General features: G+C 43.5%; 3 protein-coding genes across 3 annotated transcripts in view; all 3 read left to right on the top strand.

Annotated features, from left to right (window-relative positions):
• The window catches only part of CLRN1 (clarin 1), a 13,018-nt gene extending 258 nt beyond the window's left edge, over positions 1–12,760 (top strand). The window contains exons 2-3 of the mRNA XM_024203017.1: positions 10,972–11,151; positions 12,492–12,760. Coding sequence (XP_024058785.1) covers positions 10,972–11,151; positions 12,492–12,760 — 449 coding nt within the window. The remainder of the gene's footprint in view (positions 1–10,971; positions 11,152–12,491) is intronic.
• Positions 12,761–26,225: 13,465 nt separating this feature from the next.
• Positions 26,226–50,012, top strand: MINDY4B (MINDY family member 4B). The gene is made up of 11 exons (XM_026649862.2): positions 26,226–26,324; positions 26,845–27,021; positions 29,520–29,639; positions 32,456–32,550; positions 35,859–36,024; positions 36,472–36,537; positions 37,060–37,130; positions 37,994–38,066; positions 41,118–41,291; positions 47,794–47,974; positions 49,873–50,012. Exons 1-11 carry the CDS (start codon positions 26,226–26,228, stop codon positions 50,010–50,012), a joined length of 1,362 nt encoding a protein of 453 aa, XP_026505647.2.
• An 18,224-nt stretch (positions 50,013–68,236) lies between these two features.
• The window catches only part of SIAH2 (siah E3 ubiquitin protein ligase 2), a 15,766-nt gene continuing 11,913 nt past the window's right edge, over positions 68,237–72,089 (top strand). The window contains exon 1 of the mRNA XM_024203014.3: positions 68,237–68,963. Coding sequence (XP_024058782.1) covers positions 68,559–68,963 — 405 coding nt within the window. The 5' untranslated portion in view covers positions 68,237–68,558. The remainder of the gene's footprint in view (positions 68,964–72,089) is intronic.

Here is a 72,089-nt window from a genome sequence, read left to right as displayed (position 1 = left end):
TAACAATGATATTTGAATTATTTAATACCTTAGTGCATACTACCATGATAATGAGCAGACAAATGCTTCAGTGTGTTCTTATTTACTTAAGAGTTTTAACAAGTGCGAAATATTCTACGATCAAATGGTATTGTTTCTGAAGTGTGTCCATCTTAACATTTAAACTACCTTATTACTAATATTAGTTACAATATTAGTGACAATTTCAATGCACCTGTGTTACGGTTTATTACGACAAATAGCTATGTCCTCCTACTTTTTTGTTACTTTGAAAGAATGATTTTGTTGTCTATTTATCTATTTTATGTTCTATTGTGAAATCAACAGCAGTAAGGTAACAGCAGCCTTATTAGAAAGCCAGTGCAAAGCCTCATTTACTGTTTTTGAAGAACATAGCAGCAAAAACTAACAATCTGCTGCATTAATTGGGAAAACATACTGGGTTTATGCTAGTAGCTGTTCAATTAATTGACCTGCAAATTGAATTGGGTATCTGACAGATACAGAGTTTAATGGAAGGAGATTGTTAGAAATTGTTTTGATTTACATGCAATATTCATAACCTGTTCATCTTCAAGGATAAAAAGATGAATAAATTGATCAAGTGAACATATAGTTTATATATAGCAACATATTAAATGGATAATAACAAATGGAGCTTTGTTTTATGTATGTATCTCACAATATGCCACATGAAATTATTATTACAAAAGACAATTTGGAAGCAGTCTTCTGAAAGAGTACTGGTAAATTACTTGCATGAATCATCTGTGGTGAAGTAAGGTTACCAGATTATGCATCAGAAAAGATTTACGATATACTATTTTTGCAGAGGTAGTAGACCAAATTCATTTAGTTTACTGTTAAACTTTGATATGTCTAAATTCCACAACGGGTCTATTTATGACAGTTCTCTTTATTACTTTCCCGGCTGTCACAATATGCTGATGTTCTACCCTGCAGGTTACAGTTTGGGATGAATTTTCAGACCATTCTACTAAATCCTAAAGAAATAGATTTCATCTGTAGATATCATGAACAGCAAAGGATAATGCAGATAGCACAACAGACCACTGACTGGATTTAGTTCATGTTCATTAAGATAATGGAGTTGTTAAGGCCAAAGCTGGGAATCACATGATTGGGGGGGGGAGGAGGGGTTGTCTCCCCAGCAGCTTGGGAATGTGTGAAGCACTAATGAGTTTTGGCAAAAGTTCCAGCAGAGAGCCTGATTCTGCAATGCTTACACTGAGGAGAATTTACTTAGACAAGTAGTTCTACTGACTTTCACTCAAATAGGGACTACTAAGCATGAGTAAGGGTTGCAGAACTAGGCCCTGAGTTATTAGAACACTTGCATTGTCCTCAGATTGTAAAGCAAAATAGTTATAATACATTTTCCTAGCCTAGGCTGGCTGGGTTCATGGAACTAGTCATTACCAAAATGATTCACTAGTCTGTTCTGAATTGGTCACTTCTAATCTGATATCACTTCTGCTTCTATACAAAGAGAAATTATGAATGTGCTCTTAATTGATTTATTATTATTATAAATCATTACAAACCTAAGGATCTGAAAGTGCTTTCTTAAAGTGGAGTTTAGAGCTGGGAAAATACTGCAACAAATTTTCCATAAATAGCTACTCCCATTTTAAATGAATTTGCTCCCTTATCATACTTGCACTCTTTGAGTTGTTGTTTTTTTTATTTTATTTTGCAGGGAAGACAAAGGTGTTTTTCTTAATTCACATTAGCTAATTTGGGTTAGCTAACATGCGTTAAAATAGCAGCGAAGATGCAGAAACTTGTTTTTTAGCTTAAATTAGCAACTTGTGTTCAACCCCTGACCCCCCTACAGGCTTTAACTCAAGCTGCTAGCCCGAGTTAAAAATCGAGTTGCTGTGCCTTTACTGCTATTTTAACCTGAATTAGCTCTCTTGGGTTAGCTAATGTGAGTTAAGAACTCACCTTTTTATTTTGCACTGGAGATATACCCTTTGGACGAGCTTTCTGGGACCATTCATTCAAACGAACTTTACTGCCATAAATATTCACCAAACATTAATTTCAAAGTTGCATTCACCAGAATGTTATTCTTCACACCTACAAGTAACTGCACCCAGAAGTGCATGCATGCACATCCAATCGATGAACAGAAACAATACTTGGTGAGGTATCTAACTAATCACAGCTAAACACAGCGTGGAATGTTAAAAATTGAGCACTGGATAATCTGTCCACAGTGAACTACGTGATCATTCCACATGGGAAAATATTCTTTAAAAATTCATCAAATACATTTGAGTAATGAATAAATATGAGGAAATTGCAATGTTTGCACATTTCATAAGCAAAAAAGAGGTTGCGCTGAGAATATACAAGAAACTCTAGCAAATATTATCATCCCAATTTTACAGATGGAGAAAATGAGATACAAAGATTCAGGATTCTGATTCAGGGACGCACCCATTTTCCTGAGGAAGGGCCCTTAACCATGTACTTAAAGTTTAAGCATATACTTCACTGCTTTCCAGAACTGGGGTCTAAGTGATTTATTCAAGAACATAAAACATAAAACAAATCAGTAGAGAGTCAGGCCTCCTAGCTCTCATTTCCCTAAGTGAACCACTAGTATATGTTGCCTTCCTTTTATCTAAATTAAATATGTGGCATTGCATTGTTATTTGAATAGATTTTCCCCTTGTATTACAAGCCCATTTAAATCCTATTTACATGCCCAGGAATATTTCATTGTAGCGTCCTCAGAAGAGAATATCAGGAAGTGATTACTGGCACTAGTGTACATCTGAAACTGTAGAATCCTGCTAGGATGACCTGCTGCAACCAGGTTACAGCATAAATCTTATAAAGACATCCCTTTGGAAAATCAGTCACTAAAGCATTTTTGTCTGTGTGAACTTTCACAGAGAGTGGATGACGGAGGAGTTAATGTTCCCTTTACAAATAACTCAGACTATTTTTTAATTAGCTGAAAGAGCAAATGCATGTGACTTTTGTGTTTAAATATAAGGTATCTTAATATGTGCATCTAAGGAAGGATTTCACCTGCACAGAGCCCAATTACTGAGCGACATTAGTTGACATTCTCCATATCTGTGGGAATACACACAGAGTCTACACAAATTCTCTCTGGAAGTCATTATAAATGGCCCAGGAAGTAGTATGATATATGTGTCCACAGTTTAATGAACTGAAGTACACTGTAACACATCTGAGAAGAAACAGTCTGGAAAATAGGTTAAATGATTTAGTTCTATGTTTGTTCCCATTAAATGTTCCCTACTGACCACTATATCTCTTTTAATTGTAAAATGAATTTGGTCTGCCAGCAAACCCTGTTAGGCTGGGAAAAGCCTTCTGCTTCATTTACTCTGGCTGATTCTCATCAGTTTCTGGGTCGGCAGTTCATTTTCTAAAGGTCATTGGCATTCATACCTAGCACACAAATTCATTCATTATAATGAAGAAATATTTTTTTCCCCAATACAACATCACAGCTGAATTTAATTTTCCTGATATGTCACCTATACAATTTTAAAATTCTAGATGTAGCTGTCAAGGGAAACAGCCAATATAATGCAGTTGTATGTTTACTTAAAATAAAGATTCATCTTATTAAGTATGCAGTATTGTACTTTATCCCAAAACATTCACTAGTGCTGAAAAACAATTCTGGAGAACCTTATTTGTGACAGAATGTGTGTCCACATGGACTAAAGACTTTGTTTTCCCTAGTTTATAGCTAACTTAATTGGCATAGTGCTAAAATGTATACCATTTACACTGATACTACTGTGATTAGTAAGTACTATTTTGGCTAGTAAGAAAGTAAATGTGTAATATAAAGAATAAATGAAGGGCCTCATTTTCAGAACTATGCATGTGCAGTGACTGGGACTGTGCATGAAACCTGGGTATTCGGATGTGTAAATGTCTAGTTAGTGGCTCACAGCAGAAACAGTATTTGCAAATACCTGATTTATACATTCAATTGTGGTAAATATTCTTGCAAATTAGGCATGCAATCCTATACAGACGCTCCCCGGGTTACGCAAACCCAACTTATGCAAATCCGGACTTACGGAAAAAGTTCCATAAGTTCCATAAGCCTTTTTTTTTTTTTTGCGTAATTGTCGGGTATACGTTCCCGACTTATGCAAAATTCGACTTACGCAAGGCATTTTGGAATGGAACACTTGCACAAGTCGAGGAGCGTCTGTACATAGTTTTGGGCATGCACACACATTTTGAAAATCACACTCTAAATAGTAAGGAATTAATTGTAACTGCAGTCTGATGTCTTGAAGGTAGAAAAGGCTTGGCTCCTGCCTGGTGATGGTGGAAGCATTATCAGAGAGGTTGTTTGTTGCTGATGAACAGCAGTTTTGTAACTATTCTACTAATGGTCATAAGTGTTTGAACTGAACTTTATGTACATGGGCTAGTTTTAAATGCAAAGTTCTTGATAAGTGCTGGAAATATATAAACTGGTATTTGAGGAATTCCTGTGTTAATAACTCTGACTTTATGAGATTTGATTCTGCAGTTGGACATGTTTCATCACAGGATTAGAGAAACATTGATGAGATAGTCCCTGAGGGGTACAATCAAGGGAAATTGATAGAAAACCATAACTACATAATGCCTTTGTCCATCAACACCGGTCAAGACAAGTAGAGTTTTTATCTGATCTTTTTAATAGTGCTTTAAAGTGTTCTTCTCACAGTGGGCTGAGAGGGGGTAATGGGCAAGGAATAGGGAATCTGAGTGCCTGGACTCGCTGTAGTGCACCATTACAATTTTAGACAATATTAAAGGTTACATTTAACAATGCTCTGAGCAAATTTTACAAATGTTTGCTTAAATATAATTAATTTGCTTTTAATATAATCATGGATATAAATGTTGCATTACCTGCTTTTTTATGCTTACTGCATTGCTGGCTGCAAAACTGTTTGCTGGTAAACATTTTACAAGGTAGAGTAATTTATGTGAGGCTCCTACTTAGCTCTTTCTCAGCATGTTATAACCACAGCTAGGCAATTTGAGGAGTTATTACCCCCAGTTTAATCATGCCCCTGTGGATCGGAAGCAGTTAAGTTTGTTTTATGATTAGTTCTCAAATATTTGTTGTCACCAAACACATAAGTGATTAAAAATTACTTATAGAAAATTTGATTCACTATCCACCCTGACCTGGGTAGGTATGGTCATAATTTGAACTAATAGCTAAGACCTAATACAAAAGATGCTAAAACTATATATAATTCCTAACGTTTTATTTTATACTGTGTCTGATAAAATATGCCTTGTTTTTATCTAAGCCTCAACATCGTTTCCAGTTTTGCAGGCACAGTTTTTATCCTTCAGTAATAATTAAGTATGGGTGCAAAACTGCAAGCATAATTGTGCCCATGTTTATACGCATTTAGATGGGTAACTGCTTGCTTTGTAGATGCCTTTAGATAGTCAGGACAAAGAGCACAATTGCACATGCAACAAATTGTAGCCAAAATATTGAGGCCATTTTTAAAAAACAAATATACACTTCCAAGTTAGTGCTGCTTAATGAGTTATTACATACAGACTACTGTGCCTTGTAACAAGTAGCAAAGCAACAACCTACCTTCAGACTCCATGGGCCAAAATTCACCCATAAGAGGATGCAATCTGACCAAACTGATTGAGTTAGAGGCAGAGGTGAAAGTAAGACAATATGGTCTGGGACGGTGTACCGGCAAGAGCTGGTACACCGCTGACCGTATCGGCAGGGGGCAGCTTCCCCAGGCTGGCGATTTAAAGGGCCTGGGGCTCCTGCCACCGCTACTATAGCGGAGCCCTGGGCCCTTTAAATCACAGTCAGAGCCCCGCTGCCAGAACCCTGGGGTCATGGTGGCAGCCAGGAGCCCCGAGGCTCGGGCGGCGATTTAAAGGACCTGGGGCTCTGCTGCAGCAGCCAGAGCCCTGGGCCCTTTAAATCACCGCCAGAGCCATGCTGTCACAGCCCTGGGGTAGCGGCGGTGGCCGGGGGCTCCAGCAGTGATTTAAAGGGCCCGGGGTTCCCGCTACCGCAGCGGAGCCCCTGGCCCTTTAAATCGTCACCAGAACCCCGCTGCCAGAGCCCCAGGGTAGCAGCGGCAGCCGATTTAAAGGCCCCGAGGATTTAAAGGCCACGCCTTTTCTGGTTGAGGGCCCGCCCCCATGCTCAGGACTCTGGTGTACCAGTAAGTCCTTTAAGTTACTTTCACCCCTGGTTAGAGGTGTAAAACCAGCATGAGTCAGAGCAGAGAAAGGCCCACAATATCTATACATCTTATTTTGCCACCAGTTCCTTCTTCCTTTATTTTGGCATCCTATTTTTTTTTTAATTATGGCTTCACTGTTTCCTTTTACTTCTTTAATTCTCTCCCTCTTTTACATGCAGAACTATGTTTTCAGACACAAAATGTTCCATTAAATGTTTTACTTAAAAAAAACTCAGGGGAAGTGTTCTGATCTTATAAAATACCCTTAACCTTTGTCAGTTCCTCGCTTCAGGAGGCCATTCGGAGAATTCATGAAGGGAGATTCTCTAATGTAAACCTAGTGCATTTGTTCCAGTACATTGTTATAGTCCATAAACAAAAAACTTTATTTAAAAGGGATTAAAGTTGGTTAACTGTGATATTCCTCCAATGCAAAGCAAGGAAATACCAATTTTGCACTGAACCTCTTTGAGGAAGATTCAGGAACCTTGATAACAGCAAAGGCAACGTTATAACCTTCACACTTTCATAGAGCTCAGTCTTCCTTTTTCCTCTTTCTTCTCTTCGTCCCCAGTGCATCCTAGGAATTGTAATTCCTGGTTTCAAGGCCACGGGAACAAATTAGGAACAACTTACAAACACAAACTAGGGTAGCTATCTGCATCCAGGTAGATACGACTCAGCCTTCCCCTTAATAATAACCATTGTAAAACTTTAAACAGTCGTTTCCAAACCATGACTTGAGTCTGCTAGCAAAGTCTTCCAATCTTTGTCTCACACTTCTCCTAATACCTGGAAAGGCAGGAACAAGACCAAGCAGTGGAGCAATTCTTACCAACAATAATAATGGACAAATCTATAGTATTGTCATTGATGTTCTCTGGTCCAAGGTGGAAAATTAGCACTCTATTCTTCAGCTGCTGGCTGATGAGCTGCGGACAATCTTGAAATGTTCCATTTCTTTCTATCTATTAACACAGCAGAATCTCCTTGGAATTCTGCTATCTGCAAAGGACATGAATATCTTGAATGTCCTTTTTAACTCTGTGTGGTAGCTTCACACAATCTACAATTTGAAACTTGTGAGGTTTAGCACCTTTTTTATCATCTACATACTGTCTGTATTTCTGCTGTTTATTCTTAACACATTCACAAATAGTTTCATCGGAAGGTTTAACTGAAAAGGAAGAACATGTGAGCCCTTGACAGGTAGTAAGTTGTGTATTGGCCTGGTGTCCTCTGAACAATTCAAAGGTTGATACTCCTGTTGTTGAGTGCGGAGTGGTCCTGTAAGCAAACAGTGTTTCAAGTAAAGCTTTCAAACTGATAAGTTGCAAACATTCTTTCACCAGTATGTTCTTTCTCTCAACTAGACCATTAGCTCTAGGATGATATAAACAAACAGTTTTGTGCTTGATACTATTGCTAGTGAGGGAGTGTTGCATTTCAACAGAGGTCAATTGCATTCCATTGTCAGATACCAATTCCTTGGGAAATCCTTCTTGGGAGAAGACTGATGACATGAACTTAATCACTCGTTAAGTGGTAACCATTCCACTGAATGTATCTTCCAGACACTTTGAATGAGTCTACCATTACTATGGCAAACCTTTGCATAACATGCTGATCTTCAAATGGTCCTATTATGTTGAGATCCATTTTCTCCCATGGACAGCTTGGATAGTCAACTACTGTGAGAAGGATGCTGAAGGTTTTCTGTGACTTATCTCTACTAGCATAACCCATGCAATTCTTGATTATTTTTTGTCCATCCCTGGCCACCAGAAGGCTCGTCACAGTTGTCTTTTGGTTAGACTCATCCCCAGATGTCCTTCATGTGCCATGTGAATCAATCATACTCAGAAGTGTAGGCACAGTAAGACAGTCAATTCTCAAAATCCATTCATTTAAAACACGGTACAGTTCACGTGAGATGTGTCTATATGGTTGCAAGTGTTCTGGTGTCATTGTCTTGTAAGGCCATCTATTGAGAATGTAAGCCTTTAGGTCCTGAAATACATTGTTTTCTTTCATGACTGTTGCCCACTCTCAGACTTGCGATCACTCCTAGGGTTGTAGCAGATATTTGCGCAATGACAATCTCTTCATTATCTTTCTCTATTTACACTCATGATAAGATATGGGCAAGTGAGACAGACAATCTACAGTCATAGGCATGGGCACGGGGTGTGCCAGGTGTGCCCAGGCACACCCTAATGCAGGGGTAGGCAAATGGCTCCACTCTCCTGGCGCAGCAAGCCGCCGGCCCCTCCCCCGCCCCCCCCCCTCCCCCCCCCCCCCCCCCGGGGGTCCCCCCCCCCCCCCCGCCCCACCTGCCTGGAGGAAAGCAGCACGCGCCTCTCCCGTGCCTGCTTGTGTTGCTGGTGGAGCAGCACATTCCTACGCTGAGCGGCTCCTGGCAGCAACTGCTGTCTGCTGCCCCAGGGTCCTAGTGCCCCCCATCCCCTAATGGCAGGGCAGGCTGCCCTTACCCTGCCCTTCTGCCCTAGCCCTGAGCCTCTCCAACGCCCCAAACCCCTCAACCCCAGCCCTCATCCCCCTGCACCCTAATCCTCTGCCCCAGCCCTGAGCCCCCTCCTGCATCATGAACCCCTCATCCTCAACCCTCATCCCCCCGCACCCTAATCCTCTGCCCCAGCCCTGAGCCCCCTCCTGCATCATGAACCCCTCATCCTCAGCCCCACAGCCCTCACCCCTGCACCCCTCCTATCCCCATACTCCCTCCCACAGCGTGCACCCCCTCCCCTTCCCACCCCCCTCCTGCCCCCAAACTCCCTCCCAGAGCCTGCACCCCCTCCCCCCCCAAACTCCCTCCCAGAGCCTGCACCCCTCACCCCCTCCTATGCCCCCACCCCCAGCCCAGAGCCTGCACCCAAACTCTGTCCCAGAGCCTGCACCCCTCACCCCCTCCTGCACACCCACCCCCTGCCCCAGCCCGGAGCCTGCACCCAGCACCCAAACTCCATCCCAGAGCCTGCACCCCAGACCCCCTCCCCCACCCAAACTCCATCCCAGAGCCTTAGGCAGGTGGGGGGGTGGGTTCTGGGCACCACCAAAATTTCTACAAACCTGCCACCCATGTGCGGGGCAGCGTGTCTGGCTCTGTGCGGAGCAGAACATGCTGCTAGAAGCCTCATGGTAAAGGGTCCGGGGCTGGGGGGGGGTTGGATAAGGGGTGGGGGCAGTCAGGGGACAGAGAGCAGGATGGGTTGGATAGGGGGTGGGATCCCAGGGGGGTGGTTAAGAGTGGGGGTCTCTGGAGGGGGCAGTCAGGGAGCGGGGGGATTGGATGGGGCAGGGAGTCCCAGGGTCTGTCAGGGGGCAGGGGGTGGATAGGGGTCAGGGCAGTCAGGGGACAGGGAGCAAGGAGGGTCCTGGGGGGCCAGTTAGTGGGGGGGTCTCTGGAGGGGATGGTCGGGGACAAGGAGCTGGGAGGGTTGGATGAGTCGGGAGTTCTGGGGGTCCTGTCAGGGGGCGGGGAGCAGTTGGATAGGCGTGGGAGTCCCGGGGGTCTGTCTGGGGGCAGGGGGGGGGATAAGGGTCAGGGCAGTCAGGGGACAAGTAGGGGGTAAGGTCCTAGGGGGGCAGTCAGGGGACAAGGAGCAGGGAGGCTTAATTAGGGGCAGGGGTCCCAGGAGGGGGTAGTCAGGGGACAAGGAGCGGGGGGGGTTGGGAGTTCTGAGGGGGGCAGTCAGGGGGCGGGTGGTGGGGGGGGGGGGGGGGGGGGGGGGTGGGGGGGGGGCGGGGGCGGGGCTCCCTGGGTGCACACCCTAATGAAATGTGCTGCGCAGGCCTATGTCTACAGTAGTATTCTTGGCACCTTCTCCCCACCAGCTTCATGTGCAAGTTACACTCTACCACCACCATTGGACCTGGTTTTCCACTCTCTTGCACCTTGTGTCATTATTTAGACCTGTGCAAACTGGATCTGATTTACCACTGCATTCTTCCAGTTTTAGGACAGGCTAACTTAACAGATATTAAAAACTTAATGCCAAAAGGGTGCCAGTTACATTACTTTGCAGCAGGATCTGTTTCTTGACCAGCTTATGCCCAATATCTAATTTGCACCACTGTTTACATCAGTACAGACTTCCAGGGAGTTGCAATGTTGTACTCTAATCTGCATGTTATTTCTTCCTTAGGCACTGTGTAACAGAAGGAATACTTACAGATGTTGAAGCACTTTAGTTTGTTCTAATACCATTTGGGAGTAGGGAGTGAACATTTAGTACGCTGATTCAGGGCATATTTTTAGCATTTACAAATTCAAATATGTGAAATTTACCTTCTTTAAAAGCTCAACATAAATAAGGCTGGCTCAGACAGAATGCTCTTAAAAGCTTGGACATCAAAAGGTAAAGTTTTGAGTTACTCTCCGGGCACAGAAAGGGTAGTAATTATTAATACATGTAGTTAGATGTGATCAAGAAGGTGATATGATGTTTCCCGCAAAGCTAGTCTCTCTCCTTTGGCCAATTTGCACTTCTGAATTCCACAATATGCTTCTCTTTAAACATCCTTTATAATTAAATTTGAGGACTTCCTTTTCCTCTTTCATTGAGTTCTGAGGAGCACAATTTAAAACAATAAGCACAGAGCAGCACAAAATCCCTGCCCAGATTTTTAAAATAATAATTTTGTCTAATGTTTGTCATAATTTTTTGTTCTATTTTGTTTTTAGTTTTTCCAGATTTGCTCAAAATTATCCCTGCAAGTATCCATGTAAGTGTCATTCTCTTCTGTACAGTACTGATAGTCTTTGCTCTGGTGGGAACAGGTTTCTTCATGTACAATGCATTTGGCAATCCCTATGAAACTCTGCATGGTCCAGTAGGGTTATATCTTTGGAGCTTCATTTCATGTAAGTACTTTAGTATAGTTCTGCATTTAAATTAGTCACTTATTCATATTTAATGACTTAAGATGAGTTATCTATTTAATAAAACATGATGCTGTACTGAGAACTGTAGCTGCATTGAATCTGAACTTGCAAACTATAGCTGGGTGGAGAAAGGTATTCCATTTTGGAGGAATGTGCTATTTTAAATTTTGGTTCTGTTCCGATTCTGAACAAACCCCAAAACTTCAAAATTCTCCATAACAGGGGAGGAAGCATGGCCACTAGTCAGTCTGCAGCCACAGACCTTGGAAGCCTGGGTTCCCCAGCACCCTACCAGACAGGTCCCAAAGAGCCAGGCAGGCAAACTGGCTGGATTCTAGGTAGGGTTTCAAAACTTACCTAGCAGGCAAGGTTCTATTTGTCAAACTCGAACCATCTCAACGGAATGTTTTGTTTTTGATGAATCGGCAAATTGGGACACCAAAAAACTTGTTTTGTTTTTTATTTGTTGGGGAAACCACCTGGGAATCCTTGGGCTTGACTCTCCCATTCCTTCCATTGATATAAGTCACAACTTCAGTGAAGTTAGTGGAATTTCACTGGTGTAACTGTGGGGAGAAAAGGGCTCTGTCTTATTAGCGAGAACCATAGGCCTGATTCTTATCTCAACACCATTGACTTCACCGGGATTACTCCTGACTGACATCAGCAGGAGATCAAAATCAGGCCCACGGCCTTTCTTTGCAAGGGGCAGATTCATTACCAACATTTCACACTTTGTAAGGGTTGCAATTGGAAAGCATCCTATTTGAAGCAGCCCATTAGGGACATGAAATCTACTGCCACTTGCAGTAAAGAGAATGAGGCATATTAGACTCTAAACTAGAGTAAATTTTTACTATTAGTTTAGCTGGAGAGAAAAAGGTGCAATTGTGCTAAGGGATGTTTCTCATTAAGACCATGATCAGCAAAGTATTTAACTCCATACTTACCTTTAAGCACCTGGGCAGTCCTATTAACGTCAGTTGGACTATTAATATGCTTAATAGTCAAGTTAAGCACTTGCATATGTGCTTTGCTGGACTGAGGCCTTATACTAGACATAACACTTGGTATGGTTGGCTATTTAGGTCCTAATCCAAAATTCACTGGAGTCGATGGAAAGAATCCCATTGACTTCGATGGCCATTGGATCAGGTCCTGAAAAAGAAGCCCCTGGGAAGGAGTCAGTTAAGTGACCATAAAATATATATTGAAATGTAATGAAAATGGCATTTTACTTTTTGGTTATTTTTATGTCGTTCATAAAGATTTGTCGTTGGGAAATTCTTGGAGCAGTGATGTTTCTTGTTCTATTTCAGGTTCTTGCAGTTGTCTCATCATGATACTATTTTCTTCAGAAGTGAAAATTCACCACCTCTCTGAGAAAATTGCAAATTACAAAGAGGGAAGTTTCATCTTTAAAACTCACAATGAACAATTTCAGGATTCATTCTGGATCATCCTGGTTTGCTCCTTGGTGCACTTTCTGAATGTTTTGCTAATACGGCTTGCTGGGTTTGAATTTCCTTTTTCAAAATCTAAAGAGTCAGAGACAACAACTACTGGAGCAGCTGATCTCATGTACTAGCCTGATGTTGATTTTTAATAACATTTCAAGCAAAAGGGTTAATCTCAGTCACTTTCAACAATGACCAAATTTTTCTGGTTTTACATGATTAATTTGAAAGACATTAAAATCAAGAAGAGATCTAAAATAAATGTCAACACAGTAAATACAACAAAGGCATAGTATGCATGGTCCTCATTAGGACTAGATCAAGATATCTTTACTCCCATCACATAGTACCTTATGACAGTAGTCCCATTTGTTTTAGTGGGATGATGAGAGAAATAAGGTATAACAGTGATCTGGGCCCTATGTACTTTAATAATGGAGGAAGACAAACATATAGGCAAACATTTCCACCAGCAGTACAGCATTTGCCTATATCCAGTGGTGTACTGGAATGACTACTACTAATGTAGTATGTATCAAGACTGGACTAAGAATTCCACTCCGGCCAACAAATAAAGAGTGGTGATTGCACCATAAAGCTGCAAACACCAAATGAAAGCAAACAGAATGTATTGTTGTAGCTTAAGTAACAAATTTAGGGCCCCTACCTGCAAAATAAGGAGATGAATTCTCTCTCTCTCTCTCAAGTACAATGACCATGAGTAATGCTCAAAAACATGCTCAGGGGCAGGGGCGGTTATTCCAAACAGAAGGGGGGGGAAAGAGAAATCTACAGAATATGTAACCAAACTAGAAGGCTGCATACCCAATTGATTGCTGTGCCTTAATAGTTACAAATGCTCCATATTTTAGGGTCCAGTGGGAGTTGAGTATTCAGCACCTCCCAGGCTTGCTGAGTACCTTGCACTATTGAGTCCATAAAAGAGAGACTGTCCTATAACCTTATTATATGCCTCCATCCCTCCTAAATTGCTCAGAAAGAAGTCTCCTTTCTGCCTCCTGTTTCCTCATGTGTTGTCTGCTGCCCCCACTTAAAAAAAAAATAAAAGAGAGAGGTTAACCAGACAAAGGATTTTTGCAATACAAGAGTTTAAAAAAAAAAAAACCACCTGCTGTTTAATTAGTTAGTGCAGAAGGTCCATTTTTTTTTTTTTTTTTTTTTAAACTCACTTGTTCTCAGTGGTGCTGGTAAATAACATTAGAGGAAGATAGCAGACAACTTAAACCCACACATATTTCACAGGTACCACATCTAGCATATTACTGACAATCCCAGAAGACCATAGAGGGCAGAAATAGAAAAGAAAACCTGTTGCTTGGTTGGAGAAGGGGACAAATTAATTATTATTTGAACACATACAGGATGAAATCCTGGCCCTACTGAAGTCAATGGCAAAACTCCCACTGACTTCAACATCTCAAGGGTTTCACCCATAGTAAGAGATTCTCTGTCCTGAAGACTTTACTTTCTAAACTGAAGGAGAGTCAAAGGGTAGGAGAGGAAATAGAGGCATAGAGGGGGAGGAGGGCAGTGACTTGCCCAAGGTAACAGAGGTAGTCAGTGGCAGAGCGTGGAATACAATGCAGGTCTCCTGCCTCCTACCCCAGTGCCCCATCTACTATGCCCCATTGCCTCCTAAAGCATATCATATAAATTGGAATTTAAATTAGATGTAATGCACACTGTAGTATGCCACAACCAAGAAATATTTTTGATATGAGCAATTAGTAAGTGTACAGATAAACTGTAAATCATTTTAATAGGATTGTTGATGAGGAAATACAGTAAGTGAAAAAAGAATGTTCTGTTTTGTTTGTGTGTGTTATAAAGATTATCTACTTTACAATATCTTTGAAATTTTAATGTAATGGATCAAAAATACAAATAAGTTTGTTTTGTATATTTTTAAGAGAGCTTTGCATGAAGTGGGCTCCATAGCAGATCCTGCTGCAGAAGCAGGACCCATATTTGTAAAATAAAGAACAAAACAAAAAGTGGTCAGTAAAAAAAGTCAATATTTTCAATACATTTTAGCTACTTGGAACCAGAGATACTCCATCACTGAGGTTCCCTATAATGGGGTACACTCACCTCATGAGAGAGCTCCCTGGTCAACTGCTGCGTGAGCCTGCTTTTTTCTCAGTTCAGGTGGGTGTTCGGTGATTCAACCTTCTTGCCAAGTCACACACAGTCTGTGTGAAACACAAGCAAACCCCTTTGAGGTAAAGAATCCAATAGGGCCCATCATGGTACCCTTGGTTGGTACATCTCTTCCTATAGCCCTCCCTGGGTTCAGTCCTTATCAGTCCCATAGCCTTCAAATGTCCCTCGACCCTGGTATGGGGTCATGCCCGCAGGGCTTCCTCTCTGGAAGCTCTTTGCCCACTCTGGGCCTTTCTGATCCTAGCTCTTCAGCTAGGCCACTTACCAGTTCAGTTCCACTTCTGGGATTTTAGCACAGTTCAGTATTCCGGCCACTTCTACAGTGGCTAATGAGGGGACTGGTTTGCCCACTACTACAGGTCCTAGCCCAAGGCCCCTACAAATAGTAGCCAGCCACAGCATCCCTTTAACTAAACTGCATTGCCTGGACCACTTTCCCACAGCACCTTCACGATCGCTTCACCCTTACCGGTGAAATCTTATATTCAGTCCCAGCAGCCAGCCAGGAGCACCTTCTTGCTTCCCCAGTCCCTGCCTGCAACTGCTCTGTCCATGCTCCTATACCGCCTGCAGCAAGTAAGCCAGCCAGAACACCATTTATGCTCCTCCAGCTCCAGGCAGCAACTGACTTGCTCAAGTGAGCCCTGCAACTGCTTTTATATGGCCCTGCTGGGCCTGGATTGGCTGCTCCCTGCAGCCTCCCTCTGATTGGCTACTTCCCCCACAGCCACGGTAGGCAGCCTGGAGGACTTCTCTACTGCTCCTTTCTGGGACGGCATGTGTAGGACTGTAAGGGCTCCAGCAGGGGGCCTCTGGGCTTAATATATCCTGTCACATTCCCAAGCAAACATTCTCAGAAGGTGAACCACTTAAAGAGAGTGCTCCAGGGACCACCACCTCTCCTATTCACAGTTGTGAAGACCAACACCATTCTCATTCATGATCATACATCATCCTCATCCCCTCTGCAATCACAGCAATTGTTTACTTAGAAACTATTCATGTGTTTTAGCAGTTGAAGCAAAGGTGAGATCCAGCCTCATGTGACCAGCTCTTTCTTGCTATGGACCACCAGCAAGTGCTCTGCAAACCACTAGCAGTAAACAGGAGTCAGATTGGGAACCTCTGCCCTATGTCATTTTGATATTCACATATTTTGTGATCAGAAAGCATGAAGCAATTGTATGGTGGGGGTGGGGGAAATAAAGAAAATATTTTAAAAGGTTTCAACATCATCATCGTATTTGCCTGCATGTGTGTGTGTTGGGAATGAGGTTGTAATGTTATGTATCAACATCCAGCTCTCTGGCAGACCAAACTCTGTAGTATTAACTCCAAGACATACTCAAGATCCTAGCTCCTCATCAGTGCCCACTGTGGAGGATGGCATTTTCATATGCTGTAGCCCTGATTTTCCTCTCACAACAGTCAGGAGTAACACACCCAGCCTTCTGCCCTGACCCCTGCACCCCCTCACACACACCCAGCCCTCTGCCCTGACCCCTGCACCCCCTCACACACCTCCAGCCCCCATTCTGACTCCTGCACCCCCCACAGATACCCAGCCCCCCCACACCCCATGCCCTGACTCTTGAACCCCCCCCACATCCCCACCCACACCCTGAGCACCAAACAGGAGCTCCTGCACCACCACCCCACATTCCCACCTGCACCCCCAGTCTGGGGTCCCAGTCATCAGCCCCACTCAGCCGGCTGCCGGTCTGGGGTCCCAGCTGCCAGCCCCTTGCCAGCCGGGCTCCTGCAGGCCCCGCTCAGCCCGCTGCCGAACTAGGTGAATGGAACTCCAGGCCGGCAGTGGGCTGAGTGGGCCGGCGGCGTAAGATCAGCATTTTAATTTAATTTTAAATTAAGCTTCTTAAACATTTTGAAAACTTTGTTTACTTTACATACAAAAATAGTTTAGTTATATAATATAGACTTATAGAGAGAGACCTTCTAAAAAACGTTAAAATGTATTACCGGCACGTGAAACCTTAAGTTAAAGTGAATAAGTGAAGACTCGGCACACCACTTCTGAAAGGTTGCCGACCCCTGCTATAATCTCTCTTCTTTAGCTAGCCAACTCCATAGGCCAGCGTAAAGAGAGGAGCAGAGCCATAGCCCCCATCTCCTCCCCACCTTCTTTGGAGTGACTAGAATGCCTCAGGATGCCAACAGGAAGCAGTCCCTGAACTCAGAAGAGAGCAATTGGGCCTAGCTCTTGCATGAGGATGCAAAAGGGGGGGAAAGGCCACTTCCCCCTTCTGCACCTCTGAAAGGGTCAAGCAGAAGAGGGTCTTTTGTGTGACTAAGGGTATGTCAACACAGCAAAAGCTGTGCATGGGCTAGCCCACATGAGCTAGTTCAGGCTTCAGAGCTAGTAGTACAAGCCCAGCATGGACCCTAGGTATGTTCTTGGCTTGTTAGCTTGCTCTGAAGCTCTCACTCTGCTGACTTGACTGCTATTACCCACACTAGCTGGATTTAAGCTTGCTCAGGTAGACTAGCCTATACACGCAACTTTTGCTGGGTAGACATATCCTAACTATAACAGAAACAATGCAAAACCTATTTTCTGTCCCTACCATCTACATTAAAACTGACCAGTATTAGGCTTCCCAGTTAGGGTCTCAGACAACCAGCCCCTTCACGTGGATTGAAACAATATCCCACCTACTGAACATAAGAACATAAGAATGGCCATACTGGGTCAGACCAAAGGTCCATCCAGCCCAGTATCCTGTCTGCCGACAGTGACCAATGCCAGGTGTCCCAGAGGGAGTGAACCTAACAGGTAATGATCAAGTGATCCCTCTCCTGCCATCCATCTCCACCCTCTGACAAACAGCGGCTAGGGACACCATTCTTTACCCATCCTGGCTAATAGCCATTAATGGACTTAACCTCCGTGAATTTATCTAGTTCTCTTTTGTACACTGACTCAGCCCCTTTCCCTGGGCCACTAGATCTATGCCTAAATTCTATGTCTCTCACCCCTGCAGACAAGGAGAAAGCCCAGAAGTTGAAGGACAGCAATGAAGAGCCACTTATGAAAAAGATGAGATCTAAAACATACCAATCACTGTTGCATATAGCATGTTGGAATTACACACACTGGACTGGCTTGTGCTGTCAATTTTTAATCCAAACTCCCCACAGAAATCAATGAGGTGTTCTGCATAGAGAGTATAGTCCAGTAAATACACTGGGCAAAGAAGTGCTAACCAGGGATTATAAAACCATATGGATTAATCATAATAGCAGGCATGCTTCCTAAATGACATGTTTTCTAGTAATTGAAGCACACTTTTAATGAAAGGTTACCCACTGAGTGATTTATAACTTGTTTCCCTATATAACGAAAGGTGATTTATTCCAAGTATGATGATACAGGGAAAAGTCTTAACTTTCCATTTATCTTCCAAGTGATTACAGTTCTTATTCTCATATAAAATACCTACCACGTGAGGGGAGAAACAATTAAAAATAAAACTAATTTGCTCCTGTAACTAACAGGAACAACTTAGCTATTACTGATTGTTATAAATAACAGATGGTACAAGGTGGGGAAAACAGATTCCTCTTTACATTTTACTGCTGCAGACATTATGAAAAACCCTTAAAACACTAATTCATTGCTCCTGGCATCTGTTAATGTTAAAGTAGTTCTGACTTCACTAGCCAGGGTTTATTTATTACCCCTAATAATCTACCTGCCTAGGAATTAACTCTGCAGCTTCTTAGCTGCAAAATTTCTATGATGTAAGCTTCATATTGAAACATATGTATTCAAAATTAATACATACCATGGCTATATACATGGACAAGATGACCTAATAGATCTCTACTATCTCAGTTTCAATGATTTTGTGAACTGAGCTGAACTTTTTTTAGGCACCCAATTTAAGGATGTGACTGGCACACAAAAATGTAATGACTTTCATTAGCCTGCTACATCTAAATATTTTTTCCCTTCTACCCATTGGACAATGCTGCCTTTAGAACACTAGACCTGGAGTCAGAAGACCTGCCATTGGCTCAATAAGTGACCTTGGCTAGGTCATCTAACCTCTCCATCTTGAAGATGGCGACAATGACGCAGCCTTCTTTGTAAAGCACTTTAAGATCTATCTACAGATGGAATGTATTATTTTAGTGCTAATATTAGTATTCAAACAATTCAGGGCAGGCAAACTGAAAAATGTATAGCAGGATGGGGATTTTTTTAGAATAAAGAAACATGTTGCGCCTGAAATTCTCTAAACAACATATACTGAGGGAGGCGGGGGCAGCAATTATGCAAAATCCCCACATACCTTGGCTGTGTGGTGATGTACAATATATATCATTGCTCCTATAAAATGTTTTTGGTACATTTTCTTTTAATGTGACATTTTTTAAAAATTATACAAATACTGGGCTAAATCTTCCTCAACTACACTCGTATATCTAGAATAACTCCACTGACTTCAATGGAATTACTCTGGATTTACACCAGTGTAAATGAGGACAAAATCTGGCCCAAAGTGTAAAAACACTTTAAATACATTCTTTCTCACACCCAACCAGACACGCACACACTGAAATATAATTCCTGTTTATATTTATGTTTAGGTAAATGATTTTTTCAGAATCTTTTGACTCCTAGAGTTTGCAGGTTCTGCTTGAAGAACAACATGTGCAGTTCAGTTGACACAGAGCTGTGTGAGCAGGTGCCTTTCATAATATGTTCAAAACAAAGCCCAAACACTGTTGCCTTACTAACATAAGAAAGTTCAGCTCATGCCATCCCCCAGGAGGGCTCCTACCTCAGGACTGCTCAGCCCACACCCTAGATTCTTCCTTTCTAAACAACCACATCTCCTATATCTAGGTGAGTGATGAGACACCTGTCTCAGTGAATCAGCAGAACCCACTTAACCATTTGGAAACCAAAGTTTGAAATGTAGGACTAATACAGTTCCACTGAACATGAGGGTGGTTGGTGTCACAATTGGGATGAGGGCAGTGGTCAAAGCAGCACTTGGGTATCGGGAGGTCAGAGTCTGAGACAAGCCAGAGGGCAAACTGAGAGTCAGACATCAGGAGGCAGGCATGATCAGGTTACTGGTGGGTCAGAGTGCAAGAGTACATCTACACAGCAGCTAGACACCCAGGCCTGGCCCATGCCAGCCAACTGAGGTTCATGGGGCTCAGGCTGCAGGGCTGTTTCATTGCTGTGTAGATATCTGGGCTCGAGCTGGAGCCGAGGGTCTTGGACCCTGCGAGGTGGGAAGGTCCCAGAACTTGGGTTCCAGCCTGACCCCAGAAGTCTACACAGTAATGAAACAGCTCCGCAGCCTGAGCCCCATGAACTCGAGTCAGCTGGCATGGGCCAGCCTCAGGTTTTTCTCTCCTGCATAGACATACCCCGAGACAGGCTAGAGAGTGAAGTGAGAGTCAGGTAACAGGAGGCAGATAGGATAAGGTTACCAGGAAATCGGGGTTGGGCACCAGGTTACAGACAGCAATTGAACAGCAAAGTTGAGGACAAACCAGGGACAGAAGCCAGAGTCTATCACAAGCACGGTCTAGAGCAGAGATAGGCAGGCAGTCTGTGTGGTTGCTCCGACAGCTCCCCTCTATGGCTTCCCGGTTTAAGTACTGGTATCGGACACAAAGGAGGCTGTCAGGGTCCGCCACTCAGGTCCTGCTGGGCGGTACTTCCTGCCAAGCCCAGCCTCCAGTGTCCTCCCTTAGGAGCCTGCCCTAAGTCTCCTGAGGTAATGTGGAGGTGTCAGTGGCCCAGAATCCCTATAATCCCAGGTTTCAGACCTGCAGGTTCTAACAGTGGAGGGTGAAGAGGGAGCCCTGGATAAGCAGAGCAGGACATTTCATGAGCCCCATGTGTCACAAAGCACTACTTCAAACCTGAACTTTCTCTAGGGTAGGGTGGCAACCCCACAAACTACATGGATCCACTAGCCTAAAATCCTTGAGTGGAGGTGCACTCCAGTACTGAGAAAGGAGTGGCTGGATACTGGGTTGAGGTAAAGGAGTCCATGTCTCTCCATAGGTTTTTTCCATACTTGGGCTTTGCCCAGAGGATCAGAATCTGGCCTAAAGGGTGGTGATACTACACATAGGTGAGCTCTCCCATTCCTTTCTATGTGTCTGAATATATCATAACTACCAGTATCAAGTAAATCAGGGGTAGGCAACCTATGGCACGTGTGCCGAAGGCGGCACGTGAGCTGATTTTCAGTGGCACTCACGCAGCCCGGGTCCTGGCCACCGATCCGGGGGGCTCTGCATTTTAATTTAATTTTAAATGAAGCTTCTTAAACATTTTAAAAACCTTATTTACTTTACATACAACAATAGTTTAGTTATATATTATAGACTTAGAGGAAGAGACCTTCTAAAAACATTAAAATGTATTACTGGCACGCGAAACCTTAAATTAGAGTGAATAAATGAAGACTCGGCACACCACTTCTGAAAGGTTGCCGACCCCTGAAGTAAACATTACTAACCATCCATTTCAGTGGAGCAAAACATGTTCTGAACTTTGCTGGGGACATCTATACTGGCCTTTTATAAGGAAGAGATAACTAGTAAGCACATTTAGTGAAGCGATAACGTTATTCTTCATTAAAAACTCCAGGCTAATGGACGATGCTCAACTTCACAACAAAACCTCTAATATTTCACCTAATGTTTCTAAGTGGGTATGATGTACTCAATACCACTTTGAATGGTGTAATGGAGAGAGTTCAGTAACAATGGCTAATTCCTCAGAACCTAACCTTTTTCAAAAGGAATCAGCTTTCAGATGCTGGAAAAGCTTCTTCTTAGATGTCTCTACTTTAACTTTTGTTAAAAATAGTCTTCTACAATGTCTCATGATGGGCAGTGTGTGCATTATGTCGTCTAAAAAATGCCTGCATCCACTGAGCATGGCCTCTCAGACAAGTTTTGATGTGTCACAAAGAGGGGTGTGTACAATATGGTGGAATGCTGTAGGGTATCAAAGTACAATAGTCATTACAGTGCACATAAGAAGCCATTACACATGACTGTTATGGTTCCTTGATGAAGGCTATCTTACAAACCAAGAGCAACTGTAAGAGGGGGGCATACATAAAAACAAAATAACAAGAAATTTTTGTTGTAGAAACTGTTGATTAAGTGTCAGCCTCTTCATACCAACATCTCTTTTACATTATTTTGATACATTTCATTGGTCATTTAAACACTGAATAAAACAATAACACAAATAAACTGGCCTATAATACATCCTAGAAATGATAAAGTCAGTCTCTAGGGCAGATCCACTTTTTATTTATTTATTAAGACCAGGGTCGATAGTGCAGGTTATAGAGAAAGACGAATATTAAAATGTTCAGAACCTTTAGGAGGGAGGGGTTAGGATAAAAGGTCGTTCTGTTCCTTTACCTGATATGAGCTTAGATTGTCCCTTCCTGACCAAACCCCACAGGAAAGGGTTAAGGGAGAGAAAAACTTTGCAAGGATTTCCTCACAATGTTGCTCCCAGATCGTTCTGGGGGGGCTGGCAGGGATTACTATAAATTATTATTTGTATTGCAGTAGCAATTAGAAGCCCCAGTCAGGATCAGGACCTGCTTGTGTTAGCACTGTACAAAGACAGAGGAAGACACAAAGCAGGGGAATCCTCTTCCCTTTGCTGAATGGCCATGGGTCTGCTTCACAGACCCCTTGGAATCAACAGCAAACGAGAGCTATCCATGTATGGCTCTTGTGCCTTTCACTAGCTCTAAGGGCTGGGCATTCCCACCCTTTCAGTGGCCTCTCCCTACATTTAAACATCCCTGTGATTATTGACCCGTTGTTTCTGGCTTGTTAGGTAATTGCTCATATTGGACTCAGTCTTACAAGCCCATTGTGGTTGGGGCTCCCACTGAGTCCAATAGGAGTTGTGCAAATACATACATCTCATGGGACTGGGCCCATTGTATATATCACAACTGAAAAACAGGGGAGTCACTATTAATTTGTATGAGAAAAATCAGCTATGGGCACAGGAAATGCCAAACCACCACCTAGAAGGATTTATGCTGTCAACAGCTGAGATTTACACAGATCTTATTATTGATGCCTTAAGCTAAAGTAATTTATTCACCTTCTTTGATTAATTATTCATTTTTTATTATGCATAGCAGACTTGGAAGGTTAAGGAGAAAGGGTGTGCACTAGTCAGTGTCAGGGCTTTGGCTCATGCTGCTGCCTGGCTTTCACAAAGCTAAATCACATGGCCCTCTACCTACCACAGAGTGCCCAAAACACAGCAGAATCACCCCACTTCCACTGCACCAGGGACAGGCAGGGAATGTGAGGCCTACTTTGTACCATCGAACGGTGGGGCACCTCTGTAGGGGAGAAGAGGGGGGAAACCTGAGGCAGAGACAGGAGCAGTGGATCTGAAAGAAAAACTCTCCTGATCCCTCGGTCAGTTTTAGAGTTACTCTCCCAGACAGAGTCTAATTAGGGCTTGTCTTCACCACAAAATCTAGTCATGACGGAACAAGACCTTGAAGAGTCAAGCTAATACATGCAATGCTGACACGACTTTGCAGTTGGTGTAGACGAGGGCAAGTGGTGGTGGAGGGAACATAGATTACTTTAAGCTACCTTTGCTCCCTCTAATATCGGAGAGTAACCCCCAGTAAAATGTAAAGCAGCCTCAAGGAGTTGCACTCTGGCCACATGCCCTCTTGACACACATCTATGCTAGAGACTGCATAGGAGGACAGTGCCAGGCTGTTCTGTATTAGGAGTACTCCACAGTGGGGAGATGTGGTTGGGGTTTGCCATCAGAATAGGGTAAAGAGGCCAGAACATGGCCCATAAGCAGGACCCCTCCTCAGGATTGAAGATTATAATTTCCACCTTCCCAATGGCATTTCCCCACATGAAACTCTTTTACTTGGCTCCGAGAACCAAAATTGGCCTTGTGTAAGTGACTCTCTGGTTGTATCCGTGGGACAGTTCTGCACTGTCATACTCATTCTCCCCTGCTACATGATATTCAAGGATTGTGGACTCTCCGAAGTTGGGGAAATGCAACCCATTTTTTGTCTCTGAACTTGACTTTTGAGATTCTAGATACCTCTGCATAGAGGCCAGTTTTTGTCAGGCACAAGGATTTTGGCTTACTTCAGCTTGTCTACATAAACTGCCTCATTACAGCATGCTTTAAATAAGCCTCAGTATAGGCTGACAACAGAGGTCAATTTTGGATTGCAGAACAATTCTATTCTACTAATATCAGAAGTCTACAGAAAAGAAAAAAGTAATCATTCCTGTGGGAGAGGCCTACAATTATCAGATGTGGAGACACTCTATGACCATTGCTCTTTCAACAGCCAACTCTAAACACTGACAAGTGGGGGGACGACAAAGACAGGGTGTCAGTCTTCAGCTTAAATTTCATCTTTTTTACTAGCTTGTCTCCCACAGTAACATCACTGTGTTGAATGTGTCGGAGTTTATAGACATCTGTTTAGTAAATGTGTTCCTCAGGAAATGTATTCCAGCACCAAGCATTCATTAAGGTCCAAATCGTGGTCCCTTTGTAGTCAATGGGCATTTAGCCATCAACTTGAATAGAATCAAGATTTGGTCCTTAGGTAGGCTTCCCTACAGTGCTATATGAAAATAATCACTTTGATTACACTCTCTCAAGCCTAGTGCCATCACGTTAATTATTCAGATTTCTCTGAAACAGATATGTAATTGCAGTTTGTTTTGTATAAATCTGTGTCTTGGATTAAACATTCATGCTATATATACAGTGAGCAGAAAAAAAACAGACTATGTCCCACTGTAATAAAAGTTTAATCAGGGTCTGATAGTATGAGCTAGGACACTTCATATAGGCATATGTATCAAGAGGGTCACTTCTCTTTTAGATACAAGGGAGTTTATATCCTGATTTTTAATGTTTGCATCCCTTACTTTTGTGCAGAGTACAGATGGACAAGGAGGCATCCAATGGTGAACACAGCTTACAACTAATGGAAATCCAGCAAAATTTCAAATCTAGATAAATAGAGAGAAATTTTTAGTTGCCACAGGTAAGATTTTTATTCTGCATTGTTCTCACATATTCTTACAACCAGATAGTCTTTTGTTAGGGGTTTTACAAATTTTAATGTTTTATTTCTCTGTCTGCATTCTCAAATATATTTTAAAAATGCAAGTATAATTCCTTGGTTTTAAGCTTTTTTTTTTATTTTTTTCAGCTGAGTTTTATTTTCACTTGCAGGTTGGAAATCAATAATACTGTAATACAGGTAACTGTTTTTCTCAAAGGTAACATTTTTGTATTTGTCTGCCCTTTTTTGTGACTGCTTCAGTAGGCAATCACATTTAAGAGATTATTCACGTAACATGTATCACATTAGATGCTAGTATTCTCTTAAGAAAATAATAATCAAACTGTAAAAAAGCCTGTTTTAGCAATTTCTTCTTATACATTTTTCCTTTGAGAAGCAAGCCTTCATATATTTGAAAGAGAAATGTTCATAATCAGGTTCAAAGTAACAGAAGAATCTAGGGTAATGAACTTTTTTGTCTAACAGTCAAGAGTTTCTTGGTCAATTTTAAAACACAGGAAAGAAGACACAGGTGTTCAGAAATACAAAATGTATGTATTTGTAACCATTACCCAAAACCTTAAATTGGAAGATGTCAGAGATTATATATTTCTGTACTGTAGTCATTAGAATGTGCATTGAAGTTATTGGCAACCATTGATAAAAAAAATAAAATGTGAGTCAAATAGACAAGTAAACTGCATATTAAGCAATTTAAAACAATATGTACATATAACTCTTTCACCCTCATTAGTATTTAGGATAATATAATCATTTATGACTATAAAACCAATATACGACTTTAAATATCATGCATGTTTAAAATAAACTAACTTGAAATTAAAGGCATCACCTTTATTGAAGTCTGTTCTTAAATGGCTTCCTGAACAAATTTATTCTAAAGCAGAAATAGTTCTGGAATTATTATCTTCATTATTGTTCATGTCCTAATAGGGGACAGTGAAATAATTTAAACTCTTTAGAAATCCTATTCAAAACTAAGTGTATAAAGCAGAATGAAGACAAAATAAAAATACATATTAGATAAATAACATTTTGTAGGCAGGAGGGTTGAAAAAACATTCAAAGTGCCTATGTGACAGCTTTGTCTGTTCGCAATAGAGCTTCTCTTTCAGCAGTTGCCTATGACTCAGATGATTTATTCACTAGATAAGAATGAGATCTTCTCCTGTTCTTTGGTAATCCAGACAGCTAGGAAGGCAGTTCTCTTGTCCAAGGTTCAGTTGTCACTGGGTAACTTCTTCTGTAACTGCTTTCATTACACTGGCAAACTATGGACATCAGTCCAAAAGTGCAGCAAGTCAAAAGACGAGTAGATTCAAAGTTAAATTATACTGAAATATTGCAGGAAGAGGTAAAGAAAAGCCAAACAGTAAGTAGCAAAGTATTTGTTTTATTCCTTTCCCAACCCCCAAAATAGAAATGCCCTACCTTGTTGGGAATTTGAGTCTTGAAAGCGATTTTGTGTGTGTGTTAGTTACCACAATGCAAAGAATGGAAAATTTGAGGAATTATGTGGCTTGAAACAGCCTTTAGAAAGATAATTATACACAAAAATTGCACCATTTGAGCAGTGTTGCACAATTACATGTCAGTCTGTCTCTTTAAATATATTGTTGTATTATTTCAAACCTAGAACATCAGTGTACTGATCATTTTATAATTTCTTTTTAACTATCTGGAATTATATGACAAAGAATATGTATTCTTAATCTTTTACCACTTTTTTTTTAATAACTTTAACTTCATCATGTCCATGTTGTTATAAAAAAGGACATGTGGCGGGAGGGAGGGGGCGGGGAATAACTTAGTAGGACCAAGCATAGGAATAAGCTAACTTCTAACTGCTGCAGCTGAAAGAATATACAAGTCCTGTTCATTTCTCTCTATAGAAATACCAAGAAAATCACAAATCTGATTATGACAACAAGGATGGAACTGGAGCATCTCAGTTTAGAAGTTCAAAAAAGCAGGGACAGTTTCTATCCAATATCCCTTTCTCAATCCCCAAACCGCTTACAGTCTCTTCAAACCTGGGCGGCCTGCCTATCTCCCTAGAAATGGCAATGGTAAGTATATCTTGTCAATTAAGCATGAGCTGTAATTTAACCTCACCAAATAAAGAGAGATGTGGGAACCTTATCTGGTGTTATATGAGGCTTAGATTATTATTGGATTCAAGGATGCAGTTTGTTGGTATTGATAAAAGAATATAATGTTAATTATTTATTTATTATGCTTTTAAAGAACACAGTTGCTGTACAAGCCACACAACCGATATAATACAATGTTTATTAGGTACTATGACAAATAATAAAGGATAATGTTTCTTTGCTATTTGGTATTTTTGTTGCCTAGTGCAGTGGTGCTCAAACTTTTCCAGTCACGCCCCCCCCCGCCCCCGCCACAGAATTTGTCTACACACACACACCTCCGTTACTGCACAGCCAAAGCTTCCTCAGCAGCAGAGCTTGAGCTGAAGGTGGAGCTGAGGGCAGAACTGAGGATGGAAGAGGAGCTAGAGCAAGAGGCAGAGCCAGGCTGGGTCCCAAGCAGGAGGCTCAGTGGAGCTGCAGCTGGGCTCAGAGCTAGTCTGGGGGTAGAGCAGGGGGCGTAGTGGAGCTGTGGCTGGGGTTGGAGCTCACATGAGGGCAGAGAGGGAGTGAGGGTGGAGCTGGACCTGGAGGTGGAGCAGGACTGGGGGCTGAACAGGGTTGGAGGCAGAGCTGGTCTGGGGATGGAGCGGGGGTGGAAGCATGGAGGTGCTCCAGCCCCATGTGCCCCCCAAACGTTCCTCTCTGTTCCCCTGGGGGGCACTCCACACTTTGAGAACCACTGGCCTAGGTGTCAGAACACTGGTCATAAATTCAGGAAATTAGGCAAGTTTTTTAAGTCACTAAATATTTTGGGGCATGATCCTGCCAGTCCCTCATATGCAGAGTCTCCATTGGCTTCAATGGGATTTTTGCAGATGGGGAACTTGCAGAATTGGTCTTTGATGCCTACAGGCTGTAAGGATCAATAAAAATCCCAGTCATCTATCAATGTACAACACCCATGTAACATAAAGCTCAGGCGTTTAACACAAAGGGTAAAATTCTGACAAGAGATCTGCATTGGTGAACACCCTCAAAATAGAGAGGAAGGGTCAAGTCCTGCAAAGACTTATGTATGTGAACGACTTTGCTTACATGAGTAGTCGCACTGACTTCAAATGAATCTCTCCACACTGGATAAAACAGCCTGTGTGCATAAATCATTCCATCTCTGACGTGGAGTAGCTTAATCTGAGGCTGTGCACAGCGGGACCCATAATGTTTGTCCAGGACCACCCTACCCTGACTGGTATGGGGAACATGCTCCCTTTTGGATAAACCAAGCTCCTTTTTTCTATGCCACACTCTCACGAGGTGAACACCACAGGCAGGTGTTCCCATTAAGTATTTTCTGAGTAGAAGTGCAGCACAATAAGTGATCAGTGCATAGTGGCTTTTTATCCATTTTGAATGGGCAAACACGCATATACATTGCTTCACTCATGTGAGTAGGACTAAAGGGATGAAGGCATTGCATTAGTGAGAGTGAGCAGCCGTGCCAGTTCTATGCTTCGCCTTACACAGGAGACTTCCCAAGCAACCAGTTAAACCAGCTGTATGGCCCCTTTGCATCTCTGGGGTGAAGTCCTGGCCCCATTCAATTCAGTGGGAGTTTTACCACTGACTTCAGTGGATCCAGAATTTCATTCCTGGAATTATATAAAAGAGCAACAGCAAATCTGAAAAAGTGGATCCCTTTAAAGTAGGTGCTTCAACCTAAAATTAATAATTCAGCCTAGAGCTATATTTTATTGTAATTGAGACCTGAAGTAAGTCATCATGACTAACCAAAAATGTTTCCTTTCCTTTCATGTCACAGGGCCTGATTCTCACGAAGGGTACATCTATATATGAGCTGGGAAGTGCAATTCGCAGCTTGCATAGATGTACCCATGCTAGTTCTGCTCGAGCTTGCACCTAAAAATAGCAGAGTATCATTGGTGGCATTCCCCCACTCCCGCAAGTACAATCCCCCCTGGCCCTTTGGGTATGTACTCAGGCAGCTAGCCACGCCCCTGACTCTGCCACCATGAATGCACTGCTATTTTTAGGCACACGCATATGTAAGCAAGCTGGGAATTACATTTCCCAGCTTAAATGTAGACATACATGGTGGAGGGATAGCTCAGTGGTTTGAGCATTGGCCTGCTAAACCCAGGGTTGTGAGTTCAATCCTTGAGGGGGCCACTTAGGGATATGGGGCAAAATCAGTACTTGGTCCTGCTAGTGAAGGCAGGGGGCTGGACTCGATGACCTTTCAAGGTCCCTTCCAGTTCTAGGAGATAGGATATCTCCACTAATTTATACCCTATGACCACTTTACACTGCGTTGGCAATGTGAAGGAAGGTGTCTTAATGTAAATGTAATTTACTCCTACTTGAAGGCCCCTTTACATTGCCAAAGTGGTGTAAATTGGCCTTAGTGTAAATGAAAATCGAACCTATTCTATCTTTATTCCTCTCATCTTAAGGGGCTCCGAAAGATGTTATTTGGAAACACATTCCATGTCTTCAGCTATGAATGGAAAAAATCATGTTTCAAGTTCCACGCTCCATATTCTGACCTATCCTATGCTTTGGAGGCAGAAAAGGTAAATTTTTATATTTAATGACTGACCATGTACACCTCTACCTCGATATAACGCTGTCCTTGGGAGCCAAAAAATCTTACAGCGTTATAGGTGAAACCGTGTTATATCGAACTTCCTTTGATCTACCGGAGTGCGCAGCCCCGCCCCCCCGGAGCATTGCTTTACCACGTTATATCCGAATTCATGTTATATCGGGTAGCGTTATATCGAGGTAGAGGTGTATTTTCAGTATCGCAGAGTGAACTGCTGGGATTTGCAAATGTACTCCAATTTTACCTGACTCTAATTCTGCGTGATCACACCTGAACACTGTGCTCTATTCCAGGCATCTAAATACCAGAAATATGGACAAATTAGAATGGGTTCAGAGGTGATAATTATGGGTCTGGAGAGAATAATTTACGAGGCGAGATTACAAGAGTTGAATATATTGCATGGCTAAGCAATGACTGAGGGGGGACAAAGCAGTCTGCAAATGTCTAAAGGCTATAAATACCAAAAAGAGAGAGGATTTATTTATAATAGTACTAGAAGTAATGGGGTGAAATAGAGTTTGAGACATTTCTGCACTTTTCCCCTTTCATGCCTTTGGCAGCCTCTTTAATTTAGAGATTTCCAGTATGATTTGTAATGAAGTGCTCTGTTCTTCCTCTAGGCAGTGAAACTGCACACAGGAATCTAACCATAAAGAGAACTCTTCAGTTTACTCCCCTATCTAGCAGTGGGATTTTCCTTCCTGTTTCTTTTGTCTTGCTCCTTCCAGGTTTTGTTTTTTTCTGTAATAACTGTCCAGATATGATTACTATTGCTCTTCTTTTGTTTGTATTGTTATTTTGCACAGATTTACCAGCTCTGTTTTGCTGGTGTTCAGATCCCTCTGTTCATTTACCTTCTTCTATTTATAAAACTTGTTTCTTCAATTCAATCCCTTCAGATTTCCTCATCCAGTCCACTCTCTAGTTTTTCTCATGGGTTTCTGTCATTCCCTAGTCCATGGAGTCAATCCTGAGGTCTGTATTTCCAACTTCTTTTAAACTTTTTAATCATCCTTTAAATAGCCTTCCACTATTTTCGTTATTTTTCTCCATGAAATGCACCGTAGAGGACTTCAAATCATATGCATGCTCCCCAATATTTTCTCTAAGGGCAATTCAAAATATGTCCCATAAGGGAAGCCCCAACATGTTTCTAGATCAGGGGTGGGAAAACTTTTTGGACCAAGGGCCACATCTGGGTGGGGAAATTGCATGAATGAAGGGCTGGGGCAGGGGGCTAGGGTGCGGGTGGGGGTGCGGTGTGCAGGAAGGGGCTCAGGGCAAGGGGTTGGGGTGCAGGAGGGGTTGGGATGCAGGAGGGGTGCGGCAGGGGGTTGTGGTGCGGGGGGCAGGAGGGGCGCGGGGGGCAGGCTCTGGCCCGGCGCTGCTTACCTTGAGTGGCTCCGGAGTGGCAGCGGCATGCAGTGGGGCTAAGGCAGGCTCCCTGCCTGCCCTGGCCCCGAACCGCTCCTGGAAGCGGCCAGCACCATGTCCCTGCGGCCCCTGGGGGAAAGGGGGCAGAGGGCTCCATGCGCTGCCCTCGCCTGCGGGTACTTCCCCCAAAGCTCCCATTGGCCGCGGTTCCCCGTTCCCAGCCAATGGGAGCTGCAGGCGAGGGCAGCACATGGAGCCCTCTGCCCCCCGCTGCTTCTCCAGGGGCCGCAGGGACGTGGTGCCAGCCACTTCTGGGAGCAGCACGGGGCCCGCGGTACCACGGGGGTGGAAATCCCGCGGGCCAGATCCAAAGCCCTGATGGGCCGGATCCAGCCCACAGGCTGTAGTTTGTCCACCCCTGTTCTAGATCCACATAAGGAACAAACGTGATAACGTTTCACTTTAATCGAGCAGGCATGACTTAAGTTTGAAAACATGAGTAGTCCCAATGTAACCTCAATATAATTACTAACGTGCTTAAAGTTACACACATGCTAATTGCTTTGCTGGGTCAGGGACTTAAAAGAAAAGCAAGATGACTGCAGTAAGCAATTAATGTTGTGAATGTCCACAATCCACTATTTATGTAGTAATGCTTTCTAGCAATTCCATTTAACCTCACTGAAATACTTTTAGCAAGTCCAGCCGAAACTTTCTAATCCTGAAGGGTCTGTTATTGCTTAATTTATTAATTTAGGCCTCAGTTGCACTTTTCAGCAAGCCCTCGGTAAGGAGCTATTTGTGCTACTCTAGAAGCAGATCAGGAATCAGATTGCGATTCAGAGAATCTGGTCCCTCTAGTGCTCTGGAAGGCTGTTGGGGAGGGGGAGAAAGTACCCAGATGCAACCTGAACCTGCCCTATATCTAGAGCAGACTGCTCTGCTAGTTACTCAAGGCTCCACCCACACTCTGCCCCTGCCTGCCCACTGCCCAGGATGAGAAGTAGTGGCTGAGCAGCAGCTGCTCTCTTCCCATGTTGCTATGCACCATACAGATAGCTGTAGCCAGCACGAGGGAGTAAGGGGGACATCTTTCCAGCATAGGCATATAGCCAGGGTCAAAATTGTGCCCTTTCTTGGGTAGCGATTTCCTATTTTTAGGCTCATAAGCCCTCTCTCTACTTACTTTTCATTTATCTCCAGAGCTGTCAGTAGCATGGTGGCCATTCTGAAGTCTCAGATAGGCTAGACAATTTACTGACACTAGTACTTGAAAGCTAAAACTTTAGTCAGAGACTCAGCTGGAATTAGCATAAAGTCCACATAGCGCATGGTAGTTTGGTTCCGCTAGAATATGGGGCAGTGGGTTGGTCATTTATGGTTTTTTTAACTCTGATTTTCTTCTAGGGAGGAGCAAGAGCAATTCTGATGGCTGTACAGGTGTACATCATTAAATACTGCTTGTTCGTAAGAAATAGAGAGGAAAATATTCCCCTCCAAAGGTAAGAAAATGTACTCCCCCCCCCAAAAAAAAATACTAATTACTTACATTATTTGGACATAAACAGAAAGAATAGTGTTGTCCTATATGTTATACAGAGACAGAGTCTATTCTCCATTATGCTTCTGCAAGTCCAAGCGTGAAGAGTAGAATCTGGTCCATTTGCTATAGATTTTTCTCTCAGAAACCTTTTAGTTTTATGGCCAAGGGACTTGCTTGTTTGGCCCATTTTGAGTTGTGGTGACCAGAACTTATGGACAATTTCCATGCTACATGGCCGGCCTTCATACTGGCAACTGAAATTAAAAGCCTCCCCTGATTCAAGCACATTCTTTGTCAATGTTTGAAAGGAGAAGGCAGGGGTCAGCAGTCATTGCACAGGACACCAATATGGTAGCGCTAAAATGAATGAAAGCCTTGAAAACCATCCCACTCTGCATGTGGGGTCCTTCTTAATGATAACAAATGCATGTGCTGACTGCACCGTTTGGTAAAGAGCCAGATTTGGGGTTCAGGCTGGCTGATTGGCTGAATATATTGTAATAGGAATGCACCGGTGTTTTTAAGGAAAAAGTAAACTGTGCTGCAGCTCCTTTCTTAGCAAATCCTTCTAGTTTCCAATGTGATATCTTCCTTGATGGGTCCAAAATCTGAGTAACCACATAGGTCTAGATTTTCATCTGGTGTAAGCTGGCATAACTACACTAGCTGAGGTTGTGACTCATGGAGTTCATGGGCCTGATTCTTTTCTCACCCTGGTGTAAATCATGAGGACCTCCATTGAAATCAATAGAGTTACACTGGTGTAAAGGAGCTGAGAACCAGGCTATGTGGGTTGACAAGTATTTCGCTATGACAGCCACAAAACCACTAAATCAGGGGTGGGCAAACTACAGCCCACGGGCCACACCCAGCCCATTAGGCCTTTTAATTTGGCCCTCGAGCTCCTGCCGGGGAGTGGGGTCAGGAGCTTGCCCTGCTCTGGCGCTCCAGCCTGGGAGCTGGGTCAGGGGCTTGCTGCTCGGCTCCCGGAAGCAGTGGTATGTCCCCTCTCCAGCTCCTATGTGTAGGGGCAACCAGGGGGCTCACCGCACGCTGCCCCCGCCCCAAATGCCGCCCCCCGCAGCTCCCATTGGCCTGGAACCATGGCCAATGGGAGCTGCAGGGGGAGCGCCTGCGGACGGGGCAGAGTGCAGAACCGCATGGTTGGCGCTGCGCCTCCGCGTAGGAGCCGTAGGGGGGCATGCCGCTGCTTCTGGGAGCTGCAGTGGGTGGCGCCTGTGAATGGGGCAGCGCGGAGAACCACCTGGCCACGCCCAGGGCTGCCAAGAGCAGGTTTGGGCCCCGGTAAAAAAATATTTCGGGCCCCCCCAGCAAGGGGGGACCGGCTAAACAGGGCCGACGAGAGGCGGGGGAAGCCAGGCCCTGGGCCCCCTTCCGGACCGCCGGGCCTCGGTAATTTGTACCGGCTTCCCGCCCCCATCTTGTCAGCCGTGGCCACGCCTCCACGTAGGATCCGGAGGAGGGACATGCCACTGCTTCTGGGAACTGCTTGAGGTAAGCGCTGCCTGGAGCCTACACTCCTAGGCCCCCCCCTCCACCCCTCACACCCCAACCCCTGGCCCCAGCCCTGATCCCCCTTCCACCCTCTGAACCCCTCAGTCCCAGCCCAGAGCACCCTCCTGCACCCCAAACCCCTCATCCCCAGCCCCACCCCAGAGCCCGCACCCCCAGCCAGAGCCCTCAACCCCCCCTGCACCCCAGTGCTCTGCCCCAGCCCGCAGCCCCCTTCCACACCCTGAACTCGTCATTTCTGGCCACACCCCAGAGCCCATACCCTCAGCCAGAGACCTCACCTCCTCCCACACCCCAACCCCCAATTTCATGAGCATTCATTGCCCGCCGTACAATTTTTATACCCAAATGTGGCCCACAGGCCAAAAACTTTGCCCACCCCTGCACTAAATACTATTTGAAAATAACTCAATGGCTCATATGTGTTATTTAGAGAACAAGTTAACAAGAATATGGTCAAACCAAGGGCCCAATCCTTTTCCTGATGAACCAAAAAAACCCATTGCTGTCAATGGGACCAGACCCTAATACTTCATAGGTTATGCCATGCAGCACTGAAACCCCCCAAAAAACAGCCCAAGGTTCAGAGAGATCAGGCAGGATTTAACATGAACTTGCTTAGCCCTAGGTCAGGTGATAAGGCAAAGAGGGTAATCAGGATAGCTCAGTAAAGCTGCACCTGCTATAAAGGCAGATCTTCTTTTCTCTGGCAGTGACAGACTCCAGTAGCACCCTCAGAGAAACCAAAAGAGAGATACAACATGAGCAAAGATCTAACAGAGACTTTTAAACCCCTCTCAGTGAAGAGTGGAGGGGAGCTAATACAGTAAAGTGGAGTGGGAACGCATCCAAAGGGGTGGGAGCCAATGTGGCATGGTCCTCCCTCTCAGAACGCCTGAAACCTCTTCCAGCCATGCTCCCCATTCCCCTTTAATGGCGGCAGATAACCATGCAGGAGCTAATGCAGCTGCTAATAACACTGACTTAGTGTGTCATGGACAGCCAATGGCAGCACGATTCTAGGGACAGGCAGAGGCAGCGCTGCAGAGAAGCAGGTACCTCAGGGCTGTCGCTTTCATACTCTGTCCTCCTCCATCCCTCTAAGCTCATTCCCATTAGAGGATCATTTGCCAGAAACACTTCAAGGTTTCTTAAGTCCTCTGGCCTCCTTTCACAGATTTTACTGTGGGGATAGAATCTGGTTGTCAATTAAGGCCGATCTAAGTACATATTTTATTGTATCAGGGATCAGGTTATTACGTGATAGTATCCTGACCATGCCATAACACAGCTTGGTCTCACCTACGCAGACAGAGGCAACCCAGGTTAGAGAATGAATATTAGAACCCTAACCTTCATTGAACTGTAGCATAATTCTGTAGCATGATTATAAAATGGTTCTAACACAGGAAAGACCAAATCATGTCAGAACACAGGGCACTCGTTTATAATAAGAAAACCCTTCAACATCATAATGTTTGTAACAGCCTTGGCTACACTCAGGCACCATCCTGATTCAGCAAACAATCGCCAGCAGCTGGTGTAGCTGCGCTTGTGCCAGTCCTTTAGCTCATTTGATGCAAAGCCCAGTATGGCCCTGTCTATGTTTAGATGCCAGCACTGAGTGCCAAATCAGGGCTATCCCTGAGCATACACAATGCCTTAGAGTTTTCCGGTGGTAGGCTCATCTGCCATTGTCATGCCTTTCATATTCTTTTGTGTCCTGCATTACAGTTTATGTGAAATAAGTCAAACAGAACAAGAAAACACTCTTGCAGAATCTCTGCGAGATATTCTGTGGACAGCAGGGGAAGGTCGGAAAGCCACTGTATGTCTTGTCACCACTGATACTTATTTTACGCCCAATATAGACTACAAAGTAGATAACTTGACTGAAAGAGTAAGTAAGAAGATACCTTTTACAAGATTTGCAGAAAAAAGCAGTTTGTTGTTTTTTAAAGACAAATATAAAATCTCATAAACCTGTGCCCTACCTTATGATACATTACAAATTATAAGCACTTTCAGATCCATGTCACAGCTGGAGCTCTGAAAGGCATTTCTATCTCTTTATAAAGGCTTTATATGAATCCAGAGGCTATAATTCTTTTTTATTAACAACTATGATTTCTCCCACCCCCTTAAAAGGGCAAACAAGTTAACTTTATAACTATTTATTTAGTTATCCTGTATATAATTGAATGCCTTAGTTCAGGCAGAGTCAGATTAGATTCCTATATTTTTCTTTTGTTTGTCTGAAAGAAATACAACAGTGGGTTGAAAACTCCACTTTTGGATATAATTAATGTCTTCTGTTCTATTTTTTTCTTATGTTCCTCACTTACAGCTCCAGCTGTTTGAATTTTTTGGGAAAGAAGCAGCTCAGAAATTTATCTGTGATCATATACAATGTGTAAGTGAGGAATAAGCAATTTCTTATGTTGAGTTATTTTGCTGCTTCCCACCCATCCTATTTCTTTTATAAAAACTGATCTTGCAGTTGGTTTATAACATCATATTTAATGTCATCTTCAGAAACTTAACGAACTTGTCATGAATCATTTCTGATTTTCACTACAGGAAATTAGAACAATACATTACTTGGCTTGATCCTGCTCTCAGTGAAAGTAATGGGAGTTTGGCCACTGACTTCAATGGCATCAGGATACTCCACTCTATGTAATCAGGAGCTAAATTTTATGTTAATGAAAAAGTGGTTTGTAAAAATACAAAAAAAAAATGTAGTCACTAAAATCATTGGTTAAAATCTGCAAACAAAGAAAACAACAAATGGGAATGCATTTCATCCAGTATTTTCATCTAAGATTATAGCAGAAGATGCAAGGAAAACAAATCTGAAGAGTTATCAGAGGAGGTATCTCAACCAATCAAGGGGAACTGCCATAATTCCTTCTTTGTTGTTGTTTTTCATCAGTTCAAAGGTGAAGGAAGCCATGGTGTGATCTTATTTCTATATAGCTTGCTTTTCTCTAGGACATTGGAAAGGTAAATTATGTCTTTTTTAAAACCTTCTATACATGTTTAGCAATATCTTATGAAGTGGTCTATTTCCTTATAACACTGGGAAGAATTAGGAGAGGGAAGCCAAATTACACCTGTATTGTACCAACTCTTATCACATAGATAGTGTTGATAGTGACTGAAAGTCAATGGGACTTAGACATCTAACTCACTATGGGGTTTGTATACACTCAAAAATTATCATTTTAACTATACTAATATAGGTAAGTGGTACAACCTCTAGCCCCACCCTAAGAACGGATGCAATTGTACTGGTGTAAAGGTGCTTTATACTGGTATAGTTATTCCTATGTAAGATAGGGAATAAGCTGTATTGATATAAGGCAGTTTTATACCAATATAACGGCATCCACACCAGAGTTGTACCAGTATTTTAGTTTAAAAAAATTATACCCCTAACCAAAACAGATATAGCCATACAAAATAGATGTGTAGTCCAGGTCTTAGGCGCTTTTCAAAATGTTACCCACTAACATTTCAGTTCAATTCCTAAAGATAGGTATTAGAATTGTTAATAATAGTTACTAGAAAATGCTAGAGATCACCCAGAACCAAACCTTGTGAACCAAACATACATACATTTTGGGAAAGTTTGGATCTGGTTCTAAATTTGAATTTTGCATCTCATATCCAAATCTAGTAAAAATTAAACCTGGGTGTAAAAATATAGCTAGATCACCACTGCCATGCCTGTAATGAAGGGAAACAAAAGAACCCTGAGGAACATATTGCCATTTTAATTTTTCTTTACAATCATACACTGATGTACAGAGTCATTCCTATCATTCAGCTGACACCACAATAATACTTTGTTTTTGGTTGCACAGGCTCCAAAAAGACCTAGACTTCACAACATCTCATCTGTTACAATTCAGTCTTGGAAACTTCATCTGTAGACAGGTAGGACTATGTGATTTTTTTCCTAAATGGTTCTTATAAACATATGTGTAATCAGTTTACCGAACATTCACAATTGTTAGTAAGACCCACTTAAAAGTAGATGGTTCCACTTCCAGATATGGTCAAAAGGTATTTCTGAAGCTTTAGAATCGTATTGACTGTCTTAACATTGGTGTATACATTTTAGGTCAATTTCCATTATTGCTTCTAGTCTTTTCAATTTCAGGAAGAATCCATCAAGGAGTTCCCAATTACAAAAATATTTTTATGATTTCTCAAATTTCAATTTAAAATATAAAAAAGGACATCTGTACACAAACTCTAGATGTCCTGGCCACAATTAAACTTGTAGTCACAAAAAATATCACCACAAACTAAAATACAATGAGAAATAAACAAACCAGCCAAAAGAGAGTAGATGCCACGGTTTGGCACAGTAGATATCTCCATCCCACCCCTCTCAAAAGCCCATTGCCTCAGCTCTACACATGCCCTATCAAACAGATGATTTTTACAGTTCATGGTTCATACAACTACCATAGCTGAGGGTTGGTCTCCCAGAATTTGAATCACTAATGTTACCCAGGATGAAGATGATTTCCTACATCATTTGGTGGCTGAGGTAGAAAAACAGTCATAACTTTTACTATGTTTTGTTAAAAGACAAATGTTAGGCCATAAAGGCAAATGTTATGGGCCAGATCCTCGTTCAATGGACTTTAACATGAGTTTCCACCAGCTGAGGATCTGGCACCTATTATTTGCAGAGAAGAAAAGCAGATTACTGTGTTGGATGTCTATGTCCAGAAATGACAATGAGGATTGAGAGCCATTGTTATGGCATTTACTGTTTCAGGGTGCTGGTGTTTTATTGCCAAGGGCATTGCTGGGCTGTGTAAAGCTGCAGGCATTCTCCTGATATCTGCTATAGTGGCTTCATTAGGCATTTTTCCACCTCCCAAAATTATGTGGCTTTGGGGGCAAAAGATCATAAAAACAAGAAATTAAGTCAAAAAACCTGCAAAATTAGAAAGATTCACAAGGGGCTTGTTTAAGTTTGGTATTTTTTCAAAAATAGGGCCAGTTTTGGATTTTTGACAAAATGCAAAAATGCTCACATGGCAAGCATTACAAATGTATCTGCAAATATTTTCCTACCTCTAGCTGCTTGAATCAAAAGGCATCAGAAGGTACAGATCGCCTACCTCGGTCGATCTTCAAGACACACTAACGGATAATACAGAAGTACAAGCAGGAGTTAGGGGAAAGTGAATACAGTAACTCCTCACTTAAAGTCGTCCCGGTTAACGTTGTTTCATTGCTGATCAATTAGGGAACATACTCGTTTAAAGTTGTGTAATGCTGCCTTCTAAGGTCGTTTGGCAGCCGCCTGCTTTGTCTACTGCTTGCAGGAAGAGCAGCCTGTTGCAGCTAGCTGGTGAGGGCTTGGAACCAGCGTGGACCGGCAGCCCCGCTATCAGCTCCCTGTTCCCCTAAGTTCCCAGTGCAGCAGCTGCCTAGCAGGCTATCAATTGCCAGCAGTTCAGCTGTCCCTCCCCACACTGCCATGTGCTGCTCCTGCCCTCTGCCTTGGAGCTGCTCCCTGAGACTCCTGCTTGCTGTGCGGGGGGCAGGGAAGGAAGAGGGGGGCTAATGTCAGGGTGTCCCCCTCCTCCCTGCTCCCCGCTTACCCCATCTTCTATAGAGCAGGGGGGACACACCAGGGCTCAGGACGGAGGGAGCTTGCAGCAGCTGCCATCTCAGCAAGCTGATCTAATTAACAAGGCAGTGTACTTAAAGGGGAAATGCGCATATCTCCCTCCATTCCTGCTGCCTTGTAGAGTGAGAGAGTTAACCCTGGAGGGCTCAGCCAATTGCTAGTTCATCATTTAGCAGTAAGGGAAATATCCCACCCTCTGACTCCTCCACCTCAACCAAGCTTCACAATCATCACTGTGTACCAGTATTAAATTGTTTGTTTAAAACTTATACTTTATGTGTGTGTGTATATATATAATATAGTCTTTTGTCTGGTGAAAAAAATTTCCCTGGAACCTAACCCCCTCATTTACATTAATTCTTATGGGGAAATTGGATTCGCTTAACATCGTTTTGCTTAAAGTCGCATTTTTCAGGAACATAACTACAATGTTAAGTGAGGAGTTACTGTAGATATATGTGCTTGTACAACATAAAATAAGCCTCAGTTATTCAGGGATGCTGGAACCGTTTTTATAGTGGAGGTGCTGAGAGCCATTGAACCAAACAGTAAACCATGTATATAATGGAAACCACTTCAAGCCGGGGTGTTGCAGCACCCTCCGCACCCCTAGTTCCAGCACCTATGTAGTTATTTGTGGGAGACATCCATGACAAGCAAGTTTTCAGTGCCTAGGATTCAGAATCATAGCAATTGCTTTTCCTCTCTGAGGACACTTGCAAAACAAGTGGAAATGGGAAGAGAACAGGAGTCGTCTTTAATAGCAAGCACATCCTGGTGAAGTAATGGATGGCAACGTGTGTAAGCAGAAGTCTGAGTTTAGTTTTGCTGCCTGCCCATATTTTCATTAATTAATATAATGAATCCATCCCCACATTCCCATAGACACAATGAGGTTTTTACTCCTGATTATACAATTTTGAAAGTTCCATCAACACAAGCATGGTCTACCAAAGTGAGCACTGGGTTCGGAGGCAAAGCTTCTGAGTTCTAGTCCTGGCAATGCCACTGACTCACTATGTGACCATGGGAAAGCCGCTTAACCTCCCTGCACCAGTTTCCCCATCTGTAAAATGGAGTTCATAATACTTATCTTTGTCACAGGGAAGTGATGTCTGGAAGGCCCTATGTAATGGCAAGTATTATTATTGGCATTTAGATACCAGAGTGACAGGTGTCCTGGAAATGTATGAAATCATGCTTTTGTGCCACTTATTCTATATAGAGGGGAAAAAGGAGCTATAGGAAAGATGAACAACAGCAAGCAATTTGAGAGCGTAGTTTCTGCTCCGCTGCCTGAAAGTGTAATTGTAGGTCATTCCCCCCTCTAGGCAATTCTCAACGTCATTTTAACAGGCAGAGCAAGTCCACATGTATTTAATGGGTTCCAGAAATTTGACAGTGAAGGTGGAGTGCAAGAACTATTGCATGGAGTCCTGGCCCGCAGTGATGTGGGCTATTTACACTGGAACAAGGAGGAAGTGGAGCATTACAGACCCCTCCAGGTGAGAGCATATGCAAATCACTGAGCTGCACTGACACTCCTATGCTCAGATCCCCTGGCTTTAGATTGTTACCGTGAGTACACTATATATCATCAGCTTTCCCCCTGAAATTTCATTTATCCTCTGTAGACTGGGGGCTTATCTTCGGTGAAAAATAAAGTGTGTTCTTAATTTGAGTTCGGTAACTCATGGTAAAATACTAATGAAGACAAGTAAAATACTAATGAAGACAAGTGATGTGATGTGAAACCTGCAACCTGCCTTAGAAAGGTTCCTGTTGGGCAATATACTGAAAGCACAACGGTTACTGAGGGTGGGGGCCACATCATGGCATTGGAAAAAGGCAGCGGAATGAGGGAATAGGCAATAAGTGATGAAGAGTTTGAAGGCTGGGTAATTACAGGGTTGTTGTCTCAATGCCATCGAGCCATGCAGCTAAAATGTGCCAACAGTGACACACACAAAACAAGCATCAAAATAGATCATAGGCACATAATCTGTGTGTAGCTGGGTAGAAAGTAGGTGGAGTCAGTGGGAGGAGGGACAGGGGAAAAGGAGGATCATGCAAAGAAAACATGGAAATACATTCGTAGAAAGCCATCTGAACTAATGCTGACAATGTCTGCATTAAGCCAAAATGCAGCCAGGCACAGTTAGCCAGGCCCACACACACATTCTCATCATATAAGTCTAGGGTGACTAGATCACCCAAGTCAAATATCGGGACGCGGGGGGGCAGGGCAAAAAAACAAAAAACAAATCATAGAATATCAGGGTTGGAAGGGACCTCAGGAGGTCATCTAGTCCAACCCCCTGCTCAAAGCAGGACCAAACCCCAGACAGATTAATTTTACCCCAGTTCCCTAAATAGCCCCCTCAAGGATTGAACTCACAACCCTGGGTTTAGCAGGCCAATGCTCAAACCACTGAGCTATCCCTCCCTCTTCCACCCTTCCTCCACAAGCGCTGGAGGGAGGCCCGGGAGACGCAGGGGAAGCGCGGGGCCAGGGTGAGTGAGAGTCCGGCCTGGCCCCGAGCAGGCAGGACTCAGTCGGGCGGTAGGGAGAGGAGGGGGGCGGCCCGCGGGGCCTGGCGGCGGCTGTTCTCCCCCTCTGGGCAGCAGGACTCGGGAGCAGCCGCTGCTGCAGCTCCCACTGCCGCGGGGGGAGGAAGCGGCCGATGGCCAAGCTCGGCGGCTGCGGCTCTGGCGCCCGGGCCCGAACCCCCCCGAGCCCAGGCCTGCTGCGGGGACCCAGCGCGCGCACGCTGCGCCCAGCCCAGCCCCTGGCCGGTTGCATCTGGGCTGCTGCCCAGCTGGTGCAATCCCGCGGCGGCCCCAGAGTGGGGGCAGCAGGCCCAAGCCCCCCCGTCCCACTCGGGTCCTGCAGGGGAACGAATGGGCCTGGGCTGCCGCTGCCTCCGCCCCGGGGCTGCCGCGGGAGAACACCAGCTGGGCAGCAGCCCAGACGCGACTGGCCAGGGGCTGGGCGCAGCGTGCGCGCTGCTGGGTCCCCGCAGCAATTCCCGGGCACCAGAGCCGCAGCCGCCGAGCTTGGCCATCGGCCGCTTCCCCCCCCCATGGCAGTGGGAGCTGCAGCAGCGGCTGCTCCCGAGTCCCGCTGCCCAGGGGGGGAGAACAGCCGCCGCCTGGCCCCGCGGGCCGTCCCCCTACTCCCCCTCCAAGTACCGCCCGACTGAGTCCTGCCTGCACTGGGGCCAGGCCGGACTCTCACTCACCCCGGCCCCGCGCTTCTCCTGCGTCTCCGGGGCCTCCCTCCAGCGCTTGTGGAGGGAGGAGGAATGGTGAGCCTGGGGAAGAGGCGGGGATTCGGGGAGGGAGCCAATGGGGGGAGAAGGGCAGAGTCAGGGCGGGGGGGCGAGCACTTCCGGGCTCCGGAGCATTTCCTTGTTTGTCCAGTGTCCCGACCGCACATCAGTCGGGACACTGGACAAACATGGAAATATCGGGACGTCTGGTCACCCTATATAAGTCACACTCCATTCACTGCCAATACAAAAGGGCAATGGATGGCCCACATTTATGGTTACTGCTGGACACAGACACACGCATTCTCAGTCTACAGCTTCCACACTTTCCCACCTGCCTCTCACACTCAATCCCCACTGCTGGGTGCCCATATGCTGAAGCTTTAAGGCACACTCCTGCCCCCTCCTTGTGTTCAATCCCTGGCCTACTGCAACACAGGAGCTTCCACTTATATGGCTAAAACAACCACACTTTGCTCAGGTGCCTATACCACCAGCAGATCCGAGGAGCTGCTGTATAGGTTCAGTGCTCCCTATTCTTTTCCTTTGTTCCCTAAGGGTTTTTCAGCACCCTTGTTCATGCCACAGGAGAACAACCCCAGTGCTCAACATGCTGCCTTGCAAACTCCAGGGCTTCAAAGCTATAGCCCTCAGAGTAACACATCAAATACAGTAATAAAATTGGCTGAAGAAAGAATCGCTGATGGGAAGAGTGAAGACAATGAAACACTTTGATGTACATGTAAAAAAGGGAAGTGTGGTCTCATGGATGGTGTATAGGACTGAGAGTCTGATCCTCGGGTTCTAATTCAGTTCACGTACCCTGTCAGTGCCTCAGTTTCGCTTTTTGTAAAATAAGGATAAGATTTACCTACCTCCCAGAGGTGTTGTGAAGTTTAGTCAGTCACTATTTGCTTTAAAGATTCAAATACACTTCTAGACCATCAATGCTGGGAAACTGCTACTTCCATCTGCTTTTTGCCTACTCCCATGGGAGTTTAAAACAACACAGTCTGCCCTTTATGAAGATGAGATTTAAGCTGCTTGAAGAGTCTTTTAGTGTCTTGGGACATTATTTTTAGGCCTTGAGTTACTAGGGTCCAGATCCAAATTTGGAAGCCTAAATACCTTTATGGACCTGAGCCAAGGTTTTCTTATATTAGTTCTCTTTTTAAGACTGAAATATTTTCACAGATCTAGTTAATGCAGAACGAATGCAAACCTGACCCTCTGGGGTTAATTTCACTTATCCAGAGAAGACTCAATACATGTTGTTCTTTCTTTCCTTACATGTGTTACTGTCATTGTCATGCTCTTGAGGCTTATGTACATCAATAGCATAGTGATCATTTGAAACTTGACTTATAAGACATTGTTGTCCAATTCATATTTTTCAGCTGACTTGTATTACTTTCTAGATAGGATGCTTTTCTCCCTCCCCAAACAAGAGAGAATATACAATAATGCAAAACGTAAAGCTTCTTTTCTTCTTTTATGTATGAGGAATTATTTACACCATCAAATGCTAGAGTTAATCTTAGCTGTCTTTCCTAATAAACCACTACTGCATGGATATGTCTAGGGACTAGAGTCTATAAACTGTTTAGGGATTTCCTTCTTCTTCAGTATTTAATTCTGCCTGACAGATTTTGTTCTCAAAGTGAGGAATTACTCCATCTCTAGATTGGTCATATCTCATTTCACCTTGGTAAATCATCTTTACACACCAGACTTAATGTTAATGGCCATTGGATGCAAGCTGTTTGTCGATGAAGCACTGGTCTGAGACTGCCAAATATATATCATATGACATCAGAGTCCAAACATAATGGAAAAAGCAATAAAAACAAGGTTCAAAGGCCACATCCAGAGACATGAAATTTGCATTCCCCCAAGTGACCCCCACAATAGCCTGCCAAAAGAGACAGACCTTTCATGAGAGGCCAATTCAGCCCTGTTGTAAGCAGACACCACTCCATCTAAGTCTATGGACTTATGTCCTCTTAAACCAGGGCTGAATTTGGCCTGTTCTCTTTAACAGCAGTATTTACTACATTTTGTACCATTTAGAGAGCACCCCCATTATTTTTCTGTTTTAAGTTATGGGGGCACGTTCTGATTTCACTTACCCCTGTATAAATCCAGAGCAACTTAAGTGGTGTTACATCACTATAAAACCTATTAGGGCTGTCAAGCAATTAAAAAAATTAATTGCGCGATTAATCACACTGTTAAACAATAATAGAATACCATTTATTTAAATATTTTTGGATGTTTTCTAAATTTTCAAATATATTGATTTCAGTTACAACACTGAATACAAAGTGGACAGTGCTCACTATATTTATTTTAATTACAAATATTTGCACTATAAAAAACAAAAGAAATAGTATATTTCAATTCACCTAATACAAGTACTGTAGTGCAAGCTCTTTATCATGAAAGTTGAAATTACAAATGTAGAATTATGTACAAAAAATAACTGCATTCAAAAATAAAACAATGTAAAACTTTAGAGGTTACAAGTCCACTCAGTCCTACTTCTTGTTCAGCCAATCGCTCAGACAAACAAGTCTGGTTACAATTTGCAGGAGATAATGCTGCCCGCTTCTTGCGAGAACAGGCGTTCGCATGGCACTGTTGTAGCCGGCGTTGTAAGATATTTACATGCCAGGTGCATTAAAGATTCATATGTCGCTGCATGCTTCAACCACCATTCCAGAGGACATGCGTACATGCTGATGACGGGTTCTGCTCAATAACGATCCAAAGCAGAGCAGACCGACACATGTTCATTTTCATCATTGGAGTCAGATACCACCAGCAGAAGGTTGATTTTCGTTTTTGGTGGTTTGGGTTCTGTAGTTGCCGCATATAAGTGTTACTCTTTTAAGACATCTTAAAGCATGCTCCACACCTCGTCCCTCTCAGATTTTGGAAGGCACTTCAGATTCTTAAACCTTGGGTCAAGTGCTGTATCTATCTTTAGAAATCTCACATTGATACCTTCTTTGCGTTTTGTCAAATCTGCCGTGAAAGTGTTCTTAAAATGAACATGTGCTGGGTCACCATCCGAGATTGCTATAACAGGAAATATATGGCAGAATTGGGTAAAACAGAACAGGAGACATACAATTCTCCCCCAAGGAATTCAGCCACAAATTTAATTAATGCATTATTTTTTTTAAGCAGCATCATCAGCATGGAACCATGTCTCTGGAATGGTGGCCGAAGCATGAAGGGGCATATGAATGTTTAGCATATCTGGCACATAAATACCTTGCAACGCCAGCTACAAAAGTGCCATGCGAACACCTGTTCCCACTTTCATGTGACATTGTAAATAAGAAGCAGTCAGCAGTATCTCCCCTAAATGTAAACAAACTTGTTTGTCTTAGTGATTGGCTGAACAAGAAATAGGACTGAGTGGACTTGTAGGCTCTAAAGTTTTACATTGTTTTGTTTTTGAGTGCAGTTATGTAAAAAAAAATCTATATTTTTAAGTTATCACTTTCATGATAAAGAGATTGCACTACAGTACTTGTATGAGGTGAACTGAAAAATACATTTATTTTGTTTATCATTTTTACAGTGCAAATATTTGTAATCAAAAATAATAATATAAAGTGAGCAGTGTACACTTTGTATTGTGTTGTAAAAGAAATCAATATATTTGAAAATGTAGAAAAACATCCAAAAATATTTAATAAATTTCAATTGATATTCTATTGTTTAACAGTGTGATTAATCGTGATTAATTTTTTTAATAGCAGTTAATTTTTTTTAGTTAACTGCGATTAATTGACAGCCCTAAAACCTATATAAGTAAGCGAAAAGAGAATTATGCCCAAGAGAGTTCCTGTGTATTTACACCAGTGTAACTGAGATCAGAACCCAGCCCAGAAGTCTGAGGTTTCTATGAAGAGACATTATAAAGCAGGTCCTGGAGGATACTGCAATGCTCAGACTACCTGGAAACATACTGGACTGGGAGAGTTCACTGCTACTCGTGGGGAGAAATAGATTACATACTTTTAGAAAGACTCTCCTTGTTGCAATGTTCAGCCCTTCAAACCCCGCTGAATACACCTTCCTCTCCACGGTCACACCACATCATACCACTGTTTGTTTTCTACATTTTCAGATGCTGATCTTAGCTGCTTACATTACCACATAGAACTACTGGCAGAATAGCACCAATGTTCACTAGCAATTGCACAAATGCACTTTAGAATGTACGTAGGACTGCGGAATTGGGTCTACAATTTGTTGAACTGGCTACAACCCGTTCATTATCTGACCCTTTCTTAGACCATTTGGAACCCTATTATGTCAGTGTGATTTTTAAAAGCTGATTCCCATAAATATATTCCCAGGCTTAGGATTTACTGGAGGTTTTTTATTACACTATCCATAAAGCAAAGTGCACTTCTCAAGCTAAAACACAGTGGGTGAGATCCTCAGCTGCTGTAAATCAATAGACATGAAAACACAGGTGAGGATTTCATCAGAGCTGGAGTTCAACTTGCGACATATATCATTCATACCACCTTGACTTATTTACTCATTTCCTGATTAAAAGGTATCTGTAGAGATATTACTAGAGGAAATGGACAGTAATACCTCATAGTAACTCTGTATTCAGAGCAGTAAAACTAATGTTCCTTTAAAGCAACATAGACATTAAGTGCCTATTAATAATGAAAGTATATTTGAAATACCCTTTTCCCCCCAGGTTGGAAGCATGCTGAAGACTCCTAAATTACCCATCTGGCTGTGCAACATCAATGGAACATACAGTGTTCTTTTCAGCACAAACAGGCTGCTCTTATCTGACTGGAAAATGGAACACATCTTTGATCTTTACTTATATAATGGGCAGCCATCACAGAAAAAAACAGTACATCTAACAGTAGGTAGGCATTTAAGCTTATCAAAGGAAGGTGTTTAAATGTATATCACTGTCAGTGTTTAATATTAGTCTGTTTGTGTTGTCTAGGGAAGATACAGTAAACAGTGCATAAGAGAAGACTCAAATCAAAAGCTGATTTTAAGAGACATACTCAGTTGGGTGGGAATAATATTCTTGAGCAGAAGCTCTATTATTGGGGCGATATCTAAGAATATTGTCAATAGAATTGACCACTTTTGAATCTATATATGAATATCAAGAATCCTTTGAGATGCTGAGCATCCTCGATACCCACTGATATTAATAGGAATGGAGAGCACACCACCATGCAGGACTGGGATCATATTATTATTATTACATGTATTACAGTAGTGTCTTGAGGCTCCAACCAAGATCAGGGCCTAACTGTACCAAGTGCTGTACAGACAGACAGCCCCTGCCCTACAGAGTTCACAATCTCAACAGACAAGGGTGGAAAAGAGGAAGTGTTATTATCCACATTTACAGATGGGAGACTGAGGCACAGAGAGATTAAATGACTTGCCCAAGGTCAATGGCAGAGCTAGGAATTGAATCCAGAACTCCTGAGTCCCAGTCCAGTGACTTAATCACAAAACTGTCCTCCCCTAATGTAACAATGGTACAGATACATCATGATGTTGCAGCCCCTGGGCAACATCATCCATTTGTGTCTAACAGGCACAGAAAGAGAGGAGTGTGTCACGACTGCCAGTCTGCTGCTACTCTACTGCACTGTACGCTGCTGAGGCTAGGTCTTTTGGGGCACAGCAGTTTAATCGGGCCAGGAACTCGATCTGCAGGAGGTGGCTCAGTGACTGCCATTCTGGTTGGATGGCCCCTAGAACTGTGACTCAAAGATTATACTTTCATTCCATGCACTGCATTGTAACCCCACCTGCAGCCTTCCCACCAACCTATGCCATCACTGCTATATAAAAGCCAATAGGGGAAGTTATGGCTGCTCTGATTTAATAAACTGTATATCCTGAGCTTTTCATGCTGCTGCAGGTGCAGACTTTGGTTTATTTTCAGTAACAGACTTCCAAACAGCTAATGGCTGGCACAATAACCCATGGGAAAGCAAGACTTCATTCTGAACTGTTTCACTGAGTTCATAATCAAGTAATAACAACCGATGGGAACGGCTTCTCCAGCCTATTTATGATCAAGGGGAAGGATTGGGAGCCCAAGGGCCTTTAACATAGCTGGTCTTAAACTGCCAGGAAGTGTGCCATCCAGAGATCATTACTGTATTGTAAACTAGGGTCAGATTTTTAGGATGTGAGGTCCTTGTTCATTTTTACACCAACAGTTCATTCCAGTTGCATGCCCACATGCTTGTAATGCCCACAGACTTCAAGCCTCACTTTCTGAAATTCTGACCCCAAAAACTGAACATTTAAAATAGTCGCCTTTGAAATTATAAACTGTTGGAAACAGGGCCGGCTCTGGCTTTTTTGCCGCCCCAGGCAAAAAAGCCTCCGGCCGCCCCGCCCCCCTCCAGGTGCCCGGCCGTGGCCCCGCTCTCCCCGGCGGCCGGAGCGCCGCGCCGCCCCCCTCCAGGTGCCGCCCCAAGCACAAGCTTGGTGGGCTGGTGCCTGGAGCCGGCCCTGGTTGGAAAGCAACCAGTGCCAACTATGTTAAATTTAAACTGCACATTGCCATGAGTCTAGAGTTTCATCTGCAATAGCTGCATTTGCCTAGCAGTTCTAGACCATCACTGCATTTAGAAGAGCAGAATATTAGCACACAATCCCATTAGGCTTCTAATGTGGAATTTTAAAATCTGATCAGCGCTTGAACAGAACAGCCAATGGAGCTGTAGCAATTAGACTCATGTTGCTGGGGGTTTTCACTGAATTTGGGGCATTGCTCTTTCAGACACTCATTCTCATCATTGGGAAAAGAATCACTGTGAAGAAAGTGATCCAGAAAAGAGATTTCCTTCTGTGGAGATGGCAATCAGAACTAAGTGGGAGGGGGCAGCCATCAACTGGAATGGAACTGTCCCATTCTTCTGAAGAAAGAGACTGCACAAATGTGGCATCCACTGCCCTGTGACTGGCTCTGTAAAGTACTGAAGGCCACTGCGGAAAAGAATGCTTTGTTACCATTAAAACAATCTTTGATATCTTAACAGGACCCAGCTTAGACTGGCATTATGTCTACTACGAATCACTTTGCATTTGGTTATAAATTATCATTTATGAGACAGAAGAATTCATTATTAAACTATTGCAATCTATACAAGAATTCTGTGAGGGAGTGTAGTTTATGATACACACACACACTTCCCACAGCTGCAGGCTCAAAAAAGAGTAAGGAGAAAAGTGGAGCATGGCAACTTTATGGGGGATGAAGGGGCCACACCAACACCATTTTCTCCCAGGGCAAGCAGTGATGTTAATTGAATAATAGTATCTGTTGGTGCTGTACATAGTGGAAATAAAATCAGAGTCAATAAAGTAAGGATAGTATAAATGGCCATTATGTTCATCTGATGTGTATGAAACACAAGCTGCTCAACATGTTTCAAATTCTTTGCATGTCTGACTTGTCACTTAATTAATGTATTTTTTTTTTAAATCTTTTACTGTAAGTAAAGAAAGTGTCCTAGTGGACTGAGCATAGGATTCGAAGCCGAGAACTAGATACAGCTCACTTCTGAGTCATTTTTGGTTGCAAGGTACAATAGTATGTGATTTTTCAAATGCACTCAGCATTGGCCTAACTTTGCTCCAACTGGGAGCAAATATGAGGCAACTCTGAGCACTTATGAAAGTTCCACCCGAAGACTTTAAATGTGAGACTGTAGCCCTGCTTCAAATATTGGATGACATTCATTCCTGGAGTTTCAGGGTGGTGGGGAATAGAACTGCACTGTCTTCACTGGAGTTGCACCCTTGTGTCAGGACTCCGTTTCACACAGAGATACCTTTGGCCTAGTGATTGCTACAAGGTCTTTTGTGGACAGTTGTCTCTTCCCTCTGTGCATTCCATATGTAGGGCAACCATCTTTTCAAAAGGCAAAAGCGGGACATATACAGGAGCCCTGCACCCTCGCTGTGGCCCTGCCCCCTGCTTCTCCTCCTCCTCCTCTTCCCCCTCCCCCCCGAGGCCCTGCCCAGGCCAGAAGCTGGAGCCAGGCTATGGTATTTGCAACCCAGGAAGCCTGGGCTGCTGTGGGGAGCCCCAAACCCTCCACCTGCCCTGAGTGGGGGACTGGGTGCCCAATAGCAGCCCCCAGCCAGTGTCCCTGCCCCCCACGAGGCACACCACCCAGGACAGGTGGAGAGTCCCAGGCTCCCCACAGCGGCCCGGGCTACCTGAGCAGCTCTTATTACTGCCTGACTCCAGCCTCTGGCCTGGCAAGGGGAAGGGGCCTCGGGGGGGGGGGGGGGGGGGGGGGGTGGGGGGGGAGGACTTGTGGCAAGGGGGGGGTTAAGGCCCATCTCACCCCTCCCCGGAAGAGGCTGGTGCCACCTCTGAGCCTTGGGCAAGTGCAGAGCAGTGCCAGAAGAATTCTGGGACAAATGCTGTCCCAGAGTCATTCCGCCCGGGACCAGGACTTCAACTCTGCATTTCAGGACTGTCCCAGCCAATTCGGGACAAGTGATCACCCTATCCATATACTGCACACACCAACTTAACCTGTAAGCAGAGTCTCTACCACTTTGCTAGTAAAAAAGTTAAACTATTACTATGGAATATCGATTTCTGGAACAACAGAGCCCTGGCAACTAACCAACTGAGTGCTACCATAACAGGTATGGAGGAAACAGAAGCTGGTAGTCCATTCAAATGAAACTAACAGGGAATTAATTTCCACTGTAAGTTAATTCTTACTATAAATTCTTGAAATTCCCCTTCGGACTTTTCTGACAAAACATTTTATCTAGACCAATTTCTTTATAATTTTGGTGAAATATAGTGATGAGAAAAAACACTCACCCCTTAAAGGCAGTGGGTCTGAAGCCCTGACTGTGAGCACCAATCCTTTAGCAGTCTGCCTCAGGAATGTGCAGCTCACAGCACTAAAGGGTTAATTTCATCCAACTCTTTTGAAAACTGCATTTTAATTTGAATGAGAAGAAAAACAACATCATGTCAACAAGTCAGTGGTAGGGCTCTGCTATAGAACTGGTGACTGATTCCCTGCCTCAGATACCCAGACACAATGAAAAAACAAGGAACAGAGTATTCTAGTGACTGCATTTTACAATACATTTCCTCTCCGTTTTCTTGTCATTCTTTGTCTCTTTTTCTGTGTACAACACATACAAATACTCTGTTTATCTGTATAAGCATGTAAACGTTATGTAACATGACATACCTGAACATCTAAAAAGTAAAAAGTCATATGATATTAACTGTTCCATGAAATAAATAAAAAATTGATCTGATCAGAATGGTGTCCTTTGATTGTGTGCACAGACAGATATACAGTACAGTATAAAAGTGTAAAGAACTTGGCACTACTGAGAACAATTTGCATCTATTGCACACAAAAAAACCCCATGTAAATTAAACATTTTTAGCAATAAACAACATCCTAAAACACCTGCTCTAAATAAAATCTCTTGCATTAAATGTTATTTAAACTCTCCACAAGGTGGTGCTGCTACAGCTATTAATTTACCCTTTACTTTAGCAAAAATGGTACAAAAACTCACACAGGGGAATCTGAGTATTTTGCCAAAAGCAATCTCTTCAAATATTTGTCAGGTGAATTCAGTGATTTTAGTGACCATGAGACTGCATAATGTGGGCAAGCTCTGTGCAATATTCCCATGTAAACTTGGGCAATGCACATGACTTGTGATTTGCAAACAACTCACCACTTCCATTTTGGGCCTGGAGCACCTTCCCAAACACTGCTCCTCAAACCACCTCCTTCGCCTCATTCAAATCCCCCCTCCCCCGCCACCTCATTTTGCCGTCTTACCTAAAAGAAGGAAGGGGAAAAAAGGGAACAGAAACATCAAGATGTGCACATGCCTCACTGAGCTGAGTAACCACCTGATCTCACTGTTTCCCTTTGATTTCCTCTCTTCTGCCCCTCCCCTCCCCACATCCTTGCCTGGTGTCTGTTTATATCCCCCTTGTTGCATCATGTCTAATCTAGGCTGTACTTTCCTCTGAGCAGGGACTGTGTCTTCATTCATTTCTCTGAGGCTGCTTAATTTTTGGGTGCTCTAAAAATAATTAACAAACCACAAGATATGGTGAGACCAGTGGCTATTAGTTAAGCCTGTTTAAATAACAGATGTGGAGATTAAACAGCTCTGGGAAATTCTGCATTCAAGAGTTTAATCACAATTAAAATAACTGTGGTTTTCCACCTTTAGCACAGAAATTTCTTCTCAGAAGACAGGCTAAGGCTCCAGACCTGCAGAGACTCACACACCTACTTAACTTTACCCAAGATGAGTAGTCTAGGCAGGTCATTCTTCCATTTTTAAGACAGTCCGCTTTTCTGAGGTTTTTCCCTCTGGCCAGTACAGAGACAAAACCAGGCATGGATTTGTCTGGTTTCAGATGGGGGAGCCATTCTGAAGAGTGCACTGGGGCACCCCTGCTGGCATGATCTTGCATGCGCAATGTGTGAGGTCATGCTGGAAGGGGCAGGGTGGTATACTCCTCAAAACAGTGTCCCCCATGTGACATCACGCAGGTGAGGACCGTCTGGTATTCTGGGGATGTATGAATGGCCACTCTAGAGTAGTCCCAATGACTTAATGGAAGACATGGTTACTGCAATGGGATTTCTCATGCCCTTAAAGTTAAATAAGTGTATAAGTCTGCAGAATCAGGGCCCAATTCAGTAAGTTTGAAGCCATGACGAAGTATTTCACAAACAAATCCAGTCAATGTAAACAATGAAACTCACAACTCATTTTGGTATCTTACCTGAGCCAGCCTCAATATTCAAACAATGTAACTCCTTGAAAACTCCTGGATGAGCTGGAAAGTTTATTACTCCAAGAGCAGTCAAACAGTGATGAAGATTACTACAAAATGGCTTTTAAAATATGGAGATATACCTATCTCATAGAACTGGAAGGGACCCTGAAAGGTCATCAAGTCCAGCCCCCTGCCTTCACTAGCAGGACCAAATACTAATTTTTGGCCCAGATCCCTAAGTGGCCCCCTTAAGGATTGAACTCACAACCCTGGGTTTAGCAGGCCAATGCTCAAACCACCGAGCTATCCCTCAAGATATGGACATGAATTCAATTTTCTGACTACCTATGGTTGGTGGTGCACCCCAGTCAGAGCCCTGTAAAACATGAGTGGATACATTTTCCTGACTGTTCTTTATAAATTCTGTTTCATAATAGCAGCTAGCCACCTCACACATTGCATTTCTACACATTGCATGGTTTAGGTGGGTGAAGTCACTTGGGGTGAAATCCTGCTTCACTGAAGAGAATGGAAGTTTTGCCATTGGGTTCAATGGGACCAGGATTTTACCCCTAGCATTCAATATTATGCTTTATTATAACAACAGTTTACACAAGCCGAAAGAGAGGAAACAGCATCCAGAAAAGCACAGCACTGGGAGTCTGGGTTTCCATCTCTGTCACAGACTTGCTCGTGGATATTTAGCATCTCCATGCCATCTGTAACAGGGGGGGTAATATTAGGGTGACCAGATAGCAAGTATGAAAAATCGGGACAGAGTGTGTGTGTGTGTGTGGGGGGGGTAATAGGCACCTATATAAGAAAACTCCCCAAATATCGGGACCGTCCCTATAAAATCAGGACATCTGGTCACCCTAGGTAATATGTCTACTTCATAAGGGTGTTGTGGGGCTAATGTTTGCCAGGAATTTTGACATCCTTGGTCAGGAGGCACTAGGGGTGTGCAAAGCACTTTTTATAGGATACCTAGCATTGTAACTTCCCACAAGCAATTCTTTTCAAATGCCCCTCCTCACACACCTACACCCACGCCTCATTAGCTTACCACACAAATCCTATTTTTAAAAAAAGACTAAATGCTGCTCATCTCCTCAGGCATCTTGAAAAATGAAGTAACTGCGTACAACCTTTATCAGAGGCGGGAATGACCCAGACCGGACATCTTTCCATATCACCAAGCTGTGCAGCTTCAGTATCTAACAATTATCCAGAGACTGGGAATAGGAAAGTAATTTAAAAAACAAGAACGATCACCATCCAGCCAGGAGAGGTGGTACACACATCATTAATTACTATTAATAATACAGAACTTTCACCCACACTCTCACTCTCATGTTCTACAAAGCATGAGTATCATTTTTCTCTGTTTTTCAGATGAGGAAATTGTGTCATGGAGAAACCAAGTGATTTGCCCACAGAGTCTGAATAAGAAGTGGCATGGCTGAGACTAGAATTCAGGCCTTCTAACTCCTACTTCTGTACCCTATTAACTAGGCCACTGCACACCCAAAGATACAAAGATTATGGCTCAATATTAACAGCTCAGCTTTAAGACATGAGAAAGTGCTAAAGCTCTTCAAAGCACAATGGACACTATCTCCTGTGTCTGTGTCTACACATACAAGCCGACCTCCCTGCAATCTAAAACAACCACCCCCTTTTTTGGACTCTTACGTCTTTGTAAAGAAATAGTAGTGGACAAAAAAGCACTTAAAGCCACAAAATAGAAGTTTGAAAGCAGTTTCAAGCACTAGGCCTCCTGCCAATTCCTGTGGTTTTATAATCAGGGTTCATTTGTTTTGGTTTTGGGGGGGGGAAGTAGAGGGGGGGACTTGTTTGTTTGCTTTTTAACTATTTTTCTCTTCTCTATTGCTGTATGAAAAATCCACACAAACAAATGGGAAAGCTGGCTAACTATCCATAGGAAATAATAGAACTGACTAAACTGCTGTCAAATGCACAATGTAAGCAAACGGGGAAAACTTTCCCCTTGTAGTCACATTCACTTACACTGACCTTAGGTAACAACAGCAGGTAAAAACATTCAGAGAATAGTGCAATTTTAAAATTAGAAACATAGGAATTGCCTGACCAGCTCAGACCCAAGGTCCATCTAGTCCAGTATCCTGTCTCTGGCAGTGAACAGCACCAGATGCTTCAGAAGTGCCCTGCAGTAGGCAGATGTGGCATAATCTGACAGCCGCATAGGCCTCATCTTCCTCTTTGATTGTTAGGCTTAAGACCTGACACACTAGGATTAATATCCATGGGTGGCCGATATAATAGGCCAGGGGCAGCTCTGCCTCCCCTGGCACTTGCCGCCGGATGCAGGTTTGGCGGGGGAAGCTTTTGCTTTATTATGCCCCATACAGGTTCTGGGGTGGCTGAGGAGGTGGAGTGTGCTAGTCAGCTTCCTGGGTTCATCAGTAATCTCCCTGGACTCCAGAGAGATTACTGATGGACTGAGGAAGCGGAGTAACACATACTGCCTCCTCAGCTGCCCCAGAATCTGCATGGGGCATATCAAAAGCTCAGGTTCTTCGCTGGGAAGAGACGCTGTCATGCTGCAGCTTTTCCTGGGTGGCTTGGGGTCTGGGGAGGGGAGGGGAAAGGAGGGGCGGCGCGGCTGGCCCGGGGCTCCTCCAGGCAGGTATGGGGGCTCAGGGCTCCTCCGGCTGAGGCGGGAGGCACTCGGGGCTCTGGCCCAGAGAAGGGGCATGGGCAGAAGAGGCAGAGCCGGGGACTAGCCTTCCAAAGGGGGGCTCCACCTGCCGCCCATGTTAATATCCCTTCTGAAATTTCTGCATAATTAATTATGATAATTGAAATTGATGATGTCTCTTTTAAACTCACCCATATGATCCTTCTGAGGGCCATGCTGGTCTGAAGACCCTCTACAATGTCTAATAAATGTAGGTTACAGAAGCCCTCATCTCTTTGAAACAGTCCAGCTACATTTTCCAAAACAAAACAAGACTTTGATTTAACATGGACTTCATTTCCCATCTGCAACAACAAAGACCATCCAAATGCTGGTGACAAGACATAGGAATCCTAACTGTGCACACTCCCCTATGCACAAGCCTAGCAAAAAATGCTTTTTCCAGTAGGGCTTTGAAATTCAATTTTCTCTCCCCCACTATAGCATCATAATCCTATAAAGTGCAATGTCTCAAATTACCAAATGCACAGAAAATTTTGGGTACATCTGTGTATCCTATACTGCCTGTATTTTTTCTTCCTTTTTAATTATATTTAAATGTTTCCGTCCTTAGACTGTAACATCGAATATGAAACATGGAAGCTTTTATTTTTAAAAAGGCAATAATATTGGCTAAATCAAAAAATATGTTCATATGCCTACAGGGAAAGGTGCATTTGCAGATAGATTAGATATCAGCTACACTCTTGCCATAAATGATATTCTCTTAATCTTACTTATATGTAATAAACATGTGAAATTACACTTAAAGGTACTCACAGAAACTTACATTACACGGTATGCAGCACAGCATGTTGTTTTGCTCTAGATCTAACTCCCTTCAGTTATTTAGGGCTGCTTACTCTGTTTTGTTTACATAGATCTATCTGTTGTATGGACAGCTGTTTGCATGTATCCTTTTTGCTCTTATTTTTTTCACCATCTGCTTTGTGAATCACCCCTTTTTTCTGGAAATAATGGTCACTATGGGCTTGTCAAGCCTTTTAGGCACTGGAGTGTACTGTACTATTTTGTGTCAAGGGTGGGTTACCCTTTCCAAGCATCTTTGTCTTCAAGAATGGACAGTCATAACTTGGTAGACAAGCCATGTGAGGCAATGGAAACTTGCATGCTCTTTTGGTACCTATCCAACTGGTTTAGGATCTGATTTTGCTGAGTTCCCATTTACTTCAGTCAGACTTGTGGGTGTTAGCACTGAAAATCAGGCCCCAAAAGTCTTTGACAAGTGTTATGTAGGGAAGTTATTTAGCAGGAGCCTTTGGTAGAAAAAAAATGAAATAGCTACATACAAACATTTGAAACCTAGATCCTATTTAAATATAGTAACATGTTTTTAAATTAATGTCTATTAATGGATTTACACAAAACGATATCTAATGCTACAAACACCCATATTATTCCACTCTATTTGTAGGCATGTTGTTATTTCTCTGTGTCTCTTTCTCCTACCACAACACACATAATAAACCACAAAAAATAACAAGAGCACATTCTGCCCTCATTTTCACTTCATGAAATTGCACTGACTTCCCTGAGGTATCATAGGCAAAGCTTGGCTGTAAGGGTCTAACTTAAATCTGCAGAGCCAAGTTCTGACTTCAGTTACACCACTGTAAATCTGAAATGACTCCACTAATTTGAATAGAGCTCATGTGTAAATGAGAGCAGAATTTTCCCCTCAAAAGCAAGGACCTTTGAAGGCCCCCATCTGTACTAACTTAAAGCCAAATCAGGGCAACTGGATACAAAAATAAAGCTTTAGCATTGTTACAGGGACACAGCTAAGTCAAATCTACAAGTTTTAAGTGTGTTGTAACTGATTCTACTGGCTGGTCTAGTTGTTGTATAGTATAAATAGGACCTAAGTTAACCCTCAGATGCCATCTTTAACTTATTCTATTGTGATTAGGTATATTTCAGGGATTTCTAAACAATAAACTTAACACACACTTTTAACATTATTGACTTAATTGTAGTAGAAATAGAGAACCTGACCCATGGGGCCTGGTACAAGGTCTGAGGCCTGAACCAAAGTCAGGCTATGATCAAAATTCCACAGGTGGGCAAACTACGGCCCGCGGGCCACATCCGGCCCACGGGACCCTCCTGCCAGGCCCCTGAGCTCCTGGCCCGGGAGGCTAGCCCCGGCCCCTCCCCCGCAGCCTCAGCTCACTGCGCCGCCAGCGCAATGCTCTGGGTGGCTGGGCAGCGCAGCTGCAGAGCCGCGGCCTGACTCGGTGCTCTGGGCGGTGCGGCTGTAGTGCCGCCAGCCACTGGTGCTCCAGACAGCACGGTAAGGGGGCAGGGAGCAGGTGGGGTTGGATAGAGGGCAGGGGAGTTTGGGGTGGTGGTCAGGGGGCAGGGCAGTCAGAGGGCCGGGAACAGGGGGGTTGAATGGGGGCAGGGGTGCTGGGGGGGCAGTCAGGAAGGGGGGGGGTTGGATGGGGTGGCGGGGGTATCCAGGGGCAGTCAGGGGACAGGGAGCAGGGGGGGTTGGATGGGGTAGAAGTCCCGGGGGGGCTGTCAGGGGGTGAGAAGCAGGGGGAGTCAGATAGGGGTTGGGGGCCGGGCCACACCTGGCTGTTTGGGGAGGCACAGCCTCCCCTAACCGGCCCTCCATTCAATTTTGGAAACCCGATGTGGCCCTCAGGCCAAAAAGTTTGCCCGCCCCTGCCCTAGGCCCTGCTATAAAGCAAATGCCTGCTTACAAGATCACTATCCAGTACATGGACTTGGCAAGAACATGGCTGGTGTTGATAAAACACAGGCACTCCTAAGATGGGCTAGACACTAGGCATTCACATAAACACATTCTGGAAGGGTAGTACTAGATCAGCCCGATACAAAGTTATGGTATAAACACACTGCCCAAAGATGGTACAAGGACACACTGACCCCTCCTAAAGATAAGGAGAGGATGACAGGATAATGGATGGAGATGTTTTGTTTGAACCAACAGGTACAAGGTGTAGGGTGATCACTAACCACATCAGAAGGGTACTAATTAACTTGTTTGTATCAGTGTATAAAAGAAGGGGTCAAAGGAGGAGTGTGTTTGTATGACCGAAGGGGCAGTGGAGGATCCTGCCACTGACTGAATTGGTCCGCCGTCACCAGCATACATGTATTAGTCTCCCTGTAGAGTCTATGGGGTACTGGTACCATGCTTTGTCAGGAATAAACCTGGCCGAGGGCCTTCATCACTGAACCAAGTCTGTAATCTTTCTGGACAGTTCGATCGAGGACTGCTTGGCCAGCAACCTATGCATTACTTTACAATGTGCATTACTTTACATTTATCAACACTGAATTTTAGCTGCCATTGTGTTGCCCAGTCACCCAGTTTGGTGAGATCCCTTTGTAACTTTTGCAGTCAGGTTTGGACTTAACTATCTTGAGCAATTTAGTATCGTCTTTATACTTTGCCACCTCACTGTTTACCCCTTTTTCCAGATCATTTCTGAATATGTTGATCAGCACTGGTCCCAATACAGATCCTTGGGGGACCCCATTATTTACTTCTCTTCATTGTGAAAACTGACCATTGATTCCCACCCTTTGTTACTTATCTTTTAACCACTTACTGATCCATGAGAGGAACCTTCTCTTTTACCCCATCACTGCATACTTTGCTTAAGAGCCTTTGGTGGGGGGGACTTTGTCAGAGGCTTTCTGACAGTCCAAGTATATTATATGGGCACTGGATGACCCTGGTCCACGTCTGTTGGCCCCCTCAAAGAATTCTAATAGATTGGTGACACATGATTTCCCTTTACAAATACTGTGTTGAGTCTTCCCCAGCATACTAAGTTCATCTATGTATCTGATAATTCTATTCTTTTTGCCTCTAACCATCTCTTTTACTCTGTTGTTTAGCCATGGTGGCATTTTTTTTGATCCTCTGTTTGTTTGTTTTTTGGGAGGAGGGGTATACATATAGTTTGAGCCTCTATTATGGTGTCTTTAAAAAGTTTCCATGCAGCTTGCAGGCATTTCACTCTTGTGACTGTTCCTTTTCATTTCCATTTAACTAGCCGCCTCATTTTTGTGTAGCTCCCCTTTTGGAAGTTAAATGCTACTGCGGTGAGTTTCTTTGGTTCCCCGCCCACCATAAGAATGTTAAATATAATTACATTATGGTTGCTATTACCGAGCGGTTCAGCTATGTCCACCTCTTGGACCAGATCTTGTGCGCCACTTAATTCTTTGAATTGCCTCTCCCCTTATGGACTAGCTTTCCTAGAAGCAGTCATTAATGGTGTCTAGAAATTTTCTCTCTACATCCCATCCTGAGGTAATGCTCCCAGTCAATATGGGGATAGTTGACATCATCCATTATTATTGGGTTTTCTGTTTTTTTAGCCTCTCTAATCTCCCTAGGCATTTCACAGTCACCATTACCATCCTGGTCAGGTGGTTGGTAGAATATTCCTACAGCTATACTCTTTATTATTCAAGCATGGAATCTCTATCCATAAAGATTCAATAGTGCTTTTTGATTCATTTAAGATTTTTTACTGTATTTGACTCTGTGCTTTCTTTCACTCCACCCATCAGCATGACCTACTCTATCATTCCTATATGTTTCGTACCCTGATATTACTGTGTACCATTGATTATCATCATTCCACCAAGTTTCTGTGATGCCTATTATATCAATATCCTTATTTTACTACCAGGCACTCAAGTTCCCTCATCTTAGTATTTAGACTTCTTGCATTTGTATACAAGCACTTATAAAATTTATCAATATTTAGTTGCCTGCCTTCATGTGATGTAACTGAATGGGACTTTTTTTTGTTTGGCTTTTTCTCTTCACTTCCTACCTGTACTTTATCAACTTCTATCCTGTCCTCTTTCATAGAATCATAGGACTGGAAGGGACCTCAAGAGATCATCTAGTCCAGTCCCCTGCACTCATGGCAGGACTAAGTATTACCTAGACCATCCCTGATAGGTGTTTGTCTAACCTGCTCTTAAAAATCTCCAATGATGGAGGGTCTAGAGTACTAGGGTATAGAGTATCCCCTTTAATAAATCTTCCCCTAAGGGATGTGTCTGTCCAAACTGTGTGCTACTCCATTCCTGTTAGCTTTCCCCCAGCCCTTAGTTTAAAAACTCCTCTACAACCTTTCTAATTTTACATGCCAGCAATCTGGTTTCATTTTGGTTTAGGTGGAGCCCATCCTTCCTGTATAGGTTCCTCCTTTCCCCAAAGGTTCCCCATTTCCAAATAAATCTAAATCCCTCCTCCACCATCTCATCCACACGTTGAGACCTAGGAGTTCTGCCTAACTGGCCTTACATATGGAGTTGGAAGCATTTCGGAAAATGCTACCATGGAGGTCCTGGTCTCTCACCTAGCAGTTGAAATTTGGCCAAGATCTCTCGCCTTTCCCTATATCATTTATACCTACACATACTACGACCACCGGCTCCTCCCCAGCACTGCCCATAAGTCTGTCTAGATGTCTCCAGAGGTCTGCAATCTTTACACCCAGCAGGCAATTCACCATGCGGTTCTCCCAGTCATCACAAATCCAACTATCAATATTTCTAATAATTGAATCCCCCATTACTATATCCTGTCTCTTCCTAATAACTGGGGTTTCCTCCCTGAGAAGAGTATTCTCAGCGCGAGAGGATACTATGTTATCATTTGGAAGAAGGGTCCCAATTATGGAATGATTTCCCTCTGCTCCACCTTGAGGTTCTTCCCCAAGACTTCCATCCTCTCTTCAGCAGCTCAGAGGCTGTCAGACTGGGGGTGGAACCTCTCTACTGTGTCCTGGAAAGCCTCATCTATGTGCCTCTCTTCTAGGCTCAGCACACAGCCCCACAAACAGACCACACTAGAAACTTCCATCAACCAGGTACACAGCAAGCAAGCACACACCAACAAACCAACTGACAGATAACAAACTCACCCCAGGTGTCACATAGTTGCTCCTGCTTCATCTAGAAAACACCCTTGCAAAACTCCCGTTTGCTGCTCCTATTTACTAGCCAACGGCAATGTTGTCTTCAATGAAAGCAGGCTCTCCCTCAGCAATTGCTTAAGGCACTTAATTCACTCTGAAATTAGTGAAAGTTTTTAAGTATTCAAAGAATTCAGGAGAGTGAGGATGGTATTGAGATGAGAGTGTAGAGTGACCTAACACTTCAGTTTTTGCTCCCCCTGACTTCAGTGGGAGCTTTGGCTGTGCAATGAATGCAGGCTTGGGCCCTGTAATTGTAAAGTCGTAGAGTTTTAAATTGATTGAAAAATTCTGAGAAAGAATACTAGTGTAGTTGCAGACATGAAACTGCAAGATCTGAACTATTCAGTCTTTTTTACTGTTACAGTAATGGCAAGCACTGGCAGCAATGGCTAGCAGTGAAGGGACCTCTCATCTGATGGAGTCAAGGACAGTGAACTTTCAAAAGCCTCAGCCACGTATTTCAAAAACTACCTTATTTCAATTTAAATCTCACTGATCCTGTGTAGTGTGTGGTTGAGTGACATTTTGAGAACATACAGACCATGATTCTTGTAAAAGGCAAAGCCTCTTGACTAAAAAAGAGAATGAATAATTGCTACTGCCTATCTTGCCCTCTTTGCATTCTTGAGATGATTTTACTAAAAGCATGTCTACACTATGAAGACTATACCAGAAAACCTATGCCAGCCTGGCCCTGCAGCCTACACCAACGGAAGGGGTTTTACTGTCAGTATAGCAACACCTGCATGACATCAGCTACATCGACAAGGCATTCTTCCACCAACATTACCGTGTCTACACTGGGAGTTATGGTGGCATATTTATGTCAGTCAGGGGTGTGATTTTTTCCTCACCCCAGACCGCCATAGCTTTGCCAATATAGCTTTCAAACGAAGACCAAGCCTGAGAAAACATACATCAGAGAAAGTCTGTGATGATCTGAGAATGTCCTGTGGCGATTCTAGCAACCCCTGACACCAAGATTAAGGCCATGTCTACACTACCACTTATGTCGTCAAAACTTATGTTGCTGAGGGGTGTGAAAAAGCACCCCACTAAGCGACATTAGTTTTGCCAGCATCGGTGCTTCGCTCCAGTTATTTTACTTGTAGTACTTCAGTTTCTGAACTTTCTGTGCTGACTGCCTTTTATTTGTCTTGCCGTGCAGTAATTATCTATTCCTGATACTGTTTAAATGAGAGTTTTATAATTATCTAAATTATTCTAATATTTGGTCAGTCTTTTCTATATTTCTAATAATCAGTGGCTCACCTTGGAGTCATCTGTGACTATAATATAATATTAGCTATCTAATAATATGTTGATTATTTCAGAGTTTTATCATCACAGAAGCACAGGACAGACAGAGGACAAAATACAGTAGTAAGAAAGACATTTTGTTCTCTCTTCACATATCTGGTTATTTTCCTCTATTGTTAGCTACTGTATGGGAAGCTATGAATTTCGCCTATAAAGGCCTCAGAATCAAATCCATGACTTCTTTAGTCACTTTTACAGCCACACTTAAGAATATTCTTCAGGCTATTATACTTCTTAGAAGTTTGATTTGACTCTTTTGAGGAAAAAAATGACTAAAAAACTGTTCAGAAAATCAACTGTTCAGAAAATCAAACAATCAGGGAAAAGTTGGGAAAAGATTTGCAAAAGCACAAATGGGAATTGGGTGGATGAATACCCAATTCCCATTTGTGCTTTTGAAAATTTCCCCCTACATGGTTTTCCCCTATAATATTGCTAATGAATGTCAGATGAAATGCAAGCTCTTTTCACTATGTATTACTGAATTATGCATTATTGAACAGTTTACTGAAATGTTAAAAAAGTTGTAAAGTGCTGTATTGACATTAGAAATGCACGTACTAATGCCAAAAACATGTTTTCTTCTTATCAATTATATGATGTTGTGATTTTACAGGGCAGCTCAGGACTCTCTACGAACATGGCAAAAAAAATGATCTCCAATGCTTGGAACTATGACAATTTCCTTTTAATCTAAATTCTGTACAGATAGTAACTTAATTAAGAATCTTGCTAGTGGCTAAAGTCAAGAATGAGTCATGCAGCTGCTCATACCATAGCAACCTTTCTAATTATACCACTACAGGTGTGGAAGTAGAGAAAGAACTGACAGGGATTTGAAGGGGATTTCAAATCCACGCAGTCCCCTTATGTGAGCAAGAGTCAGGCTAGCTGTAACCCTAATAACGCGAGATTTGTAGAAACGAGGATTGTGTGAGGCGAGTGGGAAAGAACTGTATGAGAAGTTGTTGCGACCTTGTGTTAGATAAGTATGGAATGCAGACTATAGTCTAAATAGAGGTGAGGAAAATAAGATATCAGGAGGACATATGTATAAACAAAATGCAGCTGTTGCCCATTATTGTATGTAACAAAAGGTATAAATGCTTGCTGTAATTGTTTACCTGAAGAGAGACCTGTTCTGCTCTCTCCCTCCACGCAATTGCTAGAGAAATAAAGTATCTGACTTGCTGCATCCAACCTGAGAGTGAGAACTCTGTTTTTCTCCGACACACTGAAGGCCTAACAAAAAAAAACCCCCAAAAAAACAAACAAAACAAAACAACCATGTAAGCTTCCATGAGGTAAGGAACTGTTCCTTTAAGCACAGGTAATCTCAGAGTCAAGTTACAACAACTCTTTGGAAGCTAGTCTCATTTTGCTGACAAGGCAATGCATACTTGTTATACCACTCCTTCAAGACTAACTGATCGTTATGATGGGTTATGCTGAACATGGGCGCTTGTACATAGGAAGTAGTTCAGTATTATTTTTAACCTCTACACATGGTCATCAAACAAAAAGACAAACAGACCCATCCTTAAATTTTACTCTTTACTATCATCAAATGTATTCCTTCTTTTCCCTCCATTTCACTCAAATTTTAAAGAGGCACTGTAAGATTATTTTTCCCCACAACCAATGTTTCCTCACTTCCGTAATATTATTAAAACTGAAGGAATTTTGAAAAGATCAAATTTGATTTTCTAACTTCGCTTAGCATCAACAATGAAAACACCCAAATCAGTTCCACTTTCTGATTCTCATGCACTATAGGAAAATATTAAACGTAAAGCAAAACAACAAAACATTCCACCACCACAAAACTCTGTTTTGTCATTAGTTCTTTTTAGATTTCATGAAAACAGACCCCAATCCTGCAAACACTAATGTATATAAACAATCCTGTTTACATTTAAACATGAGTAATCCCACTGAAATTTGGGTTACATCCTCATTTGATGTATTTTTAATTTATTCATATACGTTGGCAGTTTTTGCTGCATCCACTCCTGAGAATGGATTTCATACAAACAATTTAATTTCAAGCACCAAAATCACAGAGATAACAGTAACAAACTGCCTACTATATTCTTCTACTGGTGTCACAAGGTGTTCCATGCTACAGTCAATACTATATTGCATTTTTCATTCTGGTATGCAGATGATACAAGTCTATTCTTTTTCTATCCTTCCAGGAACTGCAGCTATTGACTTCTAGAACTGGACTATAACAGACTTGTTCATTATCAGCTGATGCATTACATGGTTAATCAGAGTATATAATGGAAGGATTTTAAGGTAGCTCTTGCTGAATCGGGGACAATTGATGTAGCTGCAATGGCTAAATGGATACAGGAGGAAATGCAGGAGTTTGCGGCTCTCAAAATAATGGGATCAGAGCCTTAGCTTGTAGACAGGGAAATCTTGAGACAATCCAAAAACATCAGCAAAAGTCAATTTCTAAAAAGCACCAAAAATGCATTTCGTCCTTTTCAGTATTACCGTGGCTAAGTGCTTTTAGGTCTTTACCCAGAGTTCCAGGGCAACAATAGTCCATAGCCCAGGGAATACTTAAGAGTCACTCTCCTTTAGGCAAGTAAGATCCTTTGATCCCATTTTAATGAGAGGAGATATGCTCTGAAAGGATGCTGTGTAAACAAGATGCAATCAAATAAAATAGGCAGTCTTCTTTAATGCAGATTCAGTAATGTCAGAGTCAATTGGTTTCATGTTCACTGGTTGGACAGAACAAGCAATCTTCCAGCATTTACCTCACCAAATGAAGAACCACTGGATAATACTTAATTACACTTGCTTTGGCCCTGGTCCTGCAAACTCTTAGGCATGTGCATAACTTTAGTCAAGTGATTAGTATCAAAATTATGCATATACGTTAGTGTTTGCAAAACAAGGCTTTCTAACTTTCACATCCCTGATGTTAACTGCAGAAAATATTGAAAAAGCAATCTGAATTTTACATTATTTTAAAATCTGCCAAAGGAATTTTTGAAGTGATTATGTCATGTGTTCATGTAAAGTTAGAATATATGGTGTGACTGCTATTCATAAAAGACTTGTGTAACATGATTTGCGATTAACTTAAATTTTAAGTGTGTTAAATGTGCCAGGGTGCATAGCACCAATAATCCATTATGCGGGAGGATGCCTTTACTCTATTTGCCCTCTCACTCTGTCTCTCTCATATACACACACACACTTGCAATTCCAGCAGACCCAGAATCATAGAACTATAGGTTAGAAGGGACTGCAAGGGTCATCCAGTCTAACCCCCACCCCCCTTGTCAAGATGCAGGATTTGTTGTGTCTACAGCCACATGCCACACACACGGTCGTCATCTACGAGCCAAGGGAATGCATGGGAAACATTACCCTCCGCCCCCCACCTACGTATGCAGTGTGCACTCCAGCAAAGCAATAAGACGTGGCTTTTACATCAAGCCTCCAGTTGATGAGTCACACATGAGTGGATCTGTTGAACTGCAACCACATTTCACCTAAAAATGAATTAGGTCTCCCACAACGTGCGCTCCTTATCAGGATCAGTCTCTCTCTCACGCACATAGTACACGTGTGTCAAATCAGCAACATACATGTTTCAACGCAAAACATGGGTGGGTGACAGCATTAAAAAAATATGCTGTTGGACTAAATGCATCCCACAGCATGCACGAGATTCCGAAGAGACGGAGACTCGTCACAAAAAGCACTTATGCAGCAGGAGCCTTGGTGTAGCTGTTACTCTCACAGCCACGGGACATTTTTAGACTAACTACCATAACCGTGCGGTGCAAAAACACTAGCTCTGCCTGCCACCGTGTATCGCAATTAGTCACCCTACCCATGAACATCACCCGCGTGGCAGCCCCTCCACCACCTTTTATTCCTGCAAAGTGCTATAGTGATGGATGCATAATAGATCACAGCTCCCTTGGTGAAAACTCGGTGCTTTCTGTGCCGTTTCCCTCACTGGATTGCGCCAGCCATGTTAGCAGCCACGCAGTCCCATGGAGACAGGCAGAGGCGGCCCTCACCCCACCACCCCCGGGAGGTGGAAGGGGGCTCCTACACGTCAGACACGCCAGCGTGGGCCTGCCTCCCCCGGTGGAGTGTCAGCAAATGCCTTCCTCTTCTGCTCGTGCAACTCCTACCCCATTTCCTCGCCCACCCCCGTGTCTCCTCTTCCTTCGCCGCCTCGCCGGGCCGATCCGAGAGCACTGCAGCCTGGGCGGCTGGGGCATGCTCAGTAAGAGCCAGGCACTGGGAGCAGAACCCGCCGGGGAGCAGGCTTCGGCGCTACACCCTCTTCCTGCCTCTCTCGCTTGCGTCAGATCAATGTTGCAGACGCTGAGCTGAAGACCCGCGCGTGGCGCGCTCGGCGGGGCCCCTCTCGGGCTGGTGGCCGAAGCTCCCCTCGGAACGCTGGGACATCTCTCTGGAACGCTGATACACTTTGGAACGTCCGCGGCGTCCAATCGGCTGCTGGCGGCTGCCCGCTCCCGAGAACGGCCCCGGAGCCGGTTTGTTGCGCGGGTCCCGCCGGGTTTCGGTGAGTGGCCACCCAGGTGCCCGCAGTTCGATGGTTGGTTCGGACCGCGATGAGCCGCCCGTCCTCCGCCGGACCCAGTGCTAACAAACCCTGCGGCAAGCAGCAGCACGCCCCGTCCCCCGCTGCTGCCCCCACTGCCGCCGCCACCATCTCGGCTGCCGGCCCCGGCTCCTCCGCGCTACCCGCCGCGGCCGCCGTGATCTCAGGCCCGGGAGGAGGCGGCGGCGGCGGGCCGGTCTCGCCTCAGCACCACGAGCTGACCTCGCTGTTCGAGTGCCCCGTCTGCTTCGACTATGTGCTGCCCCCGATCCTGCAGTGCCAGGCCGGGCATCTGGTATGCAATCAATGCCGGCAGAAACTGAGCTGCTGCCCCACGTGCAGGGGATCCCTGACCCCAAGCATCAGGAACCTGGCCATGGAGAAAGTGGCCTCGGCTGTCCTCTTCCCCTGTAAGGTAAGAGCATCCTCCAAGCCCCTTTCCTGCTCTGGCCGACACGGTCCCAGGGGTGACTGGATGGAGCTAAACTCCTTGCGCCTCTCTTCATCCCCGGACCGGAATGCTGCTGTCACTTCTGTAGAGCGATAAAGCAAAGGCTCCTCCAAGAGCTGCCAGTAGGGAGCCCTTTCCCCCGGGTCACTAAGAAGGGGACCTGCCCTCTCAACTCCCGAGATGTCACAGAATTTTTCGGAGAAGCGAGATCGTGAAAGTTTCGCTTCTCCTTTCCAGATTCCAGTCAACAGGAACATTCTGCACCTCCCCGCCATACCAGAGGGAGGCTCCTGTCCTAGTTATTTATATGGCTATTAAACAAATCCCTGCCCCCTTTCCCAGCAGAAGCAGGAGAAGCTCCCCACATCAGTATGAGCCCGAGGAACCCCAGTAATAGCCTATCACCCCATTCCAGCAGAAACACAGGGGGGCTTCCACTCCCAGCTCTGTCAATATACATATGGCCTCGTGCTAGGAGCACAGTTCCTTGCAGGAGAAGGGTGGGGGGAACATGAGCAATAGGAGTACAGGGAATATATATCCTATTGTTCTTTGTCTTAAAGATACCGACAGCGTGGCTCTTCTGCATACCTGTTTACAAATTAGTGCTGCTGCCTTGCCTTGCCTTAATCCTGTTTGATAGCCCTGCTGCTGCACAGTGGCATTATGCGTAACTACACCATTAAGCTTAAACAATCAACTATGAAAAATTACATAAGCATCTAATTTTTAAAAGTAATATCTCACACAGAGACCTCTTTCACATTGCAGAGGGTTTAGACCATCCTACTGCATATTCTTCATGCAATATACTGCTTCTTTTGTAGGACAAATGCCCATCTCTAATTAAATCACTGGAAAGAAGTAGGGGGTTAAGGTTTATATAAGTAGGCCTGTGATTTACTTTGGTGACTAAGAGGGACACAATATATTTTAAAAGTCATGATCACTGAATACATTTTACCTATTTGTTTAGAACACTATTATAATTCCAAGAGATCAGAGAGAAAAAAATCTGTCCTCTCATTTTCAGTTTGCTTACTTTATGCCTATAGACAGCACTTTGGTATTTAATCAGTTTCACATCTTTCCCTGGGCATGGTCCTCTGTAGTTTGTGTGGGTCTCTCTTACAGTAACAAGGGACAGAAAAATATATTTTAAAAAATAGGTAATTTGATAGATAGACCAAGGGAATCAGGGAAAGATGTAGTACCTGAGACTACTGTTCACTCACTTCTGAAATTGATTAGATTTCAAATTGACAGTGCCCTTTTAAATAAAGTGGTGATCACTCCTCCAAGCACAATAAGCCCCAAAGAATACACCTCTACCCCGATATAACGCGACCTGATATAACATGAATTCGGATATAACGCGGTAAAGCAGCGCTCTGGAGGGGCGGGGCTGCGCACTCCGGCGGATCAAAGCAAGTTCGATATAACGCGGTTTCACCTATAACGCGGTAAGATTTTTTGGCTCCCGAGGACAGCGTTATATCGGGGTAGAGATGTATTTAGAGAAGTTTCATTTGAATTTAAGAGCTTTGATTTTCTTTGATGTGGCTGTTCATTGAAAGTAGATTGTGTGAAATATAGCTTAAAATATTTCCTTATGGAAATAAGCACACAAGGCATACTAGACAGATTCTTGCTACACCTAGCAGAACTTTGATTTTACAAACAACCCCAGATCCTGCCGTTAGGCTGCACGCAAGCTCAGGAGTTCATATTATCACATCTACTTGAAGAACTGGGGCAATAGGAAATATTACAAAAGGAACAGACTGTTTTACTCCATTGTGTTAATCTAGAGGCTTGACTGGAGTTGATGCTTATAGTGAATTTTCCTTCTGGTTGGAAAAAGTGACAGCAGGCCATAATGGCTGCTCATTTTCCACCACCTTGTATGTCCTGTGTTCTACAGCTAAGAGTATTTTTGTTCACGCCGATTTTCCGAAGTGAGGCTTGTCCTTAAAACTCCAGTTTGTTTTACATATTCCTTTGTAAGTATTTTTTTTTCTCATGCCCTGCCACTATTTAAGGTTCTGTAGTTTAGTTTGCAGGGTCACATGACACTATCAGCCAACAGCAGCACTCCAGAAGTGATATTTACCCCAGTTCTTAGTGTCTGTCATCATCTGTTTTTTAAAACATTTTATTCTTACCTAGAATTCTTACTCGTGCTCAAGTTCTAATGCATAATGTGTCCAATCTAAAGTATCCCACCCACCCTCCAAAAAAGTGAGAGCTCTTTTAGACAAGGACCTGGGACTTGATAGCAAGGTACATAAATAAGTGTTACTGATGATGTTTTCTTTCACTAGAGGAGTTAAGTCAATGCTGGGTGGAAAGTCACTAACTCCTGTTCCACCTATGCACTGGTCTCAGTGTAAAATCTGAGGTGGATTCTATGATCACGCTCTGTTAGGAGCAACAGAGGGTCCTGTGGCACCGTTAAGACTAACAGAAGTATTGGGAGCATAAGCTTTCGTGGGTAAGAACCTGTTCTTAAATCCTGGTTGGAAACATTGAGGGGATATCGCCAGAACATTAGCTGTTACAGCATAAAAGTTGCCTTGTGCTGAGAAGTCTTTCAGGCCAGGTCAGACCCTTCTCTTGGCCAGTGTCTTGCCAGTCCATTCCAAAAAGCTATTAACCAGCTAGAGAAGCTGTGAGGAAGTTGTGTTTCATAAAAATATTACAGAAAATCCCATGTGTACTTTGCATTGCTACCCAGAGGAGGAAAAAGAGTTAAGCCTGCTCTTGGGAGCAGCACACAGGACATGAGGTGTGGGTGTTGCCTCTCTGTCTGGGCTGCAATGAATAGGGTTGTTGGGGAACTGGTTGGAACCTGTTGAAAGCAACCCCTATTAATGCAGAGTCCAAAAGAGACAATGAAAAGCCTCAGGAGCCAGAACATTGACACCTAGGAAACAATGACCAAGAGGAAGGTGGTTTTCTCCCCACCTCTCAGCAGGAAAGCTGAGCAGAGACCGCAGCTTGAGAACAAAGAACTGATCTGGGACAGGCAGGAGTTAAAGGGTTGGCTTCTGGAAGAGGCTGGCTGCTTTCACCTGGGTGGACAAAGAG

The sequence above is a fragment of the Terrapene carolina genome, unplaced genomic scaffold (assembly GCF_002925995.2).
Source record: "Terrapene carolina triunguis isolate 2854851 unplaced genomic scaffold, T_m_triunguis-2.0 Scaffold88, whole genome shotgun sequence".
NCBI lineage: Eukaryota > Metazoa > Chordata > Testudines > Emydidae > Terrapene > Terrapene triunguis.
The sequence above is the reverse complement of the archived record's forward strand: the minus strand, read 5'-3'. Positions and strand labels throughout refer to the sequence as shown.

Coding starts and splice junctions, on each gene's coding strand:
- MINDY4B (XM_026649862.2), top strand. CDS start 26,226: ATGGACATCAGTCCAAAAGTGCAGCAAGTCAAAAGACGAGTAGATTCA. Junction 32,551..35,858: donor GAAAATATTCCCCTCCAAAG/GTAAGAAAATGT, acceptor CCTGCATTACAG/TTTATGTGAAATAAGTCAAA. Junction 41,292..47,793: donor AGCATTACAGACCCCTCCAG/GTGAGAGCATAT, acceptor TTTTCCCCCCAG/GTTGGAAGCATGCTGAAGAC.